This window comes from Pinus tabuliformis, chromosome 5_2 (genome assembly GCF_031772625.1).
Source record: "Pinus tabuliformis cultivar Carrire ecotype Pingquan chromosome 5_2, CPIR1, whole genome shotgun sequence".
In the NCBI taxonomy this organism is placed as follows: Eukaryota; Viridiplantae; Streptophyta; class Pinopsida; order Pinales; family Pinaceae; genus Pinus; species Pinus tabuliformis.
The window spans coordinates 22,321,337-22,393,425 of record NC_142306.1 but is presented as its reverse complement, the minus strand read 5'-3'; the positions used below and the strand labels follow the sequence as shown (position 1 = coordinate 22,393,425).

The following is a 72,089-nucleotide window of genomic DNA, read 5'->3' as shown; positions in this document are numbered from 1 at the left end:
GGAAGCTTCCAGAATCTTCTCCTGTGACACTTGCCTCACTGAATTCGACCAAGGATGAGTAAGAGGCCCTCAGTCTCCAAGTGGAAGCAAGAACTGACAGAGAGAAGACACTAATCAAACCATAAGTTGACTCATCCCCCTTACAGATATCTATGTATGGATCCCTCATCCCAGAGATCCAGAGGCTGGAATTTTTCATATTGTAAGGAATTGCTGTTGGTTTCTAGAGACAAACATCAGATTGTTGGGTGATCTATGCTTTGTTTGAGGTGAAGAGGGGCTTCTTTGCTGGGAGGTTGATGCTGGGTCAGAACAACTGGTTGTAAATCCTCTTGGATATTTTCTTGTTTATCAATAAAAGATATTTGAATTTTCCTCCATGCTTTTGTATCATTGATGCTTGTTACATTTGTATGGTCAATTTAAATCTGATCCTAAGTTGTTTATGAATATAGATCCATGTATTTGTATAGTGCTATGCTTCTGTGATCTTACAGGTACTTTGTGAAGCTGGGCATGCAAGGAAGCAGGTAGCTGAGGACTATCAAAGAAAAGAGGGATCGAATCGAAGGATTAGCGCAAGACAGAGGTTGGTCTTTCTGTTCCTCTCTATCTATAATTCATAAAGGAAAAACAAAAGTAGTTTTTCTCTATTTGTTTCTAAGGCAGCTGTCACACCTTAGTGGGATAGAGAAGTTCTATATAGACACTTTTCCCTGTAACACTTGGCCATGCACCAGCAGTAATGATTTTTCATGAAAAATAAAAAAATATAAACTTTTTGTGATTTGGAGCTCCCTATCAAAAGCGTGCGCCAAGGAGAAAAACCCTGTTTTTTGTGCAAAAAATTTCAAAATTTCAAAATGTGCTCCAAATTTCTTGAAATTTGGGTTGTACCCTCTCCATGACATGTCATGCTGGTCCAAAGAGGCCTCGGCCAAGATTCGGAGCCGATCTCGCTCTATTTTCCTCTTTTGTCTTTTTGTCACCTTCCTCAATTTCGCCTTTAGGCTCCTGATTCCCGCTTTGGAGCTCAAGTTTCGGGCCATGTAATGGTAAGTCATGCACCTCAACATTTTCTTTTCCCTATTGGCCTTCTCCAACAGCTTCTCCAAGTGAATGTTCACTTTCTCTAAAACATACTCCTGGCCCTCATCTCTTTGCTCCATAGGTCTACCTTGTGCTACCATGATGTGTTGCCGATTTTCCTTGATCAGTTGCAACTCTATCTCAGCTTGCTGATCCTCAAGTTGTTTGTTCCTCTACTCCAGGTATCTCATATTCCATTTACCTCTCTCCAAGTCAAGGGATAAGGCTTGGATCTCTGTTTGCTACTCCTGGATGATCTCTTTAAGCTGTGCATTTTGCGGACCCGTATCTGGATCATCATCATGAAGGAGAATGAAGTCGGTCTCTCATTCACCTGATGGCCCCTCATCCTGCATTGGGCTCTTTCCTCTGTCCTATACCTGTGGTGTTGATGTCGGAGCCAAGGCCCCTTCCACCTCGTGTGGAGATAACACTCGCTTGGCTGCTGCAAACCACTGCCTGGTGCCCTTCTGGTAGGTAATGAAAATCGACACAGTAGCAGTGTGTGGGTCATGGCTTTCATGCTGATGAGAAGGTCTACCCATCTCAAATATAGTCTCTAAAGGTCCATGTGAAGCTTGGAAGAAGTCACAAGAGATGAAATCATACCAAGTGATACCCTGTAAATCAAGCTAATGCACCACCAAAATCTTGATGAGAGAAAAATGAAAAATGATGTTGAACTGCTGCTCAGGGGTCTTGTGTTGCACAAGGGTGGTCATCCTCTCTATGTTTCGACATATGAAATATGGGATGTTCATCATGTGTACCCGGGTGAAATGCATGAGAAACCTGATGTGATAAGCATATAATCGGGAGAAACGGCCTTCACAACTGAAATACTTCATAATTAACTTCATTAGACGGGCATATTCATCTTTAAGATATCGGAAGGGAAACACTCTCTTAAGCTGCCTCAAGAAACCAGGTTTAACATATGGCTCATAATGTTGTTGGTCAACTTTTTGTCTCTTGTTCCATGGCTCTCCAATATTAGGCATGCCAGTAGCTAATGAGATAGAGTCCGGTGTAAGTGTGAAAGTAATGTTGGCCAAAGTAACTTGAGCACCATGTAAATGTAGAACAAATAGGCTAGCCAACTCATGGTGAAATTGAACATTTGCAACCTTTTCACAAAACTCATAGCATGACTGGAACTGAAAAAAAGAGACGGCAAGAGGGCAGGCTTGCAATTCTTTGAGGGTAGTCGGTTCTCCTCTAACATGTCTGCCACTTTTATGAGGCCTGCAGGGTGCACGTTCTTCCGTGGGTGAGTCACTTTGAGTTTCCACCTCATAGTCAGATGAATGATCAGATGACATAATTGATGCTATGAAAACTGCTTGGAGAAATGAATGCTGGTCGCAAGACTGTGTTGGAATGTTGTTGTAATATGGTTGAAATCTGTCACCAAGGGAGCAACGTAACAAGGGACTGTTAGGGAGGGAAAATATGAAGGGATTAGGAGTATTAGGATAGATTTTATTTAGGGCAATGTAGGAGGGTTTGGAAACTTTGCATAGGGTAGGGTTTGGGGTTTTACATTGGGAAATGGGTGAAAGGGAATTGGGGATAAGGGTTTAGTAATTTTAGGGGATAGGGAGCAATGACATTCAAAGGGATATGGTATAAGGAAAAAGGGAATGAAGGAAAAAGGGACAGATGGGATGGAAGGGAAACCTTGGTAACAAAATGATGAATTTGCAGCCCTTAACAGCAATTGACATAAGTATTTTTAGAGGTAGGGTTTGGAAATTTTGTTTCAAACATTTGGAACCATAAACCACCATCACACAACACACAAAAATGTATGAACCACCAAGATGTTGACTTTACCTAGCACGTCCAAGCAATTCAATGGTGATTTGGAGGAATTTCGGGCATTTTTTGGGTGTTAGACTGTATGCGTTGCGCTGTCGGTTCTATGCGCTGCGTGCTACCGGTGCACCGCACCCGTTAAAAATTGCACTGGAGGATCGCACCCAATGCGCCGTGCTAGCCCAATGCGCCGCGCGACCTGCTGTATGCGCCACGCCTATCAAGTCACCTACAACTTTGCCCAAAACGTGCGCTAGCTCACCCAATTTACTTTGAAATGTTTCTCTCTGACCTTGGCATTTAAAATGACCTTGATCCTTATGAGGAAGTCTGTATAAAGACATGGAGACATGGTTTTTATTTTTGTTTCTTCAAAACCCACTTTTGGAATGTTTTGTTTTGGCACTTTTTCCACAATTTAATGCAACTCTATATTTCACATTTCCTTTTTGGATTTTTGATTAAAATGATGAAATTTTTGGTAATTTTTTGCAGGGGTAGCTGACATGGAATTTGGCAAAGGATGATCAGTCTCTACTTTTGAAGTACTTCATGGTGGAGAACTTTACATATTTATCATAAACATTAATTTGACAATTTCCTCTTCAAAACAGAGTTTTGAAGGGGAATCACCCTTGAGCATTATGGATGATGAAAATCTGGAGATGAAACTTGTTGAACCTCCGTCTGGACTGTTGGGATTATTGGGTACTTTGAAAACATGAATTATGAAACCCTAGACCTATGACTGACATGATTTTATGCCCATCAAAAGACCAAATATTGGTTGTCATTTAATGAACTTTGATGAACAGACCTGAGCCAGTAGGTACAAAGCATGAGGGGTAATGACTGACAAGACCCTTCCGTCAGATTATGGCATGCCCCTAGCAGAATGTAGTTGAGTGAATGGAGTGAGACACCTAAAAATGAAATGCAGAAAGAGTTTTGATCTCTGACGGAGGACTGACAAGACCGACTCTAACATTGGCTCCAATGGGGGATGGTAGCTCCTCCGAGGTGCCAAGAACGGTAGATCTTTGGGAGAGAGGACAGTGCCTTCATCCATTGGGATATGGAGTCATTATTTCGACAAACAACACAAAACTCTTGACTCATTTATTGACTGAACTTAACTCGAACTGACTCAAATTTGGACTTAAAATGACTCGAAGACTGAATAGACAAACTCAAACCAAAACTGAAATAAAATGGTATTTACAGTGACAATCGAAGCAGCATAAACAACTCAGAAATTGTACTGCTTGGGCATCCAACCATTGATCAGCCCTCCTGGAAAATCTTCCTTGTTCATTTCCTTCAGAAGAAAGGAATTCTGACCCCGATATGCTGCAATATTGAAGGGACCTTTCCAAAGATTCTTGAATTTACTGTGCTTACCCTTTTCTTCATCCCTCGCATCCCACTTCAGCACCACATCATCCAAGTGAAATTTGTTCACCTTTTCTTTTCTGTCATAAATTTTCTTAATCTTCTCCTGCAACTTGGATGTTTTTTGGAAAACTTCTTCTCTGGTCTGCTGCAAATGGACCATTTGATTCAATCTTCTCTGCATAGGATCGTCTTCACTGCCAGCCTCTTGAAGAAGTTTGACTACTGGAGCTGTGAGAGAGGTAGGAAACACTGTATCAACTCCATACACAAGCTCAAAGGGGACATACCAATGGATTTCTTTTGACTGACTCGATCTGCCCAAAGTGCATTGACCAACTTCTTATGCCAGCTCTTCTTGTTGATTTCCAGCAGCTTTTTAATGATGTTGACTAAATATTTGTTAGAAAACTCCACCAACCCATTGCCTTGCGGATGATAGGTAGTTCAGTGACCCAAAATGATGTGATATTTATGACAAAACTCTACCATCCTTTTGGATTTGAAAGTTTCTGTGTTATCAGTGATTAACTTATTCGGGCAACCAAAGCGAGATAAGATGTTATTTTCAAGGAATGAAATAATTACTAAATCTGTAGCTTGTCTGGTGGGAATTGCTTCGATCCATTTCGTGAAATAATAGATTGTCGTGAGAATCCATCGATGATGACTGGAAGAAGTGAGATAAATTTCACCAATGAAATCCAACCCCCATTGCTGAAAAGGGGCACTCACCTCAATGGGGTTAAGCGGCAAAGGCTGTATTTCTGTCTTCCTTCAAAAATCCGACATTTATGACAAAACTTGACAACCTTATATACATCAGCAAACAATGTCGGCCAATAGTATCCCGCTCTCAGAACTTTATTTACTGGTGTTTTCCAAAAAAGGTGACCACCACAATATCCTTTGTGGAAATCCTCCATGACCTACTTTGGCACTTCTCCCCCCAAGAAATTCAACAGAATGCCACCGGGATATTTCCAATAAAGTGTAGAATTTAGAATGCAAAACTTAGCAGCCTTTAATTTGAGAGTTCTACTTTTGTTTCTAGTCATGCCGGGTGGTGGTGAAAAATTATGAAGCACATATATGATATCTGAATACCACGGAGATAGAGCAAACATTTCAGATACCTGAATTCATGAACCTTCATCATTCTCATCAGACATAATAGTGATCATATTTATGTCGAAGGTGTGCAAGTTTGATTCGGCCATCAACTTTGCCAATCCCTGTCCTTTAACAAGCTTTGTGGGCTTTATTTCCACATCATACTCCAACAAAGCTGCAATCCACTTGCATCGTCTTCCTTCTGGATCTATCTGTGCTAAAACATCTTTAACAGCAGCGTTAGGAACATAAGCCAAAATATGAGAATGTAGAATGTATACCAGAAAATCTTTCAATGCTTTCACAAGTGTGAGGGCTTTCTTCTCAATGATGTTGTACATTAAGGCTGCATCTCCTATAGCTCGGCTAAAGAAAGCAATTGGTCTTTCGTGATCATCTCTTTTCTGCATCAACACAGCTGCCAAGTGTGCTCTGAAGTGAATGAAACAAATATAAAATCATGAGTGTATTCCGGGCTGATTAGAACTGGAGCTGAAGAAAGTGCCAATTTGACTAAATTGAAAGATTTTACAGCCTCTTCCGTCCACTTCACTTGGCTATCCTTCTTAAGCATGTTTGTAATCTCTCTTAGGTGTTCAGCAAGATTAGGTATAAAGCGGCGTAAAAAATTCATTTTACCATTGAAAGATTGAATCTCCTTTTTATCTGGGGCAGATCGATTTGCTAAATCGCTTGTACACGTGCTGGATCAATACGAATGCCATCTTTTGAGATAATGTGCCCAAGTAGTTTGCCTTCCTCCATGGCAAACAAGCTCTTTTTTGGATTCAGCGACAGGCCATATTTTCTGCACTTTTAAAAAACAATTTTCAGATGATACATGTGTTCTTCATCTGATTTGGAAAACACCGTCAGATCATCAAGATACACAACCAAAAAGACATCCTTCTCATTTGTGAAAGCCAGGTCCATTTCCCGCTGAAAGGTGGAACCCGCGTTCTTCAAACCAAAAGGCATTTTAGCGTAATGAAAAGTTCCCCACGGAGTGGTGAACACTGTCTTGTCTCGGTCATCTTCATGGACAGAAATTTGGTTATGTCCAGAATAACCATGGAGTAGTGACATACAAGATTCTCCAACTACTCGTTGAAGTATATGATCCATTTTGGGTAGTGGATAGTTATCTTTCAATGAAACTTTATTGAGATTCCTACAATCAATGCACAAGCGAATCTCACCTGTCTTCTTTCGTACAGGCACCAAATTAGAGATCCAGTTTGAAAATCTGATGGGAACAATGATTCCTGATGTGTACAACTTGTTTATCTCCTTCTCAATTGATGGCAGTAGTTTTGGATTTAGCCTTCTCAACTTCTGTCTAAAAGGTTTATGATTAGGCTTAATGGGTATAGTGTGGTGAATTATATTGGTATCGTATGTCTCCAAATTAGAATAGTCCCAAGCAAAAACATCAGCAAATGAAGACAACAAACTGATATATTTGGCTTTTATCTTTTGTGGCAATGCTTTAGACAGTTTTACCATTTTAGGATTAGCAGTTGCTCCGATATTGACCTCTTCAACACCCTTCTCTGTTGGCTACAATGTTGGTTTGCGGGCTATGTCATCTTGATCAAAGCGTTCTTCTAAAGGTATCAAGCCTTTAGGAATAATGTTATCCTTTAGCTGCAACACATCCATTTGATTGATCTGCACATCATCTTTACCATCATCATTTTCTACATCAATTGAGGTTTCTTTGAACTTACCTTTGTTTCGCGGAAAATCATCAATCTCCTCATCATCTTGGAAAACTTTCCAATATCTCTGATTGTTGGGGACAGTCAGACGATGCTTGACATGGATTTCAAATTTATTACTGGAGTTCATTGGAATCTTCAAACTACTGGTTGCCTTAGCCAAAGCATCAACAATGCTATTTTGAACACGAGGCACACATGTCAAGGTATCTTCTAAAAATAATTCAGGATCTCTATAATTGCATTCCGGTAAGCCCGCATCCGAGGATGCTTTGCTTGATATTCACCTCTGACCTGATTAATCACCAATTCAGAGTCGCCATATATTGCAATCCCCGTAGCATTCAACTTTCTTAGAATTTTTAGGCCAGCAATCAAAGCTTCATACTCAGCTTCATTGTTTGAACAATCAAAAGCTAACTTGTAAGAACATACCCGCACATTACTAGGCAATTTTTTCTGGGCGGAGAAAGGAATGCATACCCAAATACCAATTCCAGCACCATCCATCCATCGAAATCCATGGTCCACAAAACTTCTTCCTCTTCTTCCAAGTGCTGAAATTATACTGGCTTTGTTTTTTCTACTTGTTGTCTGTTACCTTCAGCTGATTTCTCAACGGTGTTTTGTTGTTCTTGTCCTTCTTTCTTCAAAACTTCTCAAAAATTTGCTGCTATTTCTGGAATACTTTCTGCTTCTACTAACTGACTATCAATATCATTGAAACTATCTGAATACAAAACAAAAGACTCTAGATCTGTGTGTACATAATTAATCGGATGATTAATGGGTTTCTCCTTGCTTGTAATCATCTATTTCATTTTTTGTTCTCGATACAATTTTCTCATCTGGCCAAACACTGAAATTGTTGCATAGGAGAAATCTAGTTGTAGTGTCCCTTTCAATTTTGCTGCCCAAGACCTGGAAAGAAGCATGCTGAACCTGGGAGGAATATTCGCTACAACAATATCCATCAAAACATTCTTCATTGGGATTTAATCCAGACTCACAACCAAGTCTTTGATGAGCCCAATACATCTTACTCTGCTGGAATCAAACGAATAGAGATGATGGTATTTCCAGGTGACGTCCAAACGCAGCTTATCCATGATAGCCTTTGGCATGAGATTGTGAGAAGCTCCGGAATTGAACATGGCATTATGTAACACAAAAGATGCAATCTTAAACTGATATAAAAAGGTGGAACATCACTATCTAGAGACTCACCATTCAATGATGGCCCAAAAATCATTTCGGGTTGATCATCTTCGACATTGAGCATATCAGACATTGGATCACAATTCAAAATTTTAGAAACTTGCCCTCTATAACTGTTGTTCCTCATTATTTCAATCAAGGGAATGGATACCTTCAATTTAGAAATTTCATTCTCTAAACTAAAAGCGAAAGTCTTTTCTACCTCTTTGACTGGGACTTCTTTCTTTTCCTTTTCTCTCGACACAATTTGTTGATTTGATTTTTTTGCTGATGGTGATTTGCTGCTATCTGGATCAACTGCCTCTTTGCCTTTCTTTTGTGCAACTGATGAATCATTCTTTGATGCTGAAACTTTCTTCCTCTTTTGAATTGGGTTAACTGGCACATCTCTGTTTCTAAGTGAATATTGCCGCAGCTAAATGGACAGAGCATTCATATAGCCTCTTTGATACTCATCTGATCCTTCTTCCAAAACTGTGTCACTTTCTAGAATAAATCTGCGTCTTTGTGTGCAACTAAAATTTCTGCATACTCCTCATCTTCAGTAATGTAAATAGGCAAATCATCAGGAGTAAAGAAGTGGTTCTCTTCCCCTATGACATTCCCTTCCTCATCAGACTCCGGTCCATGCACAAAATTTTGCTGCAGAGCTGGCTGTACTAGCTACTGTGCTGTCTGATCTCGGGCTCACTAATCTCTCTGCCTTATTCTATATTGTGGCTGCTGCTGGCCACGGAAGTTAGGATTTCTAACTTGTGGCTTAGGTTTTTCAAGTTTCACCCTTTCAAGCATCTTCTCTACCTTCCGGAGTAGTTGATTTATCGAGGAAGACTCTTCTTTTACTGTGACCTTCTTTTCAGCTTTTTCTCTAGCCCTCTTGGTCAGCAGATTTGCTTCAACGCTGACCATGATTTTCTGCATGTCTTCCATTGTGGCCAGCTCTCTCTCTCTTAGTTGATAAGACATGTTAGCATCAAAACAATCTCGAAACTTCATCATGGCTAGTCCCACAGGTGGCCTTAGATGATCGGGAATTTCATTATAAACAAAATTGAATCTAATGCAGTAGTCTTTGACCGACTCACCAGCGTTTCATTTGATTTTCTCATATTCAGCATGAATTTGAAGAGGATTCTTTTTCACTTCTCAGCGGTCTAAAAATTGTCTTTGCAGGTTGGCCAAGGTAGCGATAGGTGAAGCCGGCAAACCTTTGAACCATTTCCTAACTTCACCCACAAATGTTTGTACAAAGAGTCTCATTGTCACATTTTCTGCATCGATTTCATGAAGGTCACAGAAATCTGCCATTCTGCCCAGATGTTGCTGAGCGGTAATGCTGTTAGGAGCACCATCAAACAAAGGGATTTTTCTTTGATAATTTGTGGGCATATTATCTAAAACTTGAGGCAGAACAAGAGGTGCAAAACAAGCGGCCATCATTCTTGGTGGGTTTGGTCTTGGAGGTGTTGGAGGAGTGTGTGCAGCTTGTAGGGAATTAACAATTGGATTTTGAAGCTGTGTCACAATCTAATCATCAATTGAGTGGTTAGCCCTTTCAGTTTCTAGGTGTACAAGAAACTGCTAATTGGGGACAGTAGAGTAAATAGCCCTTTCGGATCTGGTCTCAAACAATGATATTTCAAACTGCTCATCAAAATCAAGCTCTTCAAGATACTCAAAAATGTCAGGACATGAATGGGATTTGAACATGGGAGTTATAGATCTCTCTTGATGAAGAAGTCTTGGAATCAAATTGGGATTTTTGTAGATATGAGGAGGATGTATATCTGGATTAGCTCTGGTATATCTTCTTGAAGCCAACGTGCTCCTTTCAAAAAATCAAAAGGACATGAACAACTTACTCAGCCTATCAAATCCTAAACTTATCATCCAAAAGCTTAGAATTATCAGAAGAATTAGGGTGTTTTTAGGTTAAGCCTAGCATTTAAACAACAAAGAAGCCTAAAAAACAAAGAATTTCATTACCCGGTGGAGTCGCCACTATGTTAGGGCCTAAATCTGCCTTAGGCTGAAAGAAGGCAAAATTTAGGGTAACCACAAACCATGCTCAGTCTGGTAGCTAGCCCTACCAGAACAGGAGAGGGCTCTCTCCGAGTCACGCTCAGTGAGGAATAAACAATATGGTCTGAGATGACTTAAACTGAATACTGATTTGAGGCTAGTAAATAGATATGGAAAAAGGCGATTTTTGAATGGCCGAATTTTCCAGGCTGCGCGGGACCAAAGGACTACATGAGCTGGGAAATTAAATCAAAGACACGGGATATTTCATGAGGCAAGATAGGAAGGAGGTTTAACAATTAGATTTAAATAAAATGGAGTGGAAATACTGTTGAGAAAATCTAAAAAGGGCATACACATGAATCCTTTTTAGATAGAAGAAGATATACAAAATATGAATGCTTTACAAGGCAGAGCATAAATTGAATTCTACCTATTCTACTTAAGAGCATTCAACCAGAAATGATTATGAATGGATGGTCAACATAATAAAATACATATGAAACATAGAAAGAAAAACACATTTGCTAAACTCACACCACAGGGATCTCATGAATCAGAGCTGCATCATTCTATTAATTTCCAAGCCAAAATTGTACAATGAAAGTGCTGAGTTTTTCTCCACGCTATTCCCCGGAACTCCAACCTTTTACAAATGACTTTCAATACAATAAATAAAATTTTCCATGAGAAAGTGGATTGACCCAAAGTTGGGGGATTTTTTAATCATTACAAATGGAAATGAAAAGCCAACCATCAGTAACAGGAGCAGCGTTACATTTAATTTCTCTGATGACCAATAAAAAAAACAAAAAAGTGGTGTAGATCTTCTGGGAAACTGTTCACCTTCCTTTTGGCTGTTTGAATAACAACTATCATTTTAATAACATGGATTTTAAAAATGATGTGCCCTTAATGAAGAGAAAACATATATATTGTTAATGAACGGGCCCACCTGCAATTTTCATTTAACTCACCCACGCGCCAATACTCACTTTCAACTGTCTTCACTTCTAAACCACAGTACCATAGCAAAAAATCATTGAACAAGCTTTGAAAAAGTTACTTGGAGAAAATCACACTGAAACAAATCGAATTCTTGTAGAGCGGAAGTGATTTGGCCTTTGGGTCTCCGTGCGCCGCGGCAAAAGATGTATGCGTCGCGCCACTTTGGAGATGGCTTTGAGGCACTTCCTGAAGTCCAAATTGAGCCCAAGTGTGCTTTTTGGAAATCCACATCTGTCTAATTTCTAACACAAGTGGAACTTTTGCATTTGGATGCCATTTTCCCCTCCAAAACTTCAATTTCCTAAGACTGCTTCCTGTGCGTCAAAATTGGGGCAGAGAGGTCATTTTTTCGGTGTTTTTGACCTCTTGAGGACTCAAACTTGCCCAAAATTCTTCGCCATGCACCAACAGTCATGATTTTTCATGAAAAATCCAAAAATATAAACTTTTTTTGATTTGGAGCTCCCTATCAAAAGCGCGCGCCAGGTGGCCCGACGCATAGGGAGAAAAACCCTATTTTTTGTGAAAAAAATTTCAAAATTTCAAAATGTGCTCCAAATTTCTTGAAATTTGGGCTGTACCCTCTCCATCACATGTCATGCTGGGCCAAAGAGGCCTTAGCCAAGATTCAGAGCCGATCTCACTCTTTTTTCCTCTTTTGTCTTTTTGTCACCTTCCTCAATTTCGCCTTTTGGCTCCTGATTCTTGCTTTGGAGCTGAAGTTTCGAGCCATGTAATGGTAAGTCATGCACCTCAGCATTGCCTTTTCCCTATTAGCATTCTCCAATAGTTTCTCAAAGTGAATTTTCACTTTCTCTAAAACATACTCCTGGTCCTCATCTCTTTGCTCCATAGGTCTGCCTTGTGCTACCATGATGTGTTGCTGGTTTTCCTTGATCAGTTGCAACTCTATCTGATCTTTCCGATCCTTAAGTTGTTTTTTCCTCTACTCTAGGTATCTCATGTTCCATTTAGCTCTCTCCAGGTCAAGGGATAAGGCTTGGATCTCCGTTTGCTGCTCCTGGATGATCTCTTTAAGCTGCGCACTTTGCGGACCCGTATCTGGATCATCATCATGAAGGAGAATGAAGTCGGTCTCTCGTTCACCTGATGGCCCCTCATCCTGCATTGGGCTCTTGCCTCTATCCTGTACCTGTGGTTTTGATGTCGGAAGTGAGGCCCCTTCCACCCCGGGTGGAGATAACACTCGCTTGGTTGTCGCAAACAACTGCCTGGTGCCCTTCTGGTAGGTAATGAAAATCGACACAATAGCAGTGTGTGGTTCATGGCTTTCTTGTTGATGAGAAGGTCTACCTGTCTCAAATCTAGTCTCTGAAGGTCGCTGTGAAGCTCGGAAGAAGTCACAAGAGATGAAATCATCCCAAGTGATACCTTGTAAATCAAGTTGATGCACCACCAAGATCTTGATGAGAGAAAAATGACAAATGTTGTTGAACTGCTACTTAGGGGTCTTATGTTGCACAAGGGCGGTCATCCTCACTATGTTTCGCGATATGAAATATGGGATTTTCATCATGCGTATCTGGGTGAAATGCATGAGCAACCTAATGTGATAAGCATAGAACCAGGAGAAAGGGCCTTCACAACTGAAATACTTCATAATTAACTTCATTAGAGGGGCATATTCATCTTTAAGATATCAGAAGGGAAACACCCTCTTAAGCTGCCTCAAGAAACCAGGTTTAACATATGGCTCATAATGCTATCGGTCAACTTTTTGTCTCTTGTTCCATGGCTCTCCAATATTAGGCATGCCGGTAGCTAATGAGATAGACTCCGTTGTAAGTGTGAAAGTAACATCGGCCAAAGTAACTTGAGCACCATGTAGATGTAGAACAAATAGATGAGCCAACTCATGGTGAAATTAAACATTTGCAACCTTTTAACAAAATTCATAGCATGACTAAAACTAAAAACAAGAGACGGCAAGAGGGTAGGCCTGCAATTCTTTGAGGGTAGTCGGTTCTTCTCTAACATGTCTGCCACTTTTATGAGGCCTGCAGGGTGCATGTTCTTCCGTGGGTGAGTCACTTTGAGTTTCCACCTCATAGTCAGATGAATGATCAGATGACATAATTGATGCTATGAAAACTGCTTGGAGAAATGAATGCTGGTCGCAAGACTGTGTTGGACTGCTGTTGTAATATGGTTGAAATCTGTCACCAAGGGAGCAATGTAACAAGGGACTGTTAGGGAGGGAAAATACGAAAGGATTAGGAGTATTAGGATAGATTTTATTTAGGGCAATGCAGGAGGGTTTTGGAACTTTGCATAGGGTAGTGTTTGGGGTTTTACATTGGGAAATGGGTGAAAGGGAATTGGAGATAAGGGTTTATTAATTTTAGGGGATAGGGAGCAATGACATTCAAAGGGATATGGTATAATGAAAAAGGGAATGAAGGAAAAAGGGACAGATGGGATGGAAGGGGAACCTTGGTAACAAAATGATGAATTTGCAACCCTTAACAGCAATTGACATAAGGATTTTTAGAGGTAGGGTTTGGAAATTTTGTTTCAAACATTTGGAACCATAAACCACCATCACACAACACAAAAAAATGGATGAACCACTGAGGTGTCAACCTTACCTAGCACGTGCAAGAAATTCAATGGTGATTTGGAGGAATTTCGGGCGTTTTTTGGTTGTTAGACTGTATGCGCTGCGCTGCCTGTTCTATGGGCCGCGTGCTACCGATGCACCACACCCGTTAAAAATTACACTGGAGGATCACATCCAATGCGCCGCACTGGCCCAAAACTTGCGCTGGCTCACCCAATTTACTTTGAAATGCTTCTCTCCGACCTTGGCATTTAAAATGACCTTGATCCTTATGAGGAAATCTGTATAAAGACATGGAGACATGGTTTTGATTTTTGTTTCTTCAAAACCCACTTTTGCAATGTTTTGTTTTGGCACTTTTTCCACAATTTAATGCAACTCTGTATTTCACATTTCCTTTTTGGATTTTTGATTAAAATGATGAAATTTTTGGCAATTTTTTGTAGGGGTAGCTGACATGGAATTTGGCAAAGGATGGTCAGAATCTTCTTTTGAAGTACTTCATGGTGGAGAACTTTACATATTTATCATAAACATTAATTTGACGATTTCCTATTCAAAACAGTGTTTTGAAGAGGAATCACCCTTGAGAATTATGGGTGATAAAAATCTGGAGATGAAACTTGTTGAACCTCCCTCTAGCCTACTGGCATTATTGGGTACTTTGAAAACACGACTTATGAAACCCTAGACCTATGACTGACATGATTTTTTTCCCATCAAAAGACCAAATATTTACTGTCATTTAATGAACTTTGATGAACAAACCTGAGCCAGTAGGTACAAAGCATGAGGGGTAATGACTAACAAGACCCTTTCGTCAGATTATGGCATGTCGCTAGCAGAATGCAATTGAGTGAATGGAGCGAGACACCTAAAAATGAAATACAGAAAGAGTTTTGATCTCTGATGGAGGACCGACAAGACCGACTCTAACATCGGCTCCAATGGGCGATGGTAGCTCCTCAGAGGTGCCAAGAACGACAGATCTTTGGGAGAGTAGACAGTGCCTTCATCCACTAGGCTATGGAGTCATTATTTCGACAAAAAACACAAAACTCTTGACTCATTTATTGACTGAATTTGACTTGAACTGACTCAAATTTGGACTTAAAATGACTCAAAGACTGATTAGACAAACTCAAACCAAAACTTAAATAAAATTGTATTTATAGTGACAATGGAAGCTTGAGCAGCCGACCATTGATCGGCCCTCCTGGACAATCTTCCTCATTCATTTCCTTCAGAAGAAAGGCATACTGACCCCGATATGCTGCAATCTTGAAGGGACCTTTCCAGAGATTCTCGAATTTACCGTGCTTACCCTTTTCCTCATCCATTGCATCCCACTTCAGCGCCACATCATCCAACTGAAATTTGTCCACCTTTACTTTTATGTCATAAATTTTCTTAATCTTCTCCTGCAACTTGGACTTGTTTTGGAAAACTTCTTCTCTAGTCTGCTGCAAATCGAGCATTTGATTCAATCTTCTCTGCATAGGATCGTCTTCACTGCCGGCCTCCTGAAGAAGTTTGACTACCGGAGCTGCGAGAGAGGTAGGAAACACTGTATCAACTCCATACACAAGCTCAAAGGGTGACATACCAATGGATTTCTTCTGACTGACCCGATCTGCCTAAAGTGCATTGACCAACTTCTTATGCCAGCTCTTCTTGTTGATTTCCAATAGCTTCTTAATGATGTTAACTACAGATTTGTTAGAAGACTCTGCCAACCCATTGCCTTACGGATGATAGGCAGTTGAGTGACCCAAAATGATGTGATATTTATGACAAAACTCTACCATCCTTTTTTATTTGAAAGCTGTTGCGTTATCAGTGATTAACTTATTCGAGAAACCAAAGCGAGATAAGATGTTATTTTCAAGGAATAAAATAATTACCACATTTGTATCTTGTCTGGTGAGAATTGCTTCGATCCATTTCGTGAAATAATCTGTTACTGTGGTAATCCACCGATGCTGACCAGAAGAAGCGGGATGAGTTTCACGAATGAAATCCAACCCCCATTGCTGAAAAGGGGCACTCATCTCAATGGGGTTCAGTGGCAAAGGTTGTAATTTCAGCCTTCCTTCAAAATTCTGACATTTATGACAGCCCTTGAAAACCTTATATACATCAGAAAACAATGTCAGCCGATAGTATCCCGCTCTCAAAACTTTATTTTCTATTGTTTTCCAAAAAGGGTGACCACCACAGTCTCCTTCGCGGAAATCCTCCATGACCTGCTTTTTCTTCCACCAAGTAATTCAATGGAATGCCATTGGGATCTTTCCAATAAAGTGTAGAATTTAGAATGCAAAACTTAGTAGCCTTTAATTTGAGAGTTCTACTTTTGTTTCTAGTCATGCCAGGCAGTGGTGACAAATTATGAAGCACATATATGATATCTAAATACCACGGAGAAAGAGCAAACATTTCAGATACCTGAATTAACGAACCTTCCTCATTCTCATCGGACATAACAGTGATCAGATTTATGTCTAAGGCATGCAAGTTTGATTCAGCAATCAAATTTTCCAATCCCTATCCTTTAACAAGCTTTGTGGGCTTTATTTCCACATCATACTCCAACAAAGCTGCAATCCACTTGCCTCGTCTTCCTTACAGATTTGTCTGCACTAAAACATCTTTAACAGCAGCGTTAGGAACATAAGCCAAAATATGAGAATGCAGAATGTATACCCAAAAATATTTCAATGCTTTCACAAGAGTGAGGGATTGCTTCTCAATGATGTTGTACTTTAAGGCTGCATCTCTTATAGCTCAGCTGAAGAAAGCAATTTGTCTTTCATGATCATCTCTTTTCTGCATCAACACAGCTGCCATAGTATGCTCCGAAGCAAATGAACACAATATAAAATCCTGAGTGTATTCCAAGCTGATTAGAATTGGAGTTGAAGAAAGAGCCAATTTGACTAAATTGAAATATTTTACAGCCTCTTCCATCAACTTCACTTGGCTGTCCTTCTTCAGCATGTTTGTAATCTCTCTTAAGTGTTCAGCAAGATTAGGTACAAAGCGGCGTAAAAAATTCAATTTACCATTGAAAGATTGAATCTCCTTCTTATTCCAGGGCAGATCAATTTTTTGAATCGCTTGTACACGTGCTGGATCAATACGAATGCCATCTTTTGAGATAATGTGCCCATGTAGTTTGCCTTCCTCCTTGGCAAACAAGCTCTTTTTCGGATTCAGCGACAGGCCATATTTTCTGCACTTTTAAAAAATAGTTTTCAGATGATACATTTGTTCTTCATCTGATTTGGAAAACACCGTCAGATCATCAAGGTACACAACCAAAAAGACATCCTTCTCATTTGCAAAAGCCAGGTCCATTGCCCGCTGAAAGGTGGCACCCGCGTTCTTCAAACCAAAAGGCATTTTAGTGTAATGAAAAGTTCCCCACGGAGTGGTGAACACTGTCTTGTCTCGGTCATCTTCATGGACAAAAATTTGTTTATGTCCAGAATAACCATCGAGTAGTGACATACAAGATGCTCCAACTACTCGTTGAAGTATATGATCCATTTTGGGCAGTGGATAGTTATCTTTCAATGAAACTTTATTGAGATTCCTAAAATCAATGCACAAGCGAATCTCACCTGTCTTCTTTCGTACAGGCACCAAATTAGAGATCCAGTTTGAAAATCTGATGGGAACAATGATTCCTGATTTGTACAACCTATTTATCTCCTTTTCAATTTATGGCAGCAGTTTTGGATTTAGCCTTCTCAACTTCTGTCTGAAAGGTTTCTGATTAGGCTTAATGGGTATAGTGTGGTGAATTATATTGGTACCGTATGTCTTCAAATTAGAATAGTCCCAAGAAAAAACATCAGCAAATGAAGACAGCAAACTGATATATTTAGCTTTTATCTTTTGTGGCAATGCTTTAGACAGTTTTACCATTTTAGGATTAGGAGATGTTCCGATATTGACCTCTTCAACACCCTTTTCTGTTGGCTGCAATGTTGGTTTGCGGACTACATCATCTTGATCAAAGAGTTCTTCTAAAGGTATCAAGCCTTTAGGAATAATGTTATCCTTTAGCTGCAACATGTCCATTTGATTGATCTGCACATAATCTTTACCATCATCATTTTCTACATCAATTGAGGTTTCTTTGAACTTACCTTTGTTTTGCAGAAAATCATCAATCTCCTCATCATCTTGGAAAACTTGCCAATATCTCTGATTGTCGGGGAAAGTCAGACGATGCTTGACATGGATTTCGAATTTATTACTGGAGTTCATTGGAATCTTCAAACTACTAGCTGCCTTAGCCAAAGCATTAGCAATGCTATTTTGAACACGAGGCACACATGTCAAGGTATATTCTGAAAATAATTTCAGGATGTCTAGAACTGCATTCCGGTAAGCCCGCATCCGAGGATGCTTTGCTTGATATTCACCTTTGACTTGCTTAATCACCATTTCGGAGTCGCCATATACTGCAATCCTCTTAGTATTAAGCTTTCTTAGAATTTTTAGGCCAGCAATCAAAGCTTCATACTCAGCTTCATTGTTCAAACAATCAAAAGCTAACTTGTAAGAACATACCCGCACATTACTAGGCACTTTGTTCGGGGCAGAGAAATTATTGCGTACCCAAATACCAATTCCAGAACCATCATTTCCCACTGCACTGTCGAAATCCATGGTCCGCAAACCTTCTTCCTCTTCTTCCAAGTGCTGAAATTCTGCTGGCTCTATTTTTCCTACTTGCTATCTGTTACCTTCAGCTGATTTCTCAACGGTGTTTTGCTGTTCTTGTCCTTCTTTCTTCAAAACTTCTCTGAAATTTGCTGCTATTTCTAGAATACTTTCTACTTCTACTAACTGACTATCAATATCATTGAAACTATCTTAATACAAAACAAAAGACTCTAGATCTGTGTGTACATAATTAATCGGATGATTAACGGGTTTCTCCTTGCTTGTAATCATGTGTTTCATTTTTTTTTCCCGATACAGTTTTATCATCTGGCCAAACACCAGAATTGTTGCATAGGAGAAATCTAGTTGTAGTGTCCCTTTCAATTTTGCTGCCCAGGACCTGGAAAGAAGCATGCCGAAATTGGGAGGAATATCCGCTACAACAATATCCATCAAAACATTCTTCATTGGGATTTGATCCAGACTCACAACCAAGTCTTTGATGAGCCCAATACATCTTACTCTGTTGGAATCAAACGAATAGAGATGATGGTATTTCCGAGTGACGTCCAAACCCAGCTTATCCATGATAGCCTTTGGCATGAGATTGTGAGAAGCTCTGGAATCGAACATGGAATTATGTAACACAAAATCATGCAATCTTAAACTGATATAAAAAGGTGGCACGTCACTATCTACAGAGTCACCATTCAATGCTACCCAAAAATCATTTCGGGTTGATCATCTTCGACATTCACCATATCAAACATTGGATCACAATTCAAAATTTTAGAAACTTGCCCTCTATAACTGTTGTTCCTCATTATTTCAGTCAAGGGAATGGATACCTTCAATTTAGAAATTTCATTCTCTAAACTAAAAGTAGAAGTATTTTCTACCTGTTTGACTGGGACTTCCTTCTTTTCCTTTTCTCTCGCTACAATTTGCTAATTTGATTTTTCTGCTGATGGTGATTTGCTACTATCAGGATCAACTGCCTCTTTGCCTTTCTTTTGTGCAACTGATGAATCATTCTTTGATGCTAAAACTTCCTTCCTCTTCTAAATTGGGTTAACTGGCACATCTCTGTTTCTAAGTGAATATTGCCGCTGCTGAGCGGATAGAGCATTCATATAGCCTCTTTGATACTCATCTGATTCTTCTTCCAAAACTGTGTCACTTGCTAGAATGAAATCTGCGTCTTTGTGTGCAGCTGAACTTTCTGCATACTCCTCATCTTCAGTAATGTAAATAGGAAAATCATCAGGAGTAAAGAAGTGGTTCTCTTCCCCGATTACATTCCCTTCATCATCAGACTCCGGTCCATGCACAAAATTTTGCTACAGAGGTGGCTGTACTAGCTGTTGTGCTATCTGATCATGGGCTCGTTGATCTCTTTGCCTTATTCTATATTGTGGCTGCTGCTAGCCACGGAAGTTAGTATTTCTAACTTGTGGCTCAGGTTTGTCAAGTTTCACCCTTTTAAGCATATGCTCTACCTTCCAGAGTAGTTGATCCATCGAGGAAGACTCTTCTTTTACTGTGACCTTATTTTCTACTTTTGCTCTAGCCCTCTTCGTCAGCAGATTTGCTTCAACATTGACCGCGATTTTCTGCATGTTTTCCATTGTGGCAGGCTCTCTCTCTCTCATTTGATAAGCCATGTCAGCATCAAAACCATCCAAAAACTTCATCATGGCTAGTCCCACAGGTGGCCTTAGATGATCTGGAATTTCATTATAAATAGAATTGAATCTAATGCAGTAGTCTTGGACCGACTCACCAGTGTTTCATTTGATTTGCTCATATTCAGCCAGGATTTGAAGAGTATTCCTTTTCACTTCCCACTGGTCTAAAAATTGTCTTTGTAGGTCGGCCAAGGTAGCGATACGTGTAGCCGGCAAACCTCTGAACCATTTCCTAACTTCACCTGCAAATCTTTGTACAAAGAGTCTCATTCTCACATTTTCTTCATCGATTTCATGAAGGTCATAGAAATCTGCCATTCTGTCCACATGTTGCTGAGCGGTAATGCTGTTAGGAGCGCCATCAAACAAAGGGATTTTGCTTTTATAATCTGTGGGCATATTATCTAAAACTTGAGGCAGCACAACAGGTGCAAAACGAGCAGCCATCATTCTTGGTGGGTTTGGTCTTGGAGGTGTTGGAGGAGTGTGTGCAGCTTGTAGGGAATTAACAATTGGAGTTTGAAACTATGTCACAATATAATCATCAATTGACTGGTTAGCCCTTTCAGTTTCTAGGTCTACAAGAAACTGCGGATTACGGACAGTAGAGTCAACATCCCTTTCGGAATTGGTCTCAAACAATGATATTTCAAACTCCTCATCAAAATCAAGTTCTTCAAGATACTCAAAAATGTCAGGACATGAATGGTATTTGAACACTAGAGTTATAGAGCTCTCTTGACGAAGAAGTCTTCGAATCAAATTGGGATTTTCGTAGATATGAGGAGGATCTGGATCTGGATTAGCTCTGGTATATCTTCTTGAAGCCAACGTGCTACTTTCAAAAAATCAAAAGGACATGAAAAACTTACTTAGCCTATCAAATCCTAAACTTATCATCCTGAAGCTTAGAATTATCAGAAGCATTGGGGTGTTTGTAGGTTAATCCTACCGTTTATGCAACGAAGAAGCCTAACAAACAAAGAATTTCATTTCCCAGTGGATTCGCCACTATGTTAGGGCCTAAATCTGCCTTAGGCTGAAAGAAGGCAAAATTCAGGGTAACCACAAACCACGCTCAGTCTGGTAGCTAGCCCTACCAGAACAGGAGAGGGCTCTCTCCAGGTCATGCTCAGTGAGAAATAAACAATATGGTATGAGATGACTTAAACTCAATACTGATTTTAGGCTAGTAAATAGATATGGAAAAAGACGATTTTTGAATGACTGAATTTTCTGGGCTGTGTGGGACCAAAGGACCGCATGAGCTGGGAAATTAAATCAAAGACACAAGATATTTCATGAGGCAAGATAGGTAGGAGATTTAGCAATCAGATTTAAATAAAATGGAGTGGAAAGACTGTTGATAAAATCTAAAAAGGGCATACACATGAATCCTTTTCAGACAGAAGAAGATATACAAAATATGAATGCTTTACAAGGCAGAGCATAAATTGAATTCTACCTCTTCTACTTAAGAGCATTCAACCAAAAATGATTATGAATGGATGGTAAACATAACAAAATACATATGGAACATCGAAAGAAAATCACATTTGCTAAACTCACACCACATGGATCTCATGAATCAGAGCTGCATCATTCTATTAATTTCCAAGCCAAAATTGTACAATGAAAGTGCTGAGTTTCTCTCCACGCTATTCCCAGAAAATCCAACGTTTTACAAATGAATTTCAATACAATAAATAATATTTGTCATGAGAAAGTGGATCAACCCAAAGTTGGGGGATTGTTTAATCATTACAAATGGAAATCAAAAGCCAACCATAAGTAACAAGAGCAATGTTACATTTAATTTCTTTGATGACCAATAAAAAACAAAAATGTGGTGTAGATCTTCTGGGGCAACTGTTCACCTTCCTTTTGGCTGTTTGAATAAAAACTATCATTTTAATAACATGGCTTTTAAATAAGATGTGCCTTTAATGAAGAGAAAACATATATTGTTAATGAACGGGCCCACTTGCAATTTGCGTTTAACTCACCCACGCACCAATATTCACTTTCAACTGTCTTCGCTTCTAAACCATAGTACCATAGCCAAAAATTGTTGAATAGGATTTGACAAAGTTAGTTGGAGAAAATCACACTGAAACAAATCGAATTCTCACAGATCGAAAGTGATTTGGCCTTTGGGTCTCTGTGTGCCACGACAAAAGATGTATGCGTCACACCACTTTGGAGATGGTTTGGAGGCACTTCTTGAAGTCGAAATTGAGCCCAAGTGTGCTTATTGGAAAGCCACACCTGTCTACTTTCCAACACAAGTGGAATTTTTAGATTTGGATACAATTTTCTTGTCAAAAACTTCAATTTCCTAAGACTGCTTCCTGTGTGTCAAAATTGGGGCAGAGAGGTCATTTTTTGGGTGTTTTTGACCTCTTGAGGACTCAAAACTTGCCCAAACTTCTTGGCCATGCAGCAGTAGTCATGATTTTTCATGAAAAAACCAAAAATATAAACTTTTTTTGATTTGGAGCTCCCTATCCAAAGCACGCGCCAGGTGGCATGGTGCACAGGGAGAAAAACCTTGCTTTTTGGCCAAAAAATTTCAAAATGAAAAATGTGCTCCAAATTTCTTGAAATTTGAGTTGTACCCTCTCCATCACATGTCATGCTGGGCCAAAGAGGCCTCAGCCAAGATTCGGAGCCGATCTTTCTCTTTTTGCCTCTTTTATCTTTTTGTCACCTTCCTCAATTTCGCCTTTAGGCTCCTGATTCTCACTTTGGAGCTCAAGTTTCGGGCCATGTAATGGTAAGTCATGCACCTCAGCATTTCCTTTTCCATATTGGATTTCTCCAATAGCTTCTCCAAGTGAATGTTCACTTTCTCTAAAAAATACTCCCGATCCTCATCTCTTTGCTCCATAGGTCTGCCTTGTGCTACCATGATGTGTTGCCGGTTTTCCTTTATCAGTTGCAACTCTATCTCAACTTGTCGATCCTCAAGTTGTTTGTTCCTCTACTCCAAGTATCTCATATTCCATTTAGCTCTATCCAAGTCAAGGTATAAGGTTTGTATCTCTGTTTTCTGCTCCTCGCTGATCTCTTTAAGCTGTGCACTTTACGGACCCGTATCTGGATCATCATCATGAAGGAGAATGAAGTCGATCTCTCGTTTACCTGATGGACCCTCATCCTGCATTGGCCTCTTGCCTCTATCCTATACCTGTGATATTGATGTCGGAAGCGAGGCCCCTTCCACCCCAGGTGGAGATAACACTCGCTTGGCTGCCGCAAACAACTGCCTAGTTCCCTTCTGGTAGGTAATGAAAATTGGCACAGTAGCAGTGTGTGGGTCATGGCTTTCATGCTAATGAGAAGGTCTACCTGTCTCAAATCTAGTCTCTAAAGGTCCTTTTGAAGCTCAGAAGAACTCACGAGAGATGAAATCATCCCAATTAATACCCTGTAAATCAAGCTGATGCACCACCAAAATCTTGACGAGAGCAAAATGACAAATGTTGTTGAACTGCTGCTCAGGGGTCTTGTGTTGCACAAGGGCGGTCATCCTCTCTATGTTTCGGCATATGAAATATGGGATGTTCATCATGCGTACCTGCATGAAATGCATGAGCAACCTGATTTGATAAGCATATAACTGATAGAAACGACCTTCACAACTGAAATACTTCATAATTAACTTCATTAGAGGGGCATATTCATCTTTAAGATATCGAAAGGGAAACACCTTCTTAAGCTGCCTCAAGAAACCAGGCTTAACATATGGCTCATAATTTTGTCGGTCAACTTTTTGTCTCTTGTTCCATGGCTCTCCAATATTAGGCATGCTAGTAGCTAATGGGATAGAGTCCGGTGTAAGTGGGAAAGTAACGCCGGCCAAAGTAACTTGATCACGATGTAAATGTAGAACAAATAGGCGAGCCAACTCATGGAGAAATTGAAAATTTGCAACCTTTTCACAAAACTCATATCATGACTGAAACTGAAAAAAAGAGACGGCAAGAGGGCAGGCCTGCAATTCTTTGAGGGTAATCGGTTCTTCTCTAACATGTCTGCCACTTTTATGAGGCCTGCGGGGTGCACGTTCTTCCGTGGGTGAGTCACTTTGAGTTTACACCTCATAGTCAGATGAATGATCAGATGAAATAATTGATGCTATGAAAACTGCTTGGAGAAATGAATGCTGGTCGCAAGACTGTGTTGGACTGTTGTTGTAATATGGTTGAAATTTGTCACCAAGGGAGCAATGTAACAGGGGACTGTTAGGGAGGGAAAATATGGAGGGATTAGGAGTATTAGGATAGATTTTATTTAGGGCAATGTAGGAGGGTTTGGGAACTTTGCACAGGGTAGGGTTTGGGGTTTTACATTGGGCAATGGGTGAAAGGGAATTGGGGATAAGGGTTTAGTAATTTTAGGGGATAGGGAGCAATGAAATTCAAAGGGATATGGTATAAGGAAAAATGGAATGAAAGAAAAAGGGACAGATGGGATGGAAGGGGAACCTTGGTAACAAAATGATGAATTTGCAACCCTTAACATCAATCTTCACATAAGGATTTTTAGAGGTAGGGTTTGGAAATTTTGTTTCAAAAATTTGGAACCATAAACCACCATCACACAACACACAAAAATGGATGAACCACCGAGATGTTGACCTTACCTAGCACATCCAAGGAATTCAATGGTGATTTGGAGGAATTTCGGGCGTTTTTTTGGTGTTAGACTGTATGCACCGCGCCGCCTGTTCTATGTGCCACGTGCTACCAGTGCGTCGCGTTCATTAAAAATTGCACTAGAGGATCGCGCCCAATGCGCCGCGTTGGCCCAGTGCACCGCGCCAGCTATTGCATGCACCACACCTATCAAGACACCTCCAACTTTGCCCAAAATGTGCGCTGGCTCACCCAATTTACTTTGAAATGCTTCTCTCCGACCTTGGAATTTAAAATGACCATGATTCTTATGATGAAATCTATATAAAGATAGGGAGACATAGTTTTGATTTTTGTTTCTTCAAAACCCACTTTTGTAATGTTTTGTTTTGGCACTTTTTACACAATTTAATGCAACTCTGTATTTCACATTTCCTTTTTGGATGTTTGATTAAAATGATGAAATTTTTGGCAATTTTTTGTAGGGGTAGCTGACATGGAATTTGGCAAAGGATGATCAGAATCTTCTTTTGAAGTACTTCATGGTGGATAACTTTAAATATTTATCATAAACATTAATTTGACGATTTCCTCTTCAAAACAGAGTTTTGAAGAGGAATCACCCTTGAGCATTATGGATGATGAAAATATGGAGATGAAACTTGTTGAACCTCCCTCTGGCCTACTAGCATTATTGGGTGCTTTGAAAACACAACTTATGAAACCCTAGACCTATGACTGGCATGATTTTTTTCCCATCAAAAGACCAAATATTGACTATCATTTAATGAACTTTGATGAACAGACCTGAGCCAGTAGGTACAAAGCATGAGGGGTAATGAATGGCAAGACCCTTCCATTAGATTATGGCATGCCCCTAGCAGAATGCAACTAAGTGAATGGAGCAAGACACCTAAAAATGAAATGCAGAAAGAGTTTTGATCTCTGACGGAGGACTGACAAGACCGAATCTAACAAGTAGATTCATTTTTATCCATTTTATCTTTTGAATTTTGTTTATTTTTCTTCTTCCCCTTCTTTTTACTACCAGATTTTGATTTTGTCGTAGATGATTCTACGACATGGATGTTGGCAGAAATTTTAGTGGAAGAATCTCCTTTCGGCGAATCAGGTAAAGTTATTATAGGAGAAGAATTATTTGAAGATTTATTCTTACTTTTAGTACTAATTGAACCAATCATACCATCAGTGGCATGAGACCCTAAAGGATCTGCAGTTATTTGACTGTGTTTTGGAAGATCAGGGATTTTTTCATGTAAAGTACTTGACTGCATATAGACAAGGTCAAGGTACTGAGCCTGAGCAATGACGTGCTCTTGAGTGACAAGTCCTCCCTTATCTACATCTTTAGTGATTTTGGGTAACAATGATTTAATGAACCATTCCGCTAAAATTTGATCTGGAATGAAAACTTTCACTAAACGCCTTCTATGTCACCATTCATGAATATGATCAAAAATATATGTGGACGTGGATTGTTTTAGTGAAGTTAACAGTTTCAGGCCATTGTCATATCTGACAAGAAACTGAAAATGAGTTAAGAAAGCAGTGGCTAACTGATTGAAATTATTAAAAGAGCCTCATGGTAACTCAATGTACCATTTGGTGGCAAGACCGATAAGATTTCTTTGAAAAAGATGCAATCGAATTGAATCATTAATGATTGAATTAGATGCACACCAGAGGTGATAATTCATAACGTGATTTGATGAATCCTCTCTTGACTTACCCTAAAATTTTGAGATATCACTAGGCAACTTACTAGGCATTGGTGGCCAATATGGAAGATAGTAAATCAGATCGTTCATAAGGCGTGACAAATCAGGTAAATCCAAAGTCGCAATAAATGGTAATTGTCGCGAAAACCTTGAGTAATGAGACTAGTTCCAGGAGGAGGATATATAGGATAACCTGGAATAGGATTTGCATTAGGAATGCTATAACCTCCTAGAAAACCGGGATTAACCGAACCAAACTGTGGTTGTTGAGGCTATTGATAAGTATAGCTAGGATATGGTTGATACTGATAAACTGGATTTTGTACAGTAGGACCGAATTGATGTTGTACCTGGTACGGTTGATAGATGAATTTCGGTTGACTTGTGGAAATCATACTTGTACCAGCTTGTCCTACAGGCATCTGGACCAAAGTCTGAACTATAGCTCCTGATTGTGGCACAGAGACTTGAGGAATTTTCACTGATGTAGGAATAGTAGAAACCAGAGCTACAGATACTCCATAAACATGTGTCGTAGGTTGAACATAAGTTGTAGTAGTTACAGTAGTTTGAGGTAGAGTATGAGGTGTGCTAGGCCCAAGCTGTTAAACTAAACCAAGTGCATGGATTTGAATAGTAGGTTGGATAGGTTGCTGGGTTGGACCAGAAACTAAAGGTTGTCTAGGTTGATTAAGTAACTGCACATTAGGTTGCATATTCTGTTGAGTTTGAGATGGATTCCACGCCATGTTCATTCCAGAGTATAGACCCATAAAAGGTTGTGCATATGGGGAACCATAATCTGGTTGAATGTAGGGATGATAATTAAGTGGTACATTTCTAGCTCCTTGTAAAAATGATTGACCAGAAAGCGGTTGGAAACCTTGAGTTGGGTACTGACCTTGAGGTTGATAACCTTGGGGCACATACTGAATCTAGGGTTGACCTTGGGGTATGTACTGAGTCTGGGGTTGACCTTGGGGTAGCCCTCCAGGTGGTAATTGACTACCCTGAGGTTGCCCCTTAGGTGGTAACTGACTACCTTGGGGTTTCCCCCCAGGAAATGACTAACTACCTTGAGGTTAAGGATTTGGAATACTACCAGACATCATATGGATTTGCTCTGTGTTCAATGTTTGAGTTCCATTATCACTAGATGATAACTCTTGTTCAGTCGGTCGAGGAGTTTCTCTTGAAAAAGTACCAGAGAGTGACTAGTACCCCGAAGGAACAGAAGGACTGTTGTGGAGGTAAATCCCCTTTGCGGATAGAGGCGATCCCTACTAGTCCAAACAAGGTCTAGCAACAATAAAATAATGCTAACACGCAGGTTCCTAATTACAAATAAAAGACCAATGATGAATGCCTACCTGGATTCCAACGATAATACTTGTAGAAGAGTTGAAGCCCCCATTCCTTTGCTCCGGCTGGTCACAATCCTCACTATCCTCGTGCACGGACACCTGCACATGCAAAGAACGATACAAACACAAGCATAAAATCTAGTAGATGTAACTATATATCAGTCAGAAAGGATATAACTCAAACATCATCATAAAGACAATAAGAGTGGAACCATAATGATAGTCGTCTATTATTAATAAACAAAGAAGAATACAACCATAGTTCTGACATCAAATCCTTCTCAAGAGGGTCCAGCCAGCAAGTCTCTCAAGCATTCACCCTTGAAAGTAGATCTCCCAAGACAAAATCTCTCTCTCACACAAGTTTACATAAGAAATAAATACTTCACAACCTTCCTTAAGCTCTCTAGCAATCCCACACTTGTCACACTAGCTACATATCAAGCTCACACACTAGCAGCAACACTCCAAGCACTATGAATTCCAAAACTAGCTGCTCATGGCAATGGTAGAGGCTTAAATAGGAGAAGGAGTCTCCATGAATGGTGGGAGGATGAGCTTATCTCCAAGGAAGGTGGCTCAAATGACGAAACAGACATGCCAGAGAAGGGAGGGCGACATTTACAAGGCCAACAACCAGGTCTGGAGTCATCTGGAAGGCCGGCTGTTAGAACAAACTCGCCCAAACTGGATCAGCACGGGTTCAGAACTGCACTGGGGCGCTGACATCGCTGCTGAATAACAAAGAAAGTCATATCAGCGCGATCAGATATAAATAACAGACGCGCTGTCTCATGAAATTCGACCAGCGTGGGAATCACGTGTACTTCCGCGCTGGCAGCGCATTCGGTCTGTTTTGGAGCGCTCATCAGAACGGTTATTTTGACAACAGTCGCGATGATAGCAAAACTTTGGCAAAGTGGGTCATTTGGCAACATTAGAGAGCATGAGCATGATTAATTTGGACTCATGACATAGTAGGAAGACTGGTAGGAAGACAGTGACAAATTACTGTGTAACAAGGACCACCGGATAAAAATGTTTCCGGTGATTGGGAAAACATAGATGACTGTCTTGACATGATCGATGAAGGATAATAACTTCTTGGTGTAGGATGAAAAGGAATTTGAGGTGGTGGAAAACTAAGACCCGGTTTTTCTAAAAAATTTGTCAATGATAAATACCAAGCGTCACTCCTAAAAGAACTATAGAATATTGATTCACGCTCCCTAAGATTTAAATTCTATTGGTTTTTGGGAAGAGTTACGTCTTCATCTAGACTAACAAGTTCTTCAATAGAAATGAGGCTAGAAGGAAGATTTTGAGTAATGATATTTCTTACCCTAGGTGAACCAAGATCACTAGAAGTTGGAGTAACAAATCCTGAAGATGGTTCCAAATCAACAGGTTCAGTGTTAGGCTTAGAAATTTCAGGTTGTTTAGCTAATTCAATGGAAGGAGAAATACTACTAGTAACTTCGGAAAATGAAATTGGCTCTTGAATATACTCTGTTGTTTGTATTTGATAATCAGGATGAACAATTAAAGATGACTCTCCGACTTCTAGTGATCCAACTCTATTGTCACTAGGTGATACGAGAGCTCATAGCCCTTCAAGTTGGCTTGGTGTATACTCAGGAGATTTCCACTGAAGTCTACGAGATTGTCTCATTAATTCGACCACGGTTAAATATTAATTAATCACATGCAAACAAAGGAAATTTCAATAAAGCACATAAAGTATCTAAAGAAACAAATACTTGAATCACACCCCTAAAAAATCTAAGAGTTCAAACAATGCACAAACAATAACTTTTTGTACTAAAAACACTAGTTGGTGATGAAATCCAACTTAGTAGAAGTTTAATATAGAAAGGGCGGTTGGAACAGTTACCCCGACAACTTGCTTAATGAAACCGACTGGTACAAGTTTCTTCACAAAACCATCTTGAGTGAAGAGAAACCCCAAGAGAGTCCAAGTGAGTCTAGTCAACGTCTACTCCAGGACAGTGAGATCTTTCCTTCACTGTCACCTTAGGAAATAATCTTAAGTTTATGGACACTAAGGTTACCAATAGTAAAAAAATACAACTGGGGGGATAGTCCACAATCTGATCTACGCGCAAGGGCAGAGTAACAAAGCTCAATCCCCTTGAAGGATCCTCAACATGGTCAAACCGAGGTTTACCAACAAGTGACCCTAGGCTCCTCGACAATGGTTAATCCGAGGTTTACCATTTATAATACGCACAAATCTTCTATGTTTCCCAATGAAATAGAATTGATTGTCTCAAAGGTTCAGACATGATCTCGAGATTGACTCCTTTAAGAGAAGCTTCCCAGAATGTATGAATTACAATTGGATTTATTTCCTACTGCAAGATGTATCTAGTTTTTTTTTTTAACTATCTTGGAGAGTTAATTACTCCCTACTCCAAGATACTATCCTAAGCTATATTGGTGATAAGAGCCCTAGAAATAGAAAAGATTACTAATCAATTTTAATTAAGCGTTCCTTTTATGGGTTGTTCTTTAAGTCGATAGGTATGGAAATGAAACTTTGATGGTGTGAAGACTCAACTCCAAACACACTAAAAAAATGCACCTAAAATGATAAGAAATTCGTTTTTCTTTCAATGAAATTCTAGCTAAAAGAAAGAGTTTGAGAATGCAATTCTTTAAGAAACAATTCTTTCTTTAAACATGGAAATGGAAAGAAAATATTTTTCTATTTTTAATAAGAAATCAAAACAATACAAATAATTAATTCTCACAATTAATCCCTTTCCCTTTTCAAAACTCGAAACTACAAAAAAAACAGTTTGCTTCAAAAGAGATCTACAAATTCTAGAAAAACACTCAAAACTACAAAAACTAATTTTGAGATCTAAATTTTTTTTAAAATCTAATTGAATAAAAGCTTCAATTCTTCTTTGAGGACATTTTACTTATTTGTTCAGTAAACTAAGGATTCATTTGCATAGAATAACAAACCAATCAAAAACATCCAGATATGTTTTCTCTTGAAAAAATGAAATTCAGAACTTATAACAAAGTTTGTTCAAAGATCTGCAACGAGAAAACTAAATCTATTTCTCACAAAGGATAGATTTTACAACCAAGTCAAACTCATCAAGAAGACGAAAAGACACCAGGGTGATCTAAGGTTTCTCAAGCTTCTGGACTTTGAGTCACTATAGAGACAAAGTGAAAACCACTCGAAGCATGCAAAACTTCTAGAAAATCATTCAAAACAAAAATAATATCAGAACTCACCCACAAGAGATTTTTGACAAGAAAAATACAGATCTGAGTAGACACTAAGAATCCTAAATCAAACCTAAACTTAACTAGAAGAAGATATCTTAATTTTTTCAAAAAAAAAATTACAGGGTCTGCAGGCTCCAGAAGCAACATGTGCGGTCCTGCACTATTTACTAAAGGAAAATGCGGAGATGTCCACACTATCTGTAAAGAGAAAGTGCAGTCCCCAGAAAAAAGTTCGAAAAAAACAAAAAATACTTCCAGATTTTGAAAGCTACCCAAGTCAATATACATCAATCAAAAACCAGAAAAAAAAAAAAAAAAAAAAAACAATTTTCTCAATTCAAAACAAAGGAAAACCAAAAATCAAATACCCTTCCCCAGCGGAGTCACCAATTTGTTGGTCGGATAAATCGATCTTATGGAGAAGACCGATCTCCCTAGTATCAGAAAATAGTCTAGCAACAAATAGACAAACAAATCTATCTTTCTCTAGGCATATGTGATTTATAAATAAATACTACAAAGGTGTTAAGATCCTACCTTAGATCTAGTGCTTGTTCGTAGTAATCATTCTCTAGTCATTCGAAAGAGTTACCTTTGAAGACCTGCAATCACAAACAAGAAAACATTAAATAGCACTTGCATAACAAATATTATAAACCATGTCTATTATGGTGATCAAGGAATCCATAAAATAAACCATGAATTAACAGCTTATTGAGAAAAACAAATATATTTGTATTAATTGGAATAGTAGAATAACTTTACAACCTTTTTAGCCTTGATGTTGAACAAGTTCTTCATGGGGTTTGAAACAAGAATTTCCTTTACTTTGACAAGTCTTGCACTCTTCCAAATGAGATCTTAGAGGTATGCAATCTCTCCTCATAAAAACTCAACTGAAGAAGACTATGTTCCAGTGGAATTTTACCTCAAAAAATACTAAGCTTCTAACTCCTTAGTAACCAGCTCAATGCTTCTTTTTATAGTGCAAAGGAGGAGGTTACTGGTCCACCTATGGAGGGATAGAATCCTCCTTCAAAGGGATAAGCTCCTCACATCAAGGGATTAGCTCCTTAAGGTATGGGATACATGAACCTTAAAAGAGTGAACTTGCAACCTCAATATTCCTTCCAGGAGCTTCTAGAAATAACTAAAAGTGAGTTTTTTCAAAATATACTCGCACCTTTTTAACTTTTACAGGAGTCTGCACCTTTAACACAGAGACAGTGCGGTCAGGTGCATAGGAGACATGACCATTAGGTGTGGGACCGTAGGTAATACAAAGAGAAAGTGTGGAACCAATGTTTTAAAGACATTTGAGAGCTTTTCTCTTATTTTCCAGACTTTATATGAGGAACTGATGTTTTAGACTTGCAGAGGAGCAAAGTATGAGTGGTAATTAACTCACACAGATAGTAGAATGTCAAAGTGACAATTTTTAGTGCAACACCTCTTGAATTGCATTTATTTCCTTCCTTTACCTTCGCATCGTGGTTGCCGCAGGCGGTCAAGTGATCAAGGTCCACCGTTGCTGCTATCTGGGTGGACTCCTACGTGGCCTCAGTGCGTGGCGGGGAGGGTCAGGGGGCATTTCTAAGAGAGGTTCTGGGCTCAGTTGGTCTTGTTTTATTTCCTTCCGTTTCCTTTGCATTGAGGCTGCCACGGGCGATCACGCGATCGAGGTCCATGGTTGTTGCTATCTGAGTGGACTCCTAGGTGGCCTCTGTGTAGGGAGGGGATGGTTGCGGGGCATTTCTAGGGGAGGTTGTAGGCTCAGTTTTCCTTGTATTATTTCCTTCCCTTGCCTTTGTGTCGAGGCTCCTATAGGTGATCATTCGGTTGAGGTCCACTGTTGCTACTATCTGTGTGGACTCCTAGGTGGCATGGCTATGGGGCAGGGAGGTTTGTATGGCCTCTCTATGATAGGATTTGTGGTCAGTGATCCTCTTTTTATTTCCTTCCTTTTTCTTCACATTGAGGATTTTGCAGGCAATCGGGAGATCGAGGTCCATTGTTGCTACTATCTGGGTGGAATCCTAGGTGGCCTCAGTGTGGGGCGAGGAGTCTTGGGGCTCATTTATAATATAGAGGTTACATGGTTGGTCATTCTCCATTTATTTCCTTTGCATCGAGGCTGTTGTAGGGAATCAGGAGATTTAGGTCCACCGTTGTTGCTATTCGGGTGGACTCCTAGGTGGCCTCGGTGTGGGGCGTGGAGGCTTTTGGAGGCATTTCTAAGGGAGTGGGTGAGTGATCACTCATTTTCTTGTTGGTTAGGGCATGGTTGAAAACTCTGAAGTGACATTGGTGCATTGTGGCTCGGTAGGTCTATCCATTTGTTTGCCATGTCCTTGGCATGTTGCGTGTTCTTCCTTCTTGGAATGCAAGGGGTGCAAGGCATAAAAATTTTACATGATATTTTGATATCTCTTTGACTTGATGGGTGTTCAAGTTGGCTCTTGGTAAGAGAGTGCCCAGAATTCCCTTTGAAATGGGAGGGTGCTACTTGGTTCATCTTTCCAGTAGTCATATACTTGTCTCAAAGATTAAGCAATGCATGTCTAAGTATGAACTAATTTAGACTGTGAAACTATGGATGTCTCATTAAATCAGTTATAGTTTTTTTTTTATGGTACCATACTACTTGGATAACCGTAGTAATTCTAGAGCTGTTACGTGCACCAAGTCCTGACTCTTTGGATGGGATGAATTTTTTAGATAAAAGGGCGGCGCAAGCTTGCCCACTTCTCTAGTGAATCATGATAACTCGACGGATCGCACAACCCTTGTGCTGGTGATGCTTCATTCAAATTTCTTCCCTATCAACTTTCAATGGTAAGATAGAGGACTACCATGGTGGTGACGAGTGACGAAGAATTAGGGTTCGATTCCGGAGAGGGAGCCTGAGAAACAACTACCACATCTAAGGAAGGCAATAGGTGTGCAAATTACCCAATCCTGACATGGGGAGGTAGTGACAATAAATAACAATACTGGGCTCATCAAGTCTAGTAATTAGAATGAGTACAATCTAAATCCCTTAACTAGGATCCATTGGAGGGAAAGTCTGGTGGCAGCATCCGTGGTAATTCCAGCTCCAATAACATATATTTAAGTTGTCACAGTTAAAAATCTTGTAGTTGGATCTGGGTCGTAAAGGTCGGTTCGCCTAGTCGGTGTGCACCTGCCCTTCTGTCCCTTTTGTCAGCGGCGTGCTTCTAGCCTTAATTGGTTGGGTCACGGCTCCGGCACTATTACTTTGAAAAAATTAGAGTGCTCAAAGTAAGCTTACGCTCTGAATACATTAGCATGGAATAACATGATAGGAGTTTATTCCTATTGTGTTGGCCTTCGGGACCGGAGTAATGATTAATAGGGACTGTCGGGGGCATTCGTATTTCATTTTCAGAGGTGAAATTATTGGATTTGTGAAATATGGACCTCTACAAAAGAATTTTCCCAGGATGTTTTCATTAATCAAGAACGAAAGTTGGGGGCTCGAAGACGATCAGATACTATCCTAGTCTCAACCAGAAATGATGTTGACCAGGGATCAACTGATGTTGCTCTAAGGACTCCGCCAGCACCTTGTGAGAAATCAGAGTGTTTGAGTTCCGAGGGGAGTATGCTCTCAAGGCTAAAACTTAAAGGAATTGATGGAAGGGCACCACCAGGGGTGGAGCCTGCGGCTTAATTTGACTCAAAACGGGGAAACTTACCAAGTCTAGATATAGTAAGGATTGATAGATTAAGAGCTCTTTCTTGATTATATGGGTGGTGGTGCATGGTCATTCTTAGTTGGTGGAGTGATTTATTTAATTAATTCTGATAACAAACGAGACCTCAGTCTGCTCACTAGCTATGCAGAGGTTCCCCTTCATAGCCAGCTTCTTAGAGGGACTATGGCCGTTTAGGCCATGGAAGTTTGAGGCAATAATAGGTTTGTGATGCCCTTAGATGTTATGGGCTGCACATGCGCTACACTGATGTAGCCAATGAGTTTTTCTTCTTAGTTCGAGAGGATCGGGAAACTTCTCAAATTGCATAGTGATGGGGATAGACCATTGCAACTATTGGTCTTCAATGAGGAATTCCTAGTAAGCGAGTGTCATCAACTCGTGTTGGCTAAGTCCCTGCCCTTTGTACACACTGCCCATCACTCCTACTGATTGAATGATTTTGTGAAGTGTTCAGATTGCGTCGATGATGGTGGTTCACCATCATCGACGTCATGAGAAGTTCATTGAAAGTTAACATTTAGAGGAATGAGAAGTCGTAACAAGGTTACTGTAGGTGAACCTGAGGTAGGAGCATTGATAGCAAGGGTTTTCTTTTTTGGTTTTTGTTGGTTGGGTTTCGATTGCAATGTGGGACAGTGTGGTGTGTATCTAGGGGAGGGTTTGGTGTTTGGCAAGAACATTGTTGGTTGCTTGTCTTGAGGTAACGCTTATTTTTTCGTGTGTGTGCTTGCAAGCCATTCTTGTGCTTGTCCCACCCATCCTTTGTTTTTCTCTCCCCCAATGTGTTTCTGTAGGGGGTTTGGAAGCTTGTTTGTTGGGAGCCCTTCTGAAAATCTATTCAGAAGAGCATGGTTGTTGTAGTTAAGGTGCTTGGGAAATATGATGGATAAATTTAGACTCATTCGTAGTGGTGGTGCTCGGTCTTTTGTTCGTTGGAAGGCATGGGCCAAGGGTGCGGGCTTCCATAGTTGGTTCTCTTGAAAAGGTGGAAGTGGTTGATGTGTTACTTGGGTGAGATTTTTTCCTGGTGGTTGGGTTGAGGGAGTGGTTGCACACACACCTGGTAGCTCAAACCTTCTGTTGGGCTGGCCACCCTAGTCCTCCCGACCGTTCCTCGATATGCCCTCGTGGAAGGGTTGGGTGTCCAGGTAATGAAAAACCCCTCCCTCGGTATGAGCTCCATTGAGATCACAATTTTTCTCGCCAATGGGCATGAGGGTGGAAATCTTATCATGTGCCTTTTTCGTCAAAGGAATTCCTCATCCTCTCATGAGCCACTCCCCTTTTAAGGAAAAAGGAAGTAGCAGGTTGTGTCTTTGTTCCTCCCTTTGGATTGTGGGTTTTTTGTGGGACTTGGTCATTTCTTTGTTTTGTGGTGTGCGCTTTGTGGACATCCCTCTATTTTGTGGCCTTGCACCATCGATGTATTTGTGGCCCGTGGCTTTCTCCAGCATTGAGTGTCAACCCATGACAACTCCTCTTTGGATTTTGATTCTTAACCCCCGTTGACTTTCTCGCTGGAAAGGTTGTTGGGTGTTTTGTACACGAAGGGGTGCAATAGCAGGGTGGGTTTATTATTAGTAGTCTATTTGTCGCTTGAAGCCTTGTGCCAGGTTGGGGAGTTGTTTACCTCTCAGTAACGTGCTCCAGACACTAGTCTCATCACGGCCCTTGTCTTTTCTAGTGGTCAAGTTTAGGTTGTGATTTATTTGCTTGGTTGTTTGATTGTTGTTTGTTATGTTGTAAGCTAGAAAGGGTGCAGTGTCGTAATGTATGTGGGAGAGTGTGAAGAGGTTGGATGCTTTTTGATTGGGTGCCTTGTTTGATTTCTTTTTGGTTAGCGGACATCTACTCAGCGTGCTGTTGAGATTCTCTCTTTTCTTGGGATCTTTGTTTTTTTGGTGTTGTTTTCTTCCCTTCTTTCTTTTGCCCCTAGCTTTATGGAGAAGAGGTGGGATTGTTGTGGATTGGTGTTTGGGAAGGACGAAAAGCAATGCGAGTTCCTAAGGTAGCCACCCTAGTCCTTCTCAATCACTGTCACTTGCAGTTCCCCACTTTTTGTGAAGGCACGGGGTTTGGGAAGCTTGTTCTCTATTTGAGCCTCCCCTTGTGAGCCGGTAGCCATGTTTGATATCTCTTGCTTTCATGTTGTTTTCTCCCCCTCTTGATTTTGGCCCCTAGCTTTATGAAGAAAAGGTGGTATTGTTGTGGATTGGTGTTCAGGAAGGATGAAAAGCAGTGCAAGTTTTGAGGGTGGCCACCTTAGTCCTTCTCGATCATCATCCCCTGTAGTCCCCCCTTTTCTGCGAAGGCACGAGGTTGGGGAAGCTTGTTCTCTATTTGAGCCTCCCCTTGTGAGCTGGTAGGCACATTTGATATCCCTCTTTCTTTCATGTTGTTTTCTTGCCTTCTTCCTTTTGGCCCTTAGCTTTATGGAGAAAAGGTGGGATTGTTGTGGATTGGTGTTCGGGAAGGACGAATCGCAATGTGAGTTCCCAGGGTGGCCACCCTAGTCCTTCTCGATCTTTGTCCCCTATAGTTCCACCCTTTTTTTCAAGGCATGGGGTTGGGGAAGCTTGTTCTTTGTTTGAAGCCTCCCCTTGTGAGTCGGTAGCCATGGTTGATATCCCTATCTTTCATGTTGTTTTATTCCCTTCTTCCTTATGGCCCCTAGCTTTACGAAGAAAAGGTGGGATTGTTGTGGATTGGTGTTTGGGAAGGACGAAATGCAGTGTGAGCTCCCTGGGTTTCCACCCTAGTCCTTCTTGATTGTCATCCTCTTCAATTCCCCCCTTTTTGTGAAGCCACATTTTATCTCTATTTCTTTCACCTTGTTTTCTTCCCTTCTTCCTTTCAGTCCCTAACTTTACAGAGAAAAGGGGGAATTGCTGGGGACTAGTGTTCGGGAAGGATTAAAAGCAATGCAAGCTCCCGAGGTGGCCACCCTAGTCCTTCTCAATTGTTGTTCCATGCATTTCCCCCCTTTTTGCAAGGGCGTGGGGCTCAGGGAGATTGTTGTATGTTTGAGCCTCCTCCTGTGAGGGGGGTAGACACCTTTGTTTTTCTTTCTTTCATGCATTTTTCTTCCTTTCCTCCTTTTGGCCCTTAGCCTTACATTTGTTGTGGGGGGTGCCCCTATTCAGTGTTGTGGTAGATTTCTAGGTAATACGTGGAAACGACTCTTGGAAAAAGATATCTCTACTCTTGTTACGATGAAGAATGTAGAGAATTGCAATACTTAGTGTGAATTGTAGAATCCCGTGAATCATCGAGTTTTTGAATGCAATTTGTGCCCGAGGCCTTGGTCGAGCACATGTCTATCTGGGCATCGCATCCCATTCAAATGCACTCCCTGCAATATTTTAGGGAGAAGAAGTGCTGGTCATGCATGCCCAACATGGTGTGGTTGGCTGAAATACATCAAGTTATGTTTCGTGGCGTGCATCGGAGAGCGGTGATCTTGTCGCCTTGGATGGGCAGTTGGCATTAGCTGATGCGAGCTATGTGTGGAATCGCTCGAACTTGCTTTACTCTCTATTGTACTACCATCGGGTAGGGCATATTTAGCTCCAACTTTGTGACCTTAGCTCAGGAAAGAACACTCGCTGAGTTTAAGCATATAATCAAGCAGAGAAAAAGAAACATACAAGGATTACCCTAGTAGCAGCGAGCGAACCTGAAAGAGCCTAGCATGAAAATCGGGCAACAACATCACCTGAATTGTAGTCTGTAGAAGTGTCCTCAGCGGAAGACCTGGGCCAAGTCCCTTGGAAGGGGGCATTTGAGAGGGTGATAGCCCCACTAGGCCGGGACCCTGCCACATCATGAGGCATTGTCGGCGAGTCGGGTTATTTGGGAATGCAGCCCTAATTGGGTGGTAAATTGTGTCCAAGGCTAAATATGGGTGAGAGACTGATAGTGAACAAGTATTGTGAGGGAAAGATGAAAAGGACTTTGAAAAGAGAGTTAAAGAGTGCTTGAAATTGCTAGGAGGGAAGTGGATGGAGGATGTCGATGTGTCTCGGTCAGATGTGGAATGGCTCAGGCTGGTCCGCCACTCGACTTGAGGTGCAAACCAACATGAGTTACTGCATCATCACAAGTGAGGGTGGATTAATACTTGTCGGTTTGCCATTGTGGTGGTCGAGGAACAAGGTGTGCGCCCTTGTGGCAGGTCATGTGCACCTGCGTGCTCATGATGTTAGTTGGAGGGCTTTCCATTTGACATATCTTGAAACACATACTGTTATAGACATTTTTGGGCACTGCAACCCCAAGCATAAAATGTCCATAAATAAAGGGCTCCTAAGTCCCTAAAAGTGTTGTTCTAACCCCTAAGGGAACAAGGTCAACTGATTACAGCTTCCCCCAGAAGTTCTCCATGAAAAACCACTCAGAACTGGTCAAAACATGATCATTTCACCTACTTCATAGGCAAAGTGCATTGCATCTCACCTAAGTACACTCTGTGGGTGCGTCGCATTTCAAAAAGCCCTTCTATGTGGTGCGATGGGCGAGAAGTGACAAATGGCAGTGTCATTCCGCGAGGTGGAGAGGCATGGAATCTTCCAGAAACTTCTCCTGTGACACTTGCCTCTCTGAATTTGACCAAGGATGAGTAAGAGATCATCAATCTCCAAGTGGAAGCAAGAACTATCAGAGGGAAGACACTAATCAAATCACAAGCTGGCTCATCTCCCTTATAGATATCTATATATGGATCCCTCATCCCAGAGATCCAGAGGCTGGAATTTTGGATCTTGTAAAGAATTGTTGTTGGTTTCTTGAGACAACATCATAGTGTTGGGTGATCTAAGCTTTGTATGAGGTGAAGAAGGGCTTACTTACTGAGAAGATGATGCTGGGTCAAAGCAACTAGTTGTAACTCCCTTCGCTCTTTCTTGATTATCAATAAAAGCTATTCAAGTTTTCCTCCATACTCTTGTGTCATTTATGTTTTATGCATTTGTATGGTCAATTTACATCTGATCCTAGATTGTTTATGATAATAGATCCATGTTCTTGTATAGTGTTATGCTACTTTGAGTCTGCAGGTACTCTGTGAAGCTGGGTGCACAAGGAAGCAAGTGGCAAAAGACTATCAGAAGAGAGAGGAATCGAACTAGGAGCCAAGTGCAAGATAGAGGTTGGTCTCCTCTATTTTTCACTCATCTATCTTTCATAAAGGAAAAACGAAAGTAGCTTTACTTTGTTTGTTTCTAAGGTAGCTACCACACCTTAGTGGGATAAGCGGTTCTGTATAGACACTTTTCCCTGTAACAAAATGGCGATTCCACTGGGGAGCGACTAGGTTTTTTGTTTATCTGCCTTGTTGTTTATTTTATAAACTTACAGACAGAGCCTGAAGTCGAGCCAGGTAGCTTTCGAACTGCATTTGCTATGCAAATGCAAAGTAGATAAATGCTGCTTCACTCAATCTCCGGGTTTTTTTTATGAATTAAACAACTGATTTACAAACTCTCTAATTTCCCTTGTGGTAGCTCTCTTAACCTCCTTAGATCTACACCTGTTGTTGATTTACTGATTGCCACTTGCTCGGCCAAAATCCCTAAACTGAACTACAAACTGTGACCCGGAACTGAAGCAAAGTCTCATATCTAGCCCAACGCAAGCTCTGTTATGTGAATCTGAAATTTAGTGCACTTCCCGAGTGTAGTAGGTGCGCTGCATTCCAAGTTCACTGTGTTACAGGTGCGCTGATCAGACTAGGAATTGTTCCTCAGTTTTCGTTTCTGTGATTCATTCTTTTCAGTTCTATTCATGAGTTTTGCTGCTTGTAATCAGTATACCTCTGTTTGAAACCCTTTTCCTTGCTTTTATTCCACCTCCATTGTGCAAAGAACTGTAAATGTTTTTGTGTATTTGTTGAGTCATTTTCAGTTCTCATTTGCAAAAAAGTAACATAATTGTATTGTCGTCTCTTGATCTGAAAGTGTCGCGAGTGTCGTTTTCAGTGATAGAAGAGAGTCTAATTGCTCTTGATAGTCGATTACCCTGTTACTGTTGTATTTGATCTGGATTTGTAGTTTTTCTAGTGTCGAAAACAAGTATTCATTTCCAAATCACAAAGTGTTGTCATTATCTTCATTTTTTATTTTGAAAGAAACTTGTTAGTAATTGTCGCTTGAAAAGTAATTCAAATTTGCGCATTAGCTTTCTTTTTATCATTCACATATTAAGAAAGCCGAAAACAAATACATGCATGTGCATTTGCATTTAGACTGTTTGATTGGTTTGATTTAGGACAGTGCATATAGTGTGTGCTCTTTGCTCTTTGTGAAAGAATACTATCTCTCTTTCCTTAGTAGCTAGGATTTTCATTGCACAAAGAAGATAAAAGACTGTTTATCATATTAGATTGTATTTTAGGAATTGTACATCTACATCATGCAGTGAACCTGAAAGACAAATTTCTTAAGTAAGATCAACTATAAAATAAATTTAATGAATATAACAACGCTTTGGAACCTAACACACAACATCTAGAAGTCTAGGCTAGAGACGTATTCCGTCGTCGTAAAGCCTGGTAACTGTTGTTCTCACTGATGGTTGGGTGATTCCTCCACTTTGAGACGATAAGTGCCAGTACAGACTTATGCTCCCATGTACCATTGAGTATATTTTGGGAGACCACAATAGGCGTAATCCTTTATCCATAGGAAGCCGTGTCTGCCGCCCTATCGATCACAATGCATTGAACACAACATTTGGGAAGATTGACTGCCGTACCGTAAAAAGTATTCTGCAGTTTTGCGATTGGTTTGGTAATCCCTCTACCTTGATTTCCAGAGCAGTCCCTTTCGTTCCTTTTTAGACTCCTTAATGGAAAAAGTCCATCTGAGCACTTGTCACTTCAGGCTCATTAAAAATCGAAGGCAACTAGAGTCATCTTTTGTTTTTTCTCGACTCTTAAAAATTGAAAAAACAAGTTGTGTCAAAGCATCTAAAATTTATTTTAAATGGAATAATCGTCACGCTTTCCTACGTTGATCTTAGGTTGAGAAAATGGAATCCACCAACCAAGGAATTCCCCTTGGAGGAAATCCTAGTCCCTTCTCCTCTTCGGGAGATGTTGGTGCACCCCATATGGCCACATTGTCGCTTCCAAGTCTGACAATCGGCTTGCTCGTATGGCTCTTCTCAAACTCTGTCGTTCAGAACACTGCAATTCCTGAACAATCGAGTCAGCAACTAGACGAATACAGAGTTACCCCCCAACCCTCTACATCCTCCAATTCTTCCTCTCCTCCTTCTTCTTCGCTTGATGGGGCTGGTAAAGCCAAAAATCAAGTATCTGAGAAGAAGAAGGAAAAGAAGAAGAAGAAGGAGCCAAAAGCGAAAGGGGGCAACCAAGCATCGTCTAGCGAAAATCCACACACTGCACTGACCAGGCCTAAATCGTCGTGTGTCATTTGCAAAGAAGACCACTATCATAGAGATTGTCCCTGCATCCCTCGGATCTTAAGGGAATGGTCTCCTCGTTTTCACAACTCGGTGTCGTCAACCTCTAATGATCATGTTGAAAACACACCGTCGACTAGTGAAAGTGAAGCCCCAGCACAAAAAGGAAAATATAGATTTCCTTGTAAACTGTGCGAAGGTGATCATGCCGTCCACCGTTGTCCCTTCGTAGACAAGGCTAAAAGAGTTTTGGACGATCGTCTGGTTTCACCATTATGACTTCCTCCTGGATGTAAAAAACTCTTACCGAGTCCGTCACTAGTTGAAAATCCAGCTGACCCGCCCAGGTGGTCGGTCGAAGTGTCTATCATTGAAGACAAACCATCTGAACCCATACCAGACGAAAGTCAAAAGGTCGAGGTGGCAATTGACCCTGTCTTGCCTTCAGAGGTTCCATCTTCAGATGATACAGTCACACAAGAGAATAAGGATGACACGGTCCAAATTCTTTTCGTAAGCACAGACTCCGATGAACATGGGGGCAATTTACCCATTCCTTTACCGTAGGAAGGAAGTTCGTTAGAGTCGTACCCGATCATCTATTCGGTCCCACCTCCAAGCAACCTAGTTGTTTCCTTCGACTGGAATCAACTAGGCAAACCCCACTTACCGGCTAGTGTACCATTCCAAATTGTTGCTCAAATATATAAAATGGTTATGGCTGGTACCATCATAGATGAAGGGGTTTCTGTGAGTATCCTTTCCTCGACTGCTTGGAAAGCGCTTGGTTCGCCATCGCTTTTGCCTGAGATGAGAAATCTAATAGGCTTTGACAAAGGAACTAGTCGACCGTTAGGGATCCTTCCCAATGTGCCCATAACATTGAGAGGGAAACCTATTCACATGAATGTAATGGTGGTCGAAGGAACTTTGGATTATAATCTACTCCTTGGACGAGACTCTATTTATTGCATGGGAGCCACTGTCTCATCACTCTTTAGAGTAATGTGTTTTCCGCACGAAGGAAGAGTGGTCAAGCTCATAGACCAACATTCATTTCTCGGATCACACAGAGCAAATAGTCATATACCATCCCTGAATGGCCTTTTCACACAAGGAATGTCTCATCAATCCCCAGTCCGTCCACCTGATGAGTGCCAGTGATTTGGGGGACATGACTGAAACCCAGGGGGCATGCACCCTGGTCTGCTTCAGTAGGAAAACTTCGGGTATAGGGTAGGTTTCCATGAGAGATATATGACTAGTTTATACTCCCGTCCGTGATTGGAAAAGGGGGTTAGACTGGAATAAGATTCCCTCATCAAAGGTATGTGAGTAGATTGTCTCACCTTTGTCTATTTCGGTAGACATCGCCGAAGAAGTGTTTTGTTTGCGCTGTGAATAGAACAATCTTTGGTAACCTGAAAGAGGTATACCTTTCCTGATAAAACAAATTTTTTGTCGGTAGAACAAAAGGTGACCTTGAAGCTTTATTTTATACCTGGGGGCATGCAAACCTTTTGGCATGCAAGCGAAGAGCGACTATTTATTTTTTAAATTTGTAGGTCCTCTAACCCTTTAAACTCGTAGGATTGGTCGTTTCCTAACTTGCATAAAGAAAGGATGTGGGGCAAAACTCTAAAAATTGCCATTTTCATATATGAGACATTCTTATTATACGACTGGATTAATCGAGCAGTTTTAGCACATAGTTCAAGCTCGTTAAAAAATAAACATAAGTCATGAGCAAATGTTTCTCCCCACGTTTAAGCTCATTAAAAAATGAACTATTTCTCGGTAAATAACCATCGTGAATGTAGTACTTCAGCCTTTAAAGCCTTGGTCGTGTTCTCATCATCACCTCCACTCTGTATTGGCCGATCATTCACCTCCACTTGATTGTTTACCCCTTTTGAGGAACAGCTGTGAAGAGTGATCCCACTAGCCATCCTTGTAACACTGCCATGATTGCAAAATTCCAAACCTTACCTGGAATCAGCTGCTACCCAATTTTATCACTTGTTCCTCAAAAGACGAGTCTCCTTTAAGCTCTTTTCAACTGACTCGTAAAATATGAAAAGATTGCCGAGCCATTGGCCTCTCCAGCTCGTTAAAGGGACCGGAAGTGCTATCCCTCCTTTAGATTTTAATCTTTTTGGACCTAAGGGATTATTACACAAAAAGATCGAGCGCTTGTTTTGTTCGGCTCGTTAAAAGTATCGAAAATTCATCCCTTCTATATTTTTTTATACTTTTTCGGACTTAAGGGATTAGATGATGAAAAAGGAATTTTGGAGTTTCCTTTACCTCCCTTTTCAGACTCTCTAAAATTGAAAAGGACCGAGTTATCTTTGTCGTTAAACTCGTTAAAACCTAATAGCGACAAACTTGTCCATAGTAGACAAGAACGAGTTTCACTATCACTAGGCTCGTTAAAACATAGCAATGGGTTTGCCTGAAGGGAAAATTATAGAACAAGCATATGTTATCCTCCTCAAGCTTGAAAAAAATAAAGAGGTACTGGTCAGCAATGACTGGGGAAAAATTGGGAAGAAAACTTGAAGAAACTTTGTTGGTAGCAAGTCGCTCTTGAACATGACACTTTCACTCCGCATCCAAGTCGGGTTGGGTTGTTTCATTCACCAATCACATCGCCATGGTCCCATCACACCATCCACATTTGGGGTTAATGCTACCAATCCATCACGTCAGTGTCACTGATATGTTCAAGAGAAGTCATTCAGAGAATTCACCTGTGTCTCACCCACTATAATACATTTACGCTCCATTCTTTCATGACCGCCACCCTGAACCTTATATCACCAGATCATTTTTACCTCCATTAAAATCATTTGCTCCATTCCATGTCATTGATGTGGGATTCATTAAGGCCCTCCTATGATGGATCGCTTCTTGTCGACATCAGCTCATTATCCAAGAAGTCGATCTAGGAACACCCCCTTCAGTACTTTGAAGCTTGCATGCCTCAATGGCAAGTTTCTCACTTCCGATGACAGGTTTACATCAATGACCTTCGACCGAAAGATTTTGCATGGTGTTCGACGCCGAGTCCTTTATTCACACCACGTGAATTGTACTGCAGTACCTTGAGGGTCATTATCATTATCAGTGATTCCTCTCGCGCCTGTTAACAGCTTACATCATTGGCTGGTAATCAGGCAATGTCTTTCCATGTTCGACTCCAGAACATCTCTCACATGGATAGACTTGTACTTTGAGTGAATATCGAATGAGATTGAAGACCCCGGATCTAGTTTCATCCATCTGGGCTGCGATATATATTCAAGGAAATAAATACATCAAATGTACATCGTTGCTGCACAGATAATCATCCAATCAAAGGGATGATGGCTCTACCAGAATCATCAGTCTACACTCAGACGATTGTCTATCCTATGTACATGAAAATGAATTTATAAATCTGAGCATGGGAATGCTCGCCTCAGCTAGATCATGGAGAAATTATGAAGATAATGTATTGTATTGTATCTTATTACATGTCTCCTCCTAGCTTGAAAGAACTTTGGATCCTCATAATAAAGCATTTCACTCGACATCAAAAAGATTAACGACCTCAAGCTTTAGGGGGCAACTGTTATAGACATTTTTGGGCACTGCAACCCCAAGCATAAAATGTCCATAAATCAAGGGCTCCTAAGTCCCTAAAAGTGTTGTTCTAACCCCTAAAGGAACAAGGTCAACTGAAAATAGCTTCTCTGAGAAGTTCTCCATGAAAAACCACTCAGAACTGGTCAAAACAGGATCATTTCACCTGCTCCATAGGCAAAGTGCGTTGCATCTCACCTAAGTACACTCTGTGGGTGCATTGCATTTCAAAAATCCCTTCTATGGGGTGCGATGGGCGAGAAGTGACAAATGGCAGTGTCATTCCGCGAGGTGGAGAGGCATGCAATCTACCAGAAACTTCTCCTGTGACACTTGCCTCTCTAAATTCGACCAAGGATGAGTAAGAGATCATCAATATCCAAGTGGAAGCAAGAACTATTAGAGGTAAGACAATAATCAAATCACAAGCTGACTCATCTCCCTTATAGATATCTATATATGGATCCCTCATCCCAGAGATCCAGAGGCTAGAACTTTACATCTTGTAAGGAATTGCTGTTGGTTTCTTGAGACAACATCATAGTGTTGGGTGATCTAAGCTTTGTATGAGGTGAAGAAGGGCTTACTTGCTGAGAGGATGATGCTGGGTCAAACAACTAGTTGTAACTCCCTTGGCTCTTTCTTGATTATCAATAAAAGCTATTCAAGTTTTCCTCCATACTCTTGTGTCATTTATGTTTTATGCATTTGTATGGTCAATTTACATCTGATCCTAGATTGTTTATGATAATAGATCCATGTTCTTGTATAGTGTTATGCTACTTTGAGTCTGCAGGTTCTCTGTGAAGCTGGGTGCACAAGGAAGCAAGTGGCAAAAGACTATCAAAAGAGAGAGGAATCGAACTAGGAGCCAAGCGCAAGACAGATGTTGGTCTCCTCTATTTTTCTCTCATCTATCTTTCATAAAGGAAAAATGAAAGTAGCTTTACTTTGTTTGTTTCTAAGGTAGCTACCACACCTTAGTGGGATAAGCAGTTCTGTATAGACACTTTTCCCTATAACACATACCAAGGAGTCTAACATATGTGCGAGTCGGTGGCTTTAAAAACCTACGAGGCATAAGGAAGCTGACAGGAGAGATCCCCTCTTTGGGGGGGTTCATTGTTGACCGACCTTGGGCTTATGCGAAGGGTTTGAGTGCGAGCACACCTGTTGGGACCCGAAATATAGTGAACTATGCCTGAGTAGGGCGAAGCTAGAGGAAACTCTAGTGGAGGCTTGTATCGATACTAACGTGTAAATCATTCGTCTGACTTGGGTATAGGGGAAAAAGGCTAATCGAACCATCTAGTAGCTGGTTTCCTTCGAAGTTTCCCTCAGGATAGTTAGAGCTCATGCGTGATTTTTATCGGGTAAAGCAAATGATTAAAGGAATCGGGGGTGTAATGCCCTCAACCTATTCTCAAAACATAAATAGGTAAGAGGGTGCGGCTACTCCATTGAGCCACGCCATGGAATCAAGAGCTCCAAGTGGGCCATTTTTGGTAAGTAGAGTTGGCGATGTGGGATGAACCGAAAGTTGAGTTACGGTGTAGAAATGCGTGCTAACCTAGATCCCACAAAGGGTGTTGGTTGATTAAGGCAGTAGGACAGTGGTCATGGTAGTCAAATCCATTAAAGAGTGTGTAACAACTCACCTGCTGAATCAACTAGCCCCAAAAATGGATGGCGCTGAAGTGCACAACCTATACTCGATTATCGGAGAAATTTCCTAGCTCGGATGAGTAGGAGGATGTGGGGGTCATTGAGAAACCTCCAGCGTGAGCTTGGGTGGATTGACCCCTGGTGCAGATCTTGGTGGTAGTAGGAAATATTCAAATGAGAACTTTGAAGACTAAAGTGGGGAAAGGTTCCATGTGAACAACACTTGGACATGGGTTAGTCGATCCTAAGAGATGGGGAAGCCATGTATCAAGGGTGCACTCTACATGAGCATCGAAAGGGAATCGGGTTAATATTCCTAAACTGGGACATGGCGATGGGCATCAACATTAGAAAATCCATATACATCGTCAGGGGCCCCAGGAAGAGTTATCTTTTCTTTTTAACAGCTTACCCACCATAGAATCGGTTCACCCGGAGATAGGGTCCAACAGTTAGAAGAGCACCACACGTCTTGTAGTGTCTGGTGCACCCTCAGCAGCCCTTGAAAATTTGGAGGACTGAGTACCGTTCATGCCCGGTCGTACTCATAACCACATCAGGCCTACAAGGTGAACAACCTCTGGTCAATAGGACAGTGTAGGAAAGGGAAGTCAACAAAACGGATCCATAACTTTGGGAAAAGAATTGGCTCTGAGGGTTGGGCCTAGGGGTCTGTGCCCTCAACTCGTGAGCTATTGGTAGTCTGCCCAAGCTTCTCTCATAGCGAGGGTGGGCAGTCGTGTTTCGATTGGTCTATGGGTGTAGAATGCCCCCTGCCGGGGGCTTTTCCCTAGGCATTGAATAATCGGCTTAGAACTAGTAAGGACAAGGGGAATCCGACTGTTTAATTAAAACAAGGCATTGTGATGGTCCCTGCAGATGTTGACGCAATGTGATTTCTGCCCAGTGCTCTAAATGTCAAGGTGAAGAAATTCAACCAAGCACGGGTAAATGGCAGTAGTAACTATGACTCTCTTAAGGTAGCCAAATGCCTCGTCATCTAATTAGTGATGTGCATGAATGGATTAATGAGATTCCCACTATCCCTATATACTATCTAGTGAAATCATAGCCAATGGAATAGGCTTGGAAGAATCAATGGGGAAAGAAGACCTTGTTGAGCTTGACTCTAGTTTGACTTTGTGAAATGACTTGAGAGGTGCAGAATAAGTGGGAGCCATTTTCAGTGCAAGTGAAATACCACTACTTTTAACGTTATTTTACTTATTTCGTGGGGCAAAGACAGGGCACTGCTCCTATTTTTGGCCTTAAGGCACTTTTCGGCAGGTCGATCCAGGCAGAAGACATTGTCAGGGGGGATTTTGGTTGGGGTGGAACATCTGTTAAAAGATAAAGCAGGTGTCCTAAGATGAGCTCAACGAGAAAAGAAATATTGTGTGGAACAAAAGGGAAAATCTCATTTTATTTTGATTTTTAGTACGAATACAAACCATGAAAGTGTGGCTTATCGATCCTTTAGATTTTTGGAATTTGAAGCTAGAGGTGTCAGAAAATTTACCACAAGGATAACTGGCTTGTGGTAGCCAAGTTTTCATAGCGACATTGCTTTTTGATCCTTCGATGTCGACTCTTCCTATCATTGTGAAGTAGAATTCCCAATTGTTGGATTGTTCACCCACCAATAGGGAACGTGAGCTGGGTTTAGACCCTCATGAGACAGGTTAGTTTTACCCTACTGATGAACCGCACTGCAATAGTAATTCAACTTAGTACGACAGGAACCATTGATTCACACAATTGGTCATCGCACTTGGTTGAAAAGCCAGTGGCGCGAAGCTACTGTGTGTCGAATTATTACTGAATGCCTCTAAATCAAAATCCACCATAGAAGCGGTGCATGTCACTCTTCGACTGTATCTCAACCCGTAGTAGGGATGTCGCTTTGTCTCCCCCAGGGGCCCATGTCATCTTCAAACTGCTACCATGGGGCATCTTGGTCGGGGCAGCTTTGAAGTTCAATTCCAAACGGTCATTGAGAAGAATCCTTTGCAGACGACTTAAATACGTGACGGGGTATTGTAAGTGGCAGATTGGCCTTGCTGCCATGATCCACTAAGATTCAACCCTTGGTCACCTCGATTCATAGCTTCGCTCTTGTCACAAACAAATTCGAACAACCCTCCTACTCTCGTCCCTTTGCCTCTTCCTCCGGATGACAATTGTTTATTGCTTGCGCGTGAGAAATTTGGGGTTTCCACGCTGCGACGAAAAAGGCGCCGAGGCCCTGGAAAATTGGGTTTCCATGTCGCACTCTGGCACCCAAAATTTTGGGGTTTCCATGTCGTGCCCCAGCGTACAAAATTTGGGGTTTCCACATTGCGACGAAAAAGGCACCCAAGCATGGGAAAAATTGGGGTTTCCTTGTCGTGCCCCAATGCCCAAGCATGGTAAAAATTGGGGTTTCCACCCCCAAAATTTGGGGCTTCCACCTGGCACAAAAAAATTTGGGGTTTCCATGTCATGCCCAAAATTTAGGGTTTCCACCTAGTGCCTAAAATTTGGGGCTTTTTCTCGACACAAAAAAATTGGGGTTTCCATGTCACACCCAAAATTTGGGGTTTCCAAGTCGCACCCTGGTGCCCAAACTTGGGGAAACTTGGGGTTTCCATTTCGTGCCACGATTAAACTAGTGACGCCCAAGCATGTGGAAACTTGGGGTTTCCATGTCGCGCCCTGACGGCCAAACCTGGGAAACTTGGGGTTTCCATGTCGCGCCACGACCAAAACCAACGATGCCTAAGCCGAGGGAAACTTGGGGTTTCCATGTCGCGCCCTAGCACATGAGCTTGGGAAACCTAGGGTTTCCATGTCACACCACAACAAAAATCGAATGTGACCAAGTCTGGGGAAACTTGGGGTTTCCATGTCCCACCCTTGATGGAACCGTAGGTTTCCACATTTTATAGTACAATGGAAACGTGAGGTTTTCAATAATGCCCCAATGCGAGGAACTTGGGGTTTCCATGACGATGCAAACTAGCTCACAAGTCTAGGGAACTTGGGGTGTTTCGAAACCGCTGCCCAACTCTGGGGAACTCGTGGTTTCCATGTCACGGCATGGCTGGAACCACTGATGGAAACCACCTAAGTCTGGGAAACATAGGGTTTCCATGTCAAGGCACACCCTGAATCGCCTGAGAGTCTGTGGAACTTCAGATTTCCATGTCGATGGGCGACGAAAAGTTGCCAAAGTCTGGGGAACTTAGGGTGTCCATTTTGCTGTACGATGGAAACTGCTACCCAAGTCAGTGGACACACAGGGTTTCCATTTCGCATCACGAAAAAAATTGCTACCCAAGTCTGGGAAACATGGGGTTCTCATGTCGCTCGCACCACGGCTAAAACTGTCGCCCAAGTCTAGGGAGCTTCAGGTTTCCATGTCATCGCGTGACAGGGAATGACTACCCAAGTTTGGGAAGCTTCAGGTTTCCATGTCATCGTACGACATGGAACAACTCCCCAAGTCTACCAAACATGGGGCTTTCCATTCTGTGGCATGACGGAAATCGCCCAATTATGGGAAACTCAGGGTCTTCCATGTTCTGCCATGACAGAAACTATGACCTTGGTGTAGGGAACTTGAGTTTCCATGTCGCGAAATGATAGATAACTGCCCAAGCCCGCAAAACCTGGGGGCTTCTGTTTCATGGCATGAGGGAAACCGCCTAATTCCAGGAACCTCTCGGGTCTCCATCTCCCGCCCGGGCGAAAACCATGGCCCCGGTACGGGGAACATGGGTTTCCATGTCGTAACACGACCAAAATGGCCAATTTTATCGAACTCATGGTTTTCGTGTTGCGGAATGATGAAGAACCGCCCAAGTCTTGCGAACTCAAGGTTTCCATTTCACAACGGAGTGGAAACTGCTTGCTTGGTCTGTCTCTGGAACTTGGGGTTTCCATGCCTCGTTGCGATAGGAGCCGTCCAAGTTTGGGGAAAGTGGGGTTTCCCTACTCCGCCATCACGACAACTACCCAAGTACGTGAAATATAGGGTTTCCATGTCCCGTCGTGCTGAAAATCTCTACCACGTATGGGGCAGGGGGGGGCACTTGGGGTGTCAAGTATTCGAGTTAGGAGTGCCCGAGAGAGTCAAAAGACTGAACCCATAGTACGGGTGCCTGCATTCAGTTATATGTGACTCGGGTGAGCGTTCATTATATGCAAATACTTGGCACGACATTCACTTATGCGCAATAGTGATGGGCGGACTCATAGCGGGTGTGCCGTGTTGGGCAGGGCGCACACCCCTTGATATGTGCATGACGGGTGAGTCACCAATGGAAGACGCGTGGGCGACCCTTGTTGGGTTCCTGGATGAAAGAGGTGACCATGTACAGATGAGTTAGGATGTGGGTAGGTGTGCGATGTGCGGCGACAGGTGTAATCAGCTAAGTGTTGGAGCAGACCCATGGGTGCGACGATGCACACAAAGGGATGCGACGGTTCGTTGGAATGGGGTGTGTCGAGGTTATGTGGCAGGTAGTTCGGGAATTCAAGTTGATGGATCCAACCCTTGTTATCCCCGAGACACATGGACCTTGAGCGAAAGGATGCGTATAAGTAAGGAGGATGGCATTTGATGAAGGGACATCGAACTCAGACTTCCACATCACAGAGAAAGTGCGAACAAAGGAGTTGGGCGAAAAAAAAGGAAGAGAAGGATATGGGTAAGAGGGCCACACTAGCAGGCAGATTACAATGTGCGTGTCATACTTGGTAGTGCGGACAGGCAGAACGCGACGGGTTACCAACCGGGCAAGTAGGCCGCACTGCATGTGGGCCATGCACCCTCACTATGGACCACACCGATGGGTAGAGTTTGGGTGCCGCGGAATGGAAAGTTGGGCAGATAGGTTCACAGTTCAGGTGTGGAGTTGTGTCATGTAGGCTGCGGGTAGAGCAGCATGACTACATGACATGACAGGTTGAAAGAATAATTGGAGAAGATAAATTGATGGTAAGTTATTGTCACTGCATTGTTAAGAACACTTATGGAAAATTGACTGTGTGTTGAAGTAGGCGCAGACCGTGTACTCAAGTATTGGTAAAAGGAAAAAGTATGGTGGTGCCGCACCCACTTATGTGTGGTTGAAATACTACCACTAGGATAGGAGTGTGACATGGGGTCTCCCAGTCCCTCCTCGACAAAAGTCGCCAAATTGCAAGGAACCTAGGGATTCCATGTCCTGCCTTGTCGAAAGCCTCCCAAGTGCAGGAAATTTGGGGTTTCCATGTCTCGTCGCGATGGAAATCACCCCAGGTGTAGTAAACTTGGTGTACATCGAGTCTGCAACCTCACATCAAGAAAAAGGCTCAGTTGGTCAAGAGAATGCAGGTTTCTTCATTAGTAAAGGATCTCGCAAAGGATCAAAGGTTGGAGTTTCCTCTAGAGCTAGTCCACCAAGGACTATCAAAAGTTGAAAGAAGGACACAGTGTCGGGGAACAAAGTGCCGAAGAAACAAAGTGCAGAGAGGAGGAAGGACTTGACTTGTGCTTGGAGGATATTCTTGTCAAGGGTCTAAGGCTTCACAATGACTAATAAGAAGCTTCAATAAGGGAAATTTACGACAGGGTTTTCGTCTCTGAGAGAGAGAGGTTTTTCCCTAGCAGAGAGCCAACATCTTGTGTTCTTTTTCTTATGTTTTTGGCACTAGTTTGATGAAGTAAACACACATTCTTTAATAATAAGAGAAGAATATTAAGATATCAAGTTAAATTGTAAAAGAGCTTCACAAATTGTTATCAAGTCTAGAAGAATCCCACTATACCCCATTAACCTAGACTCTTCAACACGGTATCGGAGCTAAGGTGACACATCAACAAAATGGAATCTCAAGAACATCCGCAAGGTTGAAGCATCAAGCCAAGAAGTCTCAATCACATCAAGGACAAGAAGGTTTACCATCTATCATTCATCATGGAAGACTACAAAGCAAGAAGAAACACCTTGTATAAAGGCACCTACAAGAAGAACAAATCAAAGAGGGACTTGCATCAAGCTACAACATCTGGAAAAATGAAAGGCACTACGAGTTAAGTCATCAAGCAAGTCCATTTGAAGAAAGAAATTTGAAGAACATCAAGATCTAAGGAAGGCAAGCCATCAAGTCTTGAAGAAGAAAGCAAGTTCACTACATCTCAAACTCTATCAAGTAAGTATATGTCCCCTTCTAAGTATACCTCAATGTATTTTTGCAAGGAAAGTAACAAATTGTTTGGGACCACTACATGTCCAAAGTCCAATGATTTGGATGCCAAGAATTTGGACGCTACAAAAGGGATTGTACTAAACTTAAGAAGTACAACAATAACAAGAGAAAAAGGGAAGAAGCTCATGTAACTCAAGAAGTGAAAGAATACAACAAGAAGCAAAAGGAGGAAGATCCTCCCATGACTAAGTCAACCTCTTTGCTTAAAGTCTTCTTTCAAAGTTTTGAGTAGTATAGGAGCATATAGAAATAGAACAGATTGCATGGTTAAAGATATCTTCTAGAATATAGGAGCATGGTGTAGATATAGCTCAAGATATTCACATAGAAGGATCATACCTATTATAGGGTCTCATCCACAATGAAAAAATGATTGATCATGATCAAAATTCTTAGAAGGCCTCCATCATCAAAGGAAGAAACATTTGCAAGGTAAGGGTCTTCAAGATCCTCTGATAGAATCTTCAAAATAAGGTTCGTACATAAGGGGGTAGATGTCTCATTGGGAGTCCCATTTATGGGATTCAAGAAAGGATGATATATAGGTGACAGTAGATGAAGCAAGAAAGGGTACACCAATGGAGGAGAACTATAAAATAAAGCTGAGATGATAAAATCATAATCAAGATGAGGTATGTATGCATCAAAGTTTAAGTAATGTCATCATACATATTGGGTCATGGGAAAAGTTCTGGAATCATGATCAAGAATAAAATGATCTCTTTCGCCAATGACATGCTCGGAGGCATGTACTACAATGGAGTAAAGGTCAACATGAAGAAGTGCTCTCATAAGGAGTATAAGGTGGTTGACTAATCAATCCAAGAAGAAGCAAATGAAGAAAGAGATCAAGCATGTGAAGAAAATCATGGTCACAAAGAATAAATATTTGACAAGATTCCTCAACATCTCTTGAAAGAAGGCATGGCAACTTTGACAAAGGAAGAAAAAAATCAAAGGACCATTAACAGCTAAGAAGGCCTTGGAGATAGCAAGGTGCAGATAACTGATTCAACTCTACAAATATATCATTATGAAGAGGCCATCCAACAAAATAACCATTTGATGTTGAAGAAATATCACGATGAAGTCATAAAGGGCCACTAAATCAAAGTATGGGAATAGGAAAGTACAACTAAGCATCCATGTGATAAGTATTATGAAGGATAGTGATCTGATAATCACCCTATGAGTGACATCATTTAAATATTTATTGAATAAAGGTATTACAGACTCATGTGCTGGTGTGTGTCTATGTTATTTAAGCAATGGATCGATTAGATTGCCAATACACAGACATTTAAATGGAAATACAACAGAGAAATATAGTAAGAAAATACAAGAACACAAGAAGTTAATAAGGAGTTCACCCTATTCTCCAGGGCTACATATCCAATCTAGATTTCAGTGGTGGCCTTGTTTTATTGTGTCTTAAGTAGAAAATTACAATGCATGAGTTCAACATGAGTCAGCTGAAATAGATTTGCTTGGCAGGGTGGTTCTTGGATTCCCCAAGCCACTGGAGTACACAAACTCTGTTTCCTACTAGCTCTGTGACCTTCTAGTCTATAGTGGAGAGAGCCCAATGTGGTGCTCAGTCCAGACAGATCCTCTATGGGATGGCTTGAATCTCTGAAGCTCTCTAGTGCTCGATACTGCCTTTGGTCAGCTCGGCCCTCTACCATCTTCTGCTTTTGCTTCACTGTCTTCTTCTCTATGTACCATCCTCCTCTCGGGGTTCTGGTCTCTCTGTCTCTCAGGGATCTCTATCCCTCTCTCTCTCTCTCTCTCTTTTGTCTTCTGTCTCTGTTCATGGCTTTGAAGCCATTTATTCCCATGTTTGTTCGGTTCCTCTTTCGCCTTTGTTGATTTTCCTTATGCATCTATGCTTGGCGTTCCCTATTCGGTGTCATCATCATCACTCAAGGAGTGGCCACCTATCCTCCTGTAATGCACCAGCCTCCTCCGTTAGTTTAGTTCTTCCACTACATCATGGAATGGGTCTTCCTCCACCATGGCGGTCAAACGAACCTCAAATCCTTCTAGAATACAACTTACTCCCTCGTCGATTATGGTTCCCCCATCGGGTGCGATCTCAACCATCTGATTTGGGACCCCCAGATGCAATGCCATACACACATTTCACGCAATTGACTTGCTCGACCATTAGCACATGATGAATAGTGGTTTTCTCTCTCTTCAACTTCCCACATGTTGATCGTTGAGTGGGATCGCTCCGCTTCCATCCAAAACCGCTTACCATTTGAGGGCACCTCGATCAAAACGGTCAGTTTTTCAGAGCACGAGTCTCGCCTTTTCCTTTATCACTTTTTGTCTTTTGCCTTCGGTTCTCCAGCTGCCCACGTGACTGAGTGCTTGGGGCTTCCCAATTTTGAGCCTGTTTGCACATAAAAATCCACCTGCTTTTCTTGATCTGAGCCTACCAGGGGCTAATTCGGCCTCTAGGGCAGTCTCCATGGGTCTCGATCAATGTGCTTTGACCGAGGTCCTCGTCATTGCACGTTGGCTACCATTGCCACTGGTTTAGGGTGTTTTTGATCGATGTTTTGGAATTCTTTGATGTTTGTCCTGACCTGATACAATCATGGTTCTTTGACAGTTCTTTATGGATCCAATTTGGATCACGGCCTTCCCACTGAAAATCTTTTGGACCACCAAAAGTTGGTTTTCAAGCATCGACTAAGTGAGGGTATTTCTTTCTCACTTGTCCTATCTCAATCCACTTTGCAATGCTTGGCTTTGAACCTTTGAGCCCACTCTTGAGGTACTCTACATCTCCCCTACGTGTTGTCCTCACCTTCCTGTCTAGCACTGTGTCTTCCTGTAACTCATTAAGATACTCAGGTTTCAGGTCATTAATAGAAGGCAATTGACATTGCTCTTCAGGGTCCTCAATCATTGACGGTTCAAACAATCTCAAGCAAACTGTATTTATGACTGAGTAGATGTGCATGTAAGCTAGTAAATCAAGGCAAAAAGCATTTTCACCAATCTTCTCAAGTATCCTAAAGGGTCCATACCTGATAGGCTTTAGCTTTTTATCTTCACCTTACATTCTGTCCTTGCTGATATACAACCAGACTTGGTCACCAACTTGAAAACCATGCTACATCCGATGCTTATCATGCCCAGCCTTGTACTTGGCTTGGCTCTTTTCCAGATGTTCTTTTACTACCTGGTGGATCTCCTGGATCTATTCAATGAACCTGGTTGCCTTGTCCACATCACTGTGTCCATCAACCATGGTATCTTTACCAAAGACAAAATACAAAGGAGACCTTGGTATGAAATCAAAACAAGTCTCAAAAGGAGATCTTTGTGTAGAAGAGTGTTTTTCTCTGTTGTAAGCATGCTGCACATAACACAAGTGTTCATCCCAAAGCTTAGGATGTTTGCTACAATAACCTATCAGTAACTGGATCACTGTCCTATTCACTACTTCTGTCTGGCCATCTATTTGTGGATGAAAAGTTGTGATTTTCTTCAGTTTGGTGTCCATCAATTCCCACAAACGCGACCAAAACTTCCCCACAAATCGGGTGTCTCGATCTTATACAATGGAAGTGGGTAATCCAAAATGAACTCATACATGTTCAAAAAACAATTTTGCAGTCTGTTCAGCTGTAATCTATTTGTTACAAGGTATCAAAACACACATTTTACTGAAACTATCCACAACAACATATAGATAATCATGACCTTTCCTAGATTTAGGCAGTCCTCTAACAAAATCCATGGAAACACTTTCCCAAGGGTGAGAAGGAACTGACAATGGAGTGTACATGCCTAGTTTTCTATTGTTGGGCTTGCTTTTATCACACATAGCACACCCTCTGACATATCTAGAAACTGTCTCATTCATTTTCGGCCAATAGCAGAATCTTTGCAACTATGCAACTATTTTACTTACCCCAGAGTGACCTGATATCATAGATGTGTGTGCTTCCCTAATTATCTTTATCCTCTCATTTTGTGGAACGCAGAGTTTCCCAAATGGTATAAGAGTCGATCCTTCATGTGATAGTCCAATTCTTCTACTCTTTTACCTTGACTCAAAGTTGCATATACATATTTAAAGTCCATATCCTGAGCATATTGTTCAATGTAGCTTTCATGTAGCACGAAATTATGCTGAAGTATGGTAGATGTATTTATAATGGGTCTAGATAACATGTCTACAACCTTGTTATGTATGCCCTTTTTATATCTGATGACTAAATGAAACTGTTGTAGAAATCCCATCCACCTATAATGTCTTGATTGCTGCAACTTAGTTTGGGAGTGTAGATATTGAAGTGGTTGATGATGAGTATGTATTATTGTCCCTTTTCCCATTAAGTAATGTTTCCTCCTTTTTACACTCTAAACTAATGCATACAATTCTTTATCATATGTAGGATAGTTAACTACTCAGGATTAAAAGTCTTAGAATGATAACATATGGGTTTTGCTGTGCTGTGTCAACACTACTCCCATGGCATAGTCACTGGCATCAGTTTGGATCTCAAATGGTCTTTGTAGATCTGGAAGTGCTAGTACAGGCGCTATACTAATCTTTTCTTTCAAGGTGTCAAAGGCTTTGTGATGTTTGCCTCCCCACTGAAACACCTTATTCAATCCTATTAAAGTATGTAAGGGAGCTGCAATTGAGGAAAACTTAGAAATGAACTTCCTCCAATATTCTGTTACTCCTAAGAAGCTTCTCACTTCTATAGTAGACCTGGGTTTAGGCCAGTTGACAATGACTGCCACTTTAGAGGGGTCTATTTTTAATTCACCTCCCCCTACTATATGACCCAACTAGTTTAGAGATGTTTTGCCAAATTCACATTTTGAATGTTTAACATAAAGTTTTTCTCTTTTCAAAACATCTAGTGTCTACTTTTTATAGACATATTTGGGCACTGAAAATCCAATCACATATGTCCATAAACCAAGGGCTTCTAAACCCCTAAAACTATTTTTTCATACCCTAAAGGAACAAGGTCAGCTGATTACATCATCTCCCCGAAGTTCTCCATGAAAAACGACTCAAAACTAGTCAAAACAGGACCATACAGACTGTTTCATGCATAGGGTGCGATGCATCTCACCTATTACACACAGGGGGTGCGATGCATACTAGAAATCGCTTCTGTAGGGTGTGATGAGCGAGAGTAGACAAATGGCAGAAATAGTGCGCTAGGTGGAAACCCAGAGAATCTTCTAGAAACTGCTCATATGACACTTGCCTCTCTGAATTCGCCCAGTGATGAGTAAGAGATATGAAATCTACAAGTGGAACCAAGAACTATCAGTGAAATGACACTAATCAAAATCCCAGAACCTGACTCACTCTCCTGAAAACATCTATATATGGATCCCTCATCCAAGGGATCCAGAGGCTGGAATTTTGTAATTTGCAAGGAAGTGTTGTTGGTTTCTCTTTGAAGACATTGTTGGGTGATCTTGCTTTGTATGAGGTGAAGAGGGCTTTCATGCTGGGAGGATGATGTTGGATTAGACAGCCTGGTTGTAATCCTCTCTTCTACTACTTCTATCAATAAAGCTATTTGAGTTTTCGTCCATGTGCTTGTATATCTCTGAATCTTGTTTATGTATGCATTCATATGGTTAATGTACATCTGATCCTACATTATTTATGGTTATAGATCTCTATGCTTTGATGGTATTCTTCTACCTTGACTCTACAAGTGTTCTTTGAAGTGGGACAAGTGAGAAAGGAGTGGCAAAAGCTCTATTAAATGAGAGAGGAAACAAGCAAGGAGACTAGCGAAAGACTGAGGTTGGTGCTCTCTTCTTCTCTCTCATCCATCTCTCATAAAGGCAAACACAAGTAACTTTAATCTATTTGTTTCTAAGATAGCTACCCATCTTAGTGGGACTAGCAGCTCTGAATGGACACTAGTTTTCCCAATAACACTGCTTAACATGCTTTAAATGTTCTTCCCATGTTTTACTAAAAATCAGAATTTCATCCAGGTACACAATAAAAAAATCATCAAGAAAAGGTCTGAGTACATCATTCATTAATCTCATGAAAGTAGCAGGAGCATTAGTTAAGCCAAAAGGCATAACCAGCTATTCATACAATCCCTGCTTTGTTTTGAAAGTAGTCTTCCATGCATCTTGCTCTGCAACCTGATCTAATGGTATCCATTGTGAAAATCCAGTTTGGTGAAATAAACAGCTTCCTTTAATTGATCTAAAAGATCTTCTATGCGAGCAAGGGGATAACGATTTTTTATTATTATCTTATTCAGTGCTCGGTAATCAATGCACATTCTCCACGAGCCATCTTTCTTTCTCACCAAAACGATTGGTGACCCACATGGTGATGTACTAGGCCTGATGAACCATTTCTCGAGCAACTCTTGCACCTGCTTCTTGATTTCAACATTCTCTAAAGCAGACAACCTATACATCCCAATGTTAGGCAATGGAACATCTTGTTGCAAAATAATATCTTGTACTATTCCCTTTTTGGGTGGCAGACCTTTAGGTTCTTGAAATAAGACATCATACTCTGAAACAACCTTTTCTATATCAGCTTGTTATTCAGCATTACATCCCTCAAATACATTGGTTTTATCAAGTTTCTTTTCCTTTACAACCATCAGTAAAAATTGTTTGCATGAATTTATCATTCTTTTCATCTGCCCTTAGTTTATGAGAGTATAATTATTCTTGAGCTTATGAGTTCTTACAAAGTATTCGATTCCATCTTTAACACGTAGATACTTGTTCTCAGCTCTATAGAAAATAGCATTTCTATCATACAAGTAAGGGCTTCCTAAAACAATTCCACATATATCCAAAGGAATTATGTCTAACTTAACCTCATCTACAAATGCTGACCCAAAAGAAAACTTGAGTTTGCACTGTCTAGCCACTTGTAGTTGTGCTTTATCATTCAACCATCGTAATGGGTATGGTTTCTTGGGAGGTGTAGTTGCTAATCCCAATTTCTTTACAATTGCTTCAGAAATTATATTTACTTGTGAGCCACTATCAAACAAAGTATCAATTTTTTTATTTTTGGAAATAACTCGAATATGGAAAAGCTCATGTCTTTTTCTCTCATTTTCTTCATCAATAACAGATTGAGAAAAATTACTAGTAGATGCTTCAGAATTCTTACCTTTTATACCTGTGGCTGAATACTTGTTTCATTTCTTGAGTCTGACCCCAAATCTTTCTGAATAGTTGCAGCAATCTTCTTCTTCTTGCCCTCAGACTTCTTAGGTCTCAGCTCTGGACGCAGAATCCAAAAATGCTCATCATAATGCCCATCCTTTTTATAGTGAGTGCATGAAGCTTTGCTTTTTTGTGCAGTGTTAGCCTTCCTTTCTTTCCACTTCTGCTTTTTTTTCTCCTTGTGTTTGCTTACAGTGGGTTGGGATGGTCCCCCAACTTCTAGATTTCCATTCTTTCCTTTAGCTTCTAGATGAGTAGCTTGTACAGATGCCTCATCTATACTAGTGGGATTAAACATGAGGATGGTATGCCTCATGTAGTTGTGTAGACCACCAATATACTTCAAAATAGTCTCTAGTGAGTCTAATGAGATACCCAACATCAATGCTCTCTTTCTAAATTATTGAGTATACCCTTACACACTTTTCCCTTTCAACTGTCAAAGAGTTTGCCAACTCATCATGGCTTGTTGCATGTAGGCCAATGGATAGAATTGCTTTTTGATTGCATAAACAAATTCACTCCAGACAGAGATAGTCTTACCATGTCTTTTCATATCAGCTTGGGTCCTACCTTCCCACCAAACTAAGGTAGTGCCTCCTAGGCATAGGCTTTCCGGCTGAATCTTACTCTTGTCTGAGTCTATGTTCTGTACCCTACAATACACATCAATTTTTCTAATCCAATTGTCCAAATTTTCAGCATTTATCTCTCCATCATATATAGGAAAATCAAATTTAACATCTAGCTTGATCAAAGATTCTTTGTTATTATGCACAGGGCTATTAGAATGTGTGAGAAATCTTTCCTCTTTCCCTTTTCTTTTGGAGTGGTTATGGAAGTGAGACTCATATTCTTCTTTATCTTGTTGAGAACCTAAGGAGTCTTTAGTCCTATGCTTTTTAAAGTCCTTATACATTTCTTTTACCATAGACTTTATAGCTAGGAAACTTTTTGTGAATTGAGGGTCTGGCCCCACAAAAACTTCCTCTAACATTGTCTTCTGAGGATAGACTTTCCCAATTTTAGGATTAGTTTCCACCAACTCTCCTTCTCCTAATTTGAGCTTTGATCTAGTGAGCATTCATAGCTAAACCAACACAAGCTTGTCTAACCTTACAGCCTAAAGCTCTGATACCACTTGATCTGATAATCACCCTATGAGTGACATCAGTTAAAGATTTATTAAATAAAGGTATTACAAACTCATGTGTTGGTGTGTGTCTATGTTATTTAAGCAATGGATCAATCATCTTATCAATACATAGACATTTAAACAGAAAGACAACAGAGAAATACATTGAGCAAATACAAGAACACAAGAAGTTAATAAGGAGTTCACCCTATCCTCCAGGGCTACATATCCAGTCTAACTTTCAGTGGTGGACTTGTTTTATTGTCTCTTAAGTAGAGAATTACAATGCAGGAGCTCAATATGAGTCAATTGAAACAAATTTCCTTGGCAGGGTGGTTCTTGGATTCCCCAGGCCACTAGAGTACACATACTCTGTTGCCTACCAGTTCTCTGACCTTCTGGCCTACAGTGGATAGAGCCCAATGTGGTGCTCAATCAAAATAGATCCTCTATGGGATGGCTTGAATCTCTCAAGCTCTCTGGCGCTTGACACTACCTTTTGTCAGATCGGTCCTCTGTCTTCTTCTTCTTTTGCTTCACTTTCTTCTTCTCTGTGTATAGCCCTCCTCTCGGGGTTTTGGTTTCTCTGTCTCTTAGCATTCTCTATCCCTCTCTCTCTCTCTTTTTCTTCTATCTCTATTCATGGCTTTGAATCCATTCATTCCCATGTTTGTTCAGTTCCCCTTCCACCTCTGTCTATTCGCCTTCTGCAGCTACGCTTGGCGTTCCATGTTCGGCGTAATCATCAGAACTCATGAAGTGGCCACATGTCCTCTTGTAACGTGCTAGCCTGCTTCTTTGGTTCAGTTCTTTATTTACGTCATGGAAGAGGTGTTCCTCCACCATGGTGGTCAAATGGACCTCAAATCCTTCTGAGACGCTGCTTACTCCCTCGTCGATTCTACTTCCCCCATCCGGTGTGATCTCTGTCGTCTGATCTGGGACCCCCAGATCTGATGCCATACGCACATTTCGCGCGGTTGACTTGCTCGACCATTAGTGCATGACGAATGATGGTTTTCTCTTTCCTCTACTTACCACGCATCGATCGTTGAGTTAGATTTCTCTGATTCCATCCAAAACTATTTTCCTTTTAAGGGCGCCCCGATCAATATTGCCAGTTTCTAGGAGCATGGGTCCTGCCTTGTCCTTTAGCACTTTTTGTCTTTTGCTCGTGGTTCTCTGGCTCCCCATGCGACTGAGTGCTTGGGGCTTCCCCATTTCAAGCCTGTTCGCCCATTGATGTGCGATTAGTGCTAAGCGCATCAAAATCCACCTCCTTTTCCTGATTCAGACCTCCCAAGGGCTAATTCAGCCTCCTGCGCAGTCTTCATGGGCCTCAGTTAGCGCACTTTGACCGAGGTACTCGTCATTCCATGATGGCTGCCATTGCCACTGGTTCAGGGTGTTTTTGATCGCTAATGTTTTTCCTGACCTGATACGGTCATGGTTCTTTGACAGTTCTTTATGGATCCAATTCGGATCAGATAGACAAGATGAAAAAGGAGTAGCTGGATGACAAAAAGGACCTGATATATATCAAGAAGGTGATTTTCCACGAAGGGAGCAATGACATGACAAACCAAGAGGGAAAGTGATTGGTGGCTAGTACCCTACCAAGAAGAAGTTAAAACAAAGACTTCATGACATCGAAGGAAAGAAGGAGATTAAGTAGCTGAAGGACCCACAAAGAAGACGTTTTTGATGAATGGGCAAGTCCCTAGTGTTACACAGCAATTTGTCACTGTCCCTGCTTCCCCTCTTCTGTGTCTTGGAGGACTCATTCTGGAACCTATGAAAAGTGACATGGACTACAAACACTTGCATTTCATTCCTTTGAACATGAGCTTGATTTGCCCTGAAGACATCTCCTGCTGAAAAACCCTAAAAATAGCTCTTTTTCCATTGGTGCGGTTCCATAGTGCAGCCCTCGCGCCAATAGGGGAAGTTCTCCAAAGAGGGCACGCCAGTGGGCGCTCTGTCACAGAGTCGCACCCGCGCCAACCATAATCAGTGGTGTTTTTAACAAAAAAATGGCGGAAGTTTCATCCTAACAAATTTCTGGACTGAATCTATCTCGAGTTGGGTGGTTTGGTTATGGATTTCCATAGAGAGGAAGTGGTTTTCCACCTCTCATGGAAGCTTCCTTGATGATATGGCCAATCCCATGATTATTGTGGATGATCCCAACTCCCCTTCCTCCATCTATAAAAGCTTGTCCATTTTCTTTAGCAAGCTAGTTCTAGAGTTTTTGGAGTTAGATAGTCAGAGAGTTGGATAGTTTTTAGTTCCAGAGATTCAGAATTCCAAATTCCCAAGAGCTTCATGCTGCAAGAGCCTTCTTGATTCCCTTAAGGCCAAATCGAAGCAAGGAGATTATTGTCCAAGATCCAAAGAGAGAGAGGCTTGTCCTTATTCTCGACAAGCTTTGCGAGACATGTGCTGTTGACCTGCCAAAGGAGAATCCAGTGTCAGAACTTTGGTTGTATTCTTCTTTGATTGATTATTAATGAATGACTATTGGTTATGGTTCCACTCTTGTTATTATTTGTGATGATGATGAGTTATGTCCTTTCTAACTGACATATAGTTGCATATGCTGGATTTTATGCTTGTGTTTGTGTCGCTCTTTGCATGTATAGGTGTCTATTCATGGAGATTGTGAAGATTGTGATCTGCCGGAGCAAAGGAACGGGGAGCACCACCTCTTGTACAAGCACTAGCGTTGCAATCCAAGTAGGCCTTCTTCCCTGGTCTATTAATTTGCAATTAGGAACTTGCGTTATAGCGTTGCATGATTGTTACTAGACTCGGTCTCGGCTAGTAGGGATCGCCTCTATCCACAGAGGGGATTTACCTCCTCAACAATTTGGCGACCATACTGGGGATCTTGTCTTGCCTTTTTGGTTGTTTCTTGGTTTTTACCTGCTTGGTTAGCCTTCTGGGTTGAGTTCTTTTGCTGTTTCCCGCCTCTTAGTTTACCTGGTTATTGTTGGCCTAGCTTTGGATCGCTCATATTTTATTTTGGCATAGCAAACATTACTGGCGCGCTTTTATAGCATAATAGTCGCACCAATTGGTTCTTGTTGCTCATATACAACCTGTGCCAACAATTAAATGACGCTAGTTGCAGCCTGACAGTCGCGCTAGGCATAGGAACTTTTGAAGTTTGCTTGTTTTTTTAGCCTCCTGAGCTTGGTTCTTGTTCTGGGTACCTTTTTTCGACTGCTTGAGTGTGTTGGAGTCTTGTTTTATTGGCTTTAACCTTTACCCTTTGGATGTTTGCCATTTTCTATCGATTTCACGTTTCTAGCCCAAGGGTATCTAGTGGCTTTGTGTGTCGAGTCTTCCTTAGGAGTTTTGGTCTTCTATTGGCCCAGTCGACTTTCTGATCACTCCCTTGCACTCGTTTAGTGGTTGTTAATCGTTTCATTGCATTGTTTTAGTGACCTACCTCTTTTTCACTTGAACTCTGCTTTGTTTCGTTTTGGGTCTAGATTACACGACTCATTTGTGTCTTTCGCACTTTTCTCATTTTTGAAGGACTACTTTGGCATTTAGGGATCCGATTGTGTTTGCATTGAGTGAAATTTGTGTTTTTACGCTTTTGTTATCATTTCTCAAAGTTTGTTTAGTGCATCTTGCCATCAATTTTTACAGAAAAAAACAAATCTCTTTTGCTCTTGATTAGTTAATGTGAATTAGAGCTTTTCGTTGCTATTAGTGATTAGTGACTTTGAAGAAAAGTTTGTTAATTTCCATTAGCTGCATTAGAGATATTGTTGATTGTTCTATGATCATTTTGTTTGTGTGAAAGCTCTCAACTTTCTCATAGCTAGCATTCATCGAATGAAATGATAGATTGTGGCATATAGTTTGCATTTAGGAAATTTTGAGACATTACATATGGTAAGGCCTAAAAACTGAAACATAATCCAAGATCAACTTTAAAATGAACTGAATGAAAATCTAACAACGCATTGGAACATAATGCACAAATTTAGAGGTCTAGGCTAGAGACGTGCTCCGACGTCGTTAAACCTAGTCACTTTTTTTTCACTCAAGGTTGGGTGATTCCTCCTTTCGTGACTCAATAGTGGTCTAGTACGGAATTGTGCTCCCACGTACCATCGAGTATATGGGGAGACCCCACTAGGTTATCATCATTTATCCATAGGAAGCCATGTCTGCCACCTTACAAACCATAATGCACCAAACACATCATTCGGGAAGATTGACTACCATACAGAAAGTCCTTGGTTTTCATATGATTGCCAAGGTGTATATGCAGTTTTACGGGTTGTCTGGTAAACCTTTTTCCTAGTTTCTCTAGAGTAGTAACTTTCGTTCATTTTTGGACTCCCTAAAAGAAAAGATCTATCTGAGCACTTGTCACTTTAGGCTCATTAAACATTCGAAGGCGACTAGAGTCATATTTTTGTCCTTTTCTCGACTCTTTAAAGATGAAAAGGTCAAGTTATGCCCTTGTGTCTTAAAATTTATTCGACTATGTTCACATCTAACCTGTTAGATCTTGTTTGCGTTAGCTTGAGTAGGGTTTTTTCTTGTTTTTGATGGCAACCTTCCTTGAGTCTATCGGACAAGGTTTTCCCCCAGATGGAAACCCTAGTCCATTTCCTTCTTTTGGAAATGTCGGTGCTCCGTATATGGCAACTTTGTCCTTGCCTGGGTTAACCATCGAGTTGCCTGTTTGGTTGTTCTCAACCTCTGTGGTCTCTAATGTCTCAACTACTGGTCAATCAGTTCCTCCACCCGAACAACATCATGTTGATTCCAAGGTGGACCTCTCCCCTTCTTTGCCTATTTCTACATCCTCGTCTTGTACTTCGCCTGGTGAAAGTCTGGATTCAAGTAACTAGGTGGCTAAGAAGAAGAAGAAGATGAAGATGAAGAAGAAGAAGTCTCATAAGCGAGAGGCTAAAAGTGCAGTTACTATTCCAAATCCATCCGAGGTTGAAACACCTTCTGCCCCCTCGCGGAAGGTTAAGTTTCCTTGTAAATTGTGCAAGGGTGACCATCTTCTTCGTGATTGTCCTGGTATTCCTAGGATCCTAGAAGTATGGTCTCACGATCTGGCTTGTCCCTCATCATCCTCTAAAGCTCATGATGATGCCACTCTATCAACGGGTAGTGGTAAGAAGAAAGGGAAGATTCGAATCCCCTGTAGACTATGTGAAGGCAACCATCCCCTTCACCTTTGTCTGCTCATGGATAAAGCTTCCGCTGTCTTGGAAAGTCTTACAGCTTCTTCAACCCAACTTCCTGTTGGTTATCAGAAGCTCTCTTCTGACCCCCTCCCTGTGGACAACAAGATTGACTTAGATTCTTCTCTTGTCTGGGCTCCTCTTCCTAAACCTGGCTGTGCCGAGCCTGCTCCAGACCAACCATTGGTTAGAGATAGTATCGACTTGGGTTCACCACCTGTTGATTACTCTATTCTAGACGAGCATCATGATTCTACTGCTCATGTTCTTCTCATCTCGTCGGATTCTCCTGAGTCTCAGAATGATCCTCCTATCCTCGCTGATCAAGAGGGTCATTCTTCATCTCCTGTAGCACAGGGGGGCAATCATACAATTCCCCCACCAAGTAGTTCGGTCATTTCCTTCGACTGGAGTCATTTGACTACATTCCACCTTCCATCCCATGTGCCTTTCTAGATTACGGTACGTGCCTATGATAAGGCAGTACTTGGCACTGTCTTGGATGAGGGTGCATCTGTCAATCTTATGCCTTTCACTACTTGGCAAGCTTTGGGCTCCCCACAGCTTCTGCCAGTTGCACAGAATTTGTTAGTGTTTGACAGAGGAACCAGTCAACCTCTAGGGATCCTCCCGAAGCTTCCTGTTACTTTGGGAGGCAAAATCGTCTGTATAGACGTACTGGTTACCCAAGGTGCTTTAGATTTCAGTCTTCTCCTTGGCCGTGACTATGTTTATGCCATGGGGGCCCTCGTCTCTTCACTTTTCCATGTCGTTTGCTCTCCACACGACGGAAGAGTCGTGACTATCAATCAATTATCATTCTTTAGTCCCCCGGTGCCTCCTGCGCAACAGCCATCCCCTCCTGGTTTTTATCCACCGGTTGTGTCTGCTCCACTGCAGGTCAACTACGTGGCTACGTATCCCATGCCTGTATCCAATGATGATGCCATCATGCTTGATGTCTTGGGGGAATTGGGCCCTAACTTCCAAGATGTTGTCCTTCCACTGGGAGTGACACCCTTGGAAGCAATGACTTTCTGTTCATTATGATGAAGTTCGTGTGGAGCATAGTTCGTTTTCCCATGTCAAGCTCCTTAAAAAATGAAACTGGGTCTGATTGGAGCATAGTTCCTTTCCTATGTCATGCTCCTTAAAACATGAAACTAGGTCTGGTCGGAGCATAGTTCGCTTTCCTATGTCAAGCTCCTTAAAAAACGAAACTATGTATAGTCGGAGCATAGTTCGCTTTCCTATGTCAAGCTCCTTAAAAAATGAAACTGGGTCCGTTCGGAGCATAGTTCGCTTTCCTACGTCAAGCTCCTTAAAAAAATGAAACTGGGTCTGGTCGAGCATAGTTCTTGATCTTGTGTCAAGCTCGTTAAAAAATGAAACAAGGGTTATGAGGACAGTTCTTTTCCTGTGTCAACCTCGTTAAAAAATGAATCAGTGAGTTCGAGGAAAATTCCTTTTACTGTGTCGACCTTGTTAAAAAATGAATCAATGAGTATGAGGACAATTCTTTTCCTATGTCAACCTCGCTAAAAATGAATCAGTGAGCTCGAGGATAGTTTCGATCTTGTGACAACCTCGTTAAAAAATGAAACAAAGTGTCCCGAGGATAGTTCTGATCTTGCGTCAACCTCGTTAAAAAATAACACAAGGGTTATTAGGATAGTTCTTTTACTGTGACAACCTCATCAAAAAATGAAACAACTCCCTTTCCAAATCGAGTCTTTTGATTAAGATCTCGTAAAATACAATTCGAGTCTTTCATAGATCTCGAGAGTGAACCTTCATTCCATCCACTTTGTTGAATGCAATGAAGCTTAGGGGGCATGTACCTCATTTTGCGTCATTATGCTGGGGGCATGCAAACTCATAACAAGCATAGTTCTTCGTTTCAAGCTTGTGTAAACATGAAACCAAATCCAAGCAGAGTTCTCCATTGTTCAAGCTTGTGTAAAAATGAACCCATACCTAATTCACATCTTGTGATTGCTGCCTATCCGCTAAATTCTGCTAGATGAGCCTTGGTTGTTTCATTCCATTGCCACCATCTCTTTGGCCGATCATATGCTTTCACTTGGTTTTTTTTCCTTTCCTGAGGAACCACAACAATGAGTGGTTTTATTAGCCAGCCTCTTGACCATGACATGTTTTGAGCAGTTCCATCATTGTTGGAACCAGTTGCTACCCTTTATACCACTCGTTCCTCCAGGAGTAGTCACCTTTAATCTCTTTTCTGACTCGTAAAATGTGAAAAGATTGCCGAGTATTTTTTTCCTTTTTTGACTCGTTAAAGATAATAAAAATGGAGGTCTACTTTTAGCTCTTTTCTGACCGTTTAAAGATGAAAATATGGTCGAGTTTTCCTCTTGACTCGTTAAAAGAAACAAGAGGCGGTCGCATTTAAGCTCTTTTTTCGACTGTTTAAACACAAAAAATATTGCCGGGCTTTCGTCATTTCAGGCTCGTTATTGGTTGCGAAACGACCTGCTTCTGACCACTTTTTCACTTTTTCAAGTCAAAGTTACTACTTATGAAAAGTACTCCTCGATCATAATGATTGGGCGGTTCTTTCGAGTATCGTTTTATACTTTTTCGAGCTCAAGAGACACAACTTTACGAAAAATGACACCTTTGGAGTTTACTTTTCTGTTGTCTTTTCAAACTCTCTAAACATGAAAAGACACCAAGTTATTCCTTTGTCAGACTCGTTAAAACTTGATGACATTGGATTCCGTCAAAATGACGTTTTACAAGAATATGCTATCCCCGTCAAGCTTGTTAATAAAAATAACTGGGGTACTCACCAGAAATGGTGGGGAAATAGAACCACAATCATTGTCGTGTCAACAGTATGTCGCTCTTGAACATGGAACTTGTCTGCATTCGTGTCTGGGTGGGGACATCTCATCTCGTTTTCACTTGCCTCCGTGGGTTAGGGTGATCCTGTTTGACCTCTCATCTGCTCGTTGCCTTGTCACCATGACATCTGATCATTTGATTTCAAATACTGCCAAGTCCACTGTCGTGCTGCCGATATGTTCAACAGAAGTTGACCTTTGCGAAATAACAACCTCCCTCTAATAACTCACATATTCCTAATTCACAACAAATTTATCGTCCTCTGTCTCATGTCGATGATGTGGGAAACACTATGGCCCACCTTCAATCAAGGTCACTTCTTGTCGACTTCAGCTCAGTATCCAGGAAGCTGATCTAGAGACTCCCTTCTGGTGCCTTGGAGCCTGCATACCTCAATGGCAGGTTCTTCGCATTCGACGCAAGGTCTTCATCATTGGCTTCCGATTGGATGATTCTATGGGTGTTCGATGCTAGCTCACTGATTCACACACCGTAGATTGTACCTATAGTACCTTGAGGGCCATTGTCATTATTGGTGGTACCTCTCGTATCTGTTAACAGCTTTCATCATTGGCTGGTAATCAGACGATGTTCCTGCATGTTCGACTTCAGCTCCTATATTCACATGCTTGAACTTGTACATTGTTCGGATCGAGATGGAGCACAAGACCCTGGATTTTGTCTGTTGAGATCGAGGCTGCGATTTTATGGGTTATTATGATTATTACATGACTCATTCACTGGATGGTCGTGACCATGCTTGAGTCTATTTATCGATCCTCACTGGATGGCTGCGCCCATACCTTGGATCTGGATTGTTATGTACTCTGCTATGAATGGTTGCGCCCATACCACATATATCATGTATTCGAGATATCAGTTGTACTTCTCTATGTAGTTTTTCCGGCGGTAGTGTTTTCGGTTGGACATGTTCTCGTAAAGCATTTCACCCCTCTCTCTCTCTCTCAGGCCTCATGCTCTAGGGGGCATATGTTACACAGCAATTTGTCACCATCCCTGCTACCCCTCTCCCATGTCTTGGAGGAATCATTCTGGGACCTATGAGAAGTGACATGGCCTACAAATACTTGCATTGCATTCCTCTGAACATGAGCTTTCCGGAGGACATCTCCTACTGAGAAACCCTAAAAATAACTCTTTTTCCGTTGGCGTGGTTCCATAGTGCAGCCCTCGCGCCAATAGGGTAAATTATCCAAAGAGGCCGCGCCAGTGGGCACTCTGTCATAGAGTCGAACCCGCGCCAACCATAATCAGTGGTGTTTTTAACAAACAAACGGCGAAAGTTTCATCCTAACAAATTCCTGGACTAAATCTATCTTGAGTTGGGTGGTTTAGCTACGGATTTCCATAGAGAGGAAGTGGTTTGCCACCTCTCATGGAAGCTTCCTTGATGATATGGCCAATCCCATGATTATTGTGGATGATCCCAACTCCCCTTCCTCCATCTATAAAAGCTTGTCCATTTTCTTTGGCAAGCTAGTTCTAGAGTTTTTGGAGTTAGATAGTCAGAGAGTTGGATACTTTTTAGTTCCAAAGATTCAGAATTCCAAATTCCCAAGAGATTCATGCTGCAAGAGCCTTCTTGATTCCC

General features: G+C 41.2%; 3 pseudogenes; all 3 read left to right on the top strand.

Moving 5' to 3' along the window:
• The first annotated feature begins 33,846 nt into the window (after positions 1 to 33,846).
• Positions 33,847 to 35,659, top strand: LOC149157396 (18S ribosomal RNA; annotated as a pseudogene).
• A 2,601-nt stretch (positions 35,660 to 38,260) lies between these two features.
• Positions 38,261 to 38,414, top strand: LOC149157395 (5.8S ribosomal RNA; annotated as a pseudogene).
• A 247-nt stretch (positions 38,415 to 38,661) lies between these two features.
• On the top strand, positions 38,662 to 49,902 carry LOC149157394 (25S ribosomal RNA; annotated as a pseudogene).
• Positions 49,903 to 72,089: the final 22,187 nt, after the last annotated feature.